Genomic DNA, 72,089 nt, shown 5'->3' on the forward strand with positions numbered 1-72,089 from the left:
ACTATCATACTAGATAGCCAACATTGCATCTTACCTGATGAACAGGCCCTTGAATCTGATAATCCTCAATCACACGTACCACAAAAAACAATCCAATGGTGCACACAGTCAGACGGTAAAATGGCTGCAAATGGACAACACGGCAACAAATGGTGTGACCAGGTCGGGCTATACCAAATGAGGAATTTGGTCGAGCCCATTAAGACTCGAAATAGCTTGCATAGTAATTACATAGTAATGCGATTCAAAAATGCTGAAAACTGGCTTAACAATTAACATTTACCTTGTAGTCGTTATATCTACAAATAACAATTTTTTATTCGCTATTTACACGTAGTAGTAGTACATGTTTCGCACATACTCCTCCCCCCCCCCCCTCACAGAACTTACGTGATTGGATGGTCGACTGGAGAACCATTTTGAACTGGATGTCATCAAGAGAAGTATGGTTTTCCTTAAGTTGGCTCATCGGTAAGGCAGTTTAACAGTATCGCTTCTGTCTTCGGTAATGCATTCGTATTTACAGCGGCGCATATGGAAAGAAGAAGATGGCCTCATCACAGACAGCTAAGTTATGGCTTTTGCACTCCGTCCACCCTGTTTAGCAGCTGCAAGTGTGCCGACATCATCGTGTTTGCACGTACATCCTTACTGCAGACAGATTGCAACAGCCCCGCCTCTTCGAGCAGCGAACAGAATGGGACAGGTAGGTACGCGCGCACACACACACACACACACACACACACACACAAACACACACATGAGATGATTATAAAACATGTGTCACTTTTTCATCCATTTAGGACTCGACCCAAATCTGTATCCGACCAGAAAGTTCAGTTCCCTCCTGAAAATCCACAAATCCTATTATAAGGTGATTTTGAATGAATCTACCATAAAATGAAGATGTGCTTTGTTGATATCTAAACACTTTCTCATTGGAGTGAATATACAATCATCAACAGCAATGGGACAGCTGTAAATGCTGAAAACCTAGCGTAAATGCTTTTCATTGTAATTTACACAAGCAGTTGATGGTTGCTTCATTAAATCCTATTATAATGTGATTTCAAGTAGAGGTACCTTGAAATGTAATTTGAATATGTTTTGAGTTGATTATTGAACATCTGTCACTTTTTCATCCATTTAGGACTGGACCCCAATCTGTATCTGACCAGAAAACTCATTTCCCTCCTGAAAATCCACAAATCCTAATATAAGGTGATTTTGAATGAATCTACCATAAAATGTCATGTGAAGTTATGCTCTGCTGATAACTAAACAGTTTTCTCATTGGAGTGAATATACAATAATCAACAGCAATGGGGCAGCTGTAAATGCCGAAAACCAAGCGTAAAATGCTTTTCATTGTAGTTGATGGTTGCTTCAGTAAATCCTATTATAATGTGATTTCAAGTAGAGGTACCTGGAAATGTAATTTGAATATGTTTTGTGTTGATTATGGAACATCTGTCACTTTTTCATCCATTTAGGACTGGACCCCAATCTGTATTTGACCAGAAAACTCAGTTCCCTCCTGAAAATCCAAAAATCCTATTATAAGGTGATTTTGAATGAATCTACCATAAAATGTCATGTTAGGATGTGCTTTGTTGATAACTAAACAGTTTTCTCATTGGAGTGAATATACAATAATCAACAGCAATGGGGCAGCTGTAAATGCCGAAAACCAAGCGTAAAATGCTTTTCATTGTAGTTGATGGTTGCTTCAGTAAATCCTATTATAATGTGATTTCAAGTAGAGGTAACTGGAAATGTAATTTGAATATGTTGTGTTGATTATGGAACATCTGTCACTTTTTCATCCATTTAGGACTGGACCCCAATCTGTATCCGACCAGAAAACTCAGTTGCCTCCTGAAAATCCACCAATCCTATTATAAGGTGATTTTGAATGAATCTACCATAAAATGTCATGTTAAGATGTGCTTTGTTGATAACTAAACAGTTTTATCTTTGGAGTGAATATACAATAATCAACAGCAATGGGGCAGCTGTAAATGATGAAAACCTAGCGTAAAATGCTTTTCATTGTAATTTACACAAGCAGTTGATGGTTGCTTCATTAAATCCTGTTATAATGTGATTTCAAGTAGAGGTACCTGGAAATGTAATTTGAATATGTTTTGAGTTGATTATTGAACATCTGTCACTTTTTCATCCATTTAGGACTGGACCCCAATCTGTATCTGACCAGAAAACTCAGTTCCCTCCTGAAAATCCACAAATCCTATTATAAGGTGATTTTGAATGAATCTACCATAAAATGTCATGTGAAGATGTGCTCTGCTGATAACTAAACCGTTTTCTCATTGGAGTGAATATACAATGATAAACAGCAATGAAAGCAGCTGTAAATGCCGAAAACCTAGCGTAAAATGCTTTTCATTGTAGTTGATGGTTGCTTCATTAAATCCTATTATAATGTGATTTCAAGTAGAGGTACCTTGAAATGTAATTTGAATATGTTTTGACTTGATTATTGAACATCTGTCACTTTTTATTGAACATCTGTCACTTTTTCATCCATTTAGGACTGGACCCCAATCTGTATCTGACCAGAAAACTCAGTTCCCTCCTGAAAATCCACCAATCCTATTATAAGGTGATTTTGAATGAATCTACCATAAAATGTCATGTTAAGATGTGCTTTGTTGATAACTAAACAGTTTTCTCATTGGAGTGAATATACAATAATCAACAGCAATGGGGCAACTGTAAATGCCGAAAACCTAGCGTAATATGCTTTTCATTGTAATTTACACAAGCAGTTGATGGTTGCTTCATTAAATCCTATTATAATGTGATTTCAAGTAGGAACATAATTTGAATATGTTTTGAGTTGATTATTGAACATCTGTCACTTTTTCATCCATTTAGGACTGGACCCCAATCTGTATCTGACCAGAAAACTCAGTTCCCTCCTGAAAATCCACCAATCCTATTATAAGGTGATTTTGAATGAATCTACCATAAAATGACATGTGAAGATGTGCTCTGCTGATAACTAAACAGTTTTCTCATTGGAGTGAATATACAATGATAAACAGCAATGAAAGCAGCTGTAAATGCCGAAAACCAAGTGTAAAATGCTTTTCATTGTAGTTGATGGTTGCTTCATTAAATCCTATTATAATGTGATTTCAAGTAGAGGTACCTGGAAATGTAACTTGAATATGTTTTGTGTTGATAATGGAACATCTGTCACTTTTTCATCCATTTAGGACTGGAACCCAATCTGTATCTGACCAGAAAACTCAGTTCCCTCCTGAAAATCCACCAATCCTATTATAAGGTGATTTTGAATGAATCTACCATAAAATGTCATGTTAAGATGTGCTTTGTTGATAACTAAACAGTTTTCTCATTGGAGTGAATATACAATAATCAACAGCAATGCGGCAACTGTAAATGCCGACAACCTAGCTTAAAATGCTTTTCATTGTAGTTGATGGTTGCTTCAGTAAATCCTATTATAATGTGATTTCAAGTAGAGGTACCTTGAAATGTAATTTGAATATGTTTTGAGTTGATTATTGAACATCTGTCACTTTTTCATCCATTTAGGACTGGACCCCAATCTGTATCTGACCAGAAAACTCAGTTCCCTCCTGAAAATCCAAAAATCCTAATATAAGGTGATTTTGAATGAATCTACCATAAAATGTCATGTGAAGATATGCTCTGCTGATAACTAAACAGTTTTCTCATTGGAGTGAATATACAATGATAAACAGCAATGAAAGCAGCTGTAAATGCCGAAAACCAAGTGTAAAATGCTTTTCATTGTAGTTGATGGTTGCTTCATTAAATCCTATTATAATGTGATTTCAAGTAGAGGTACCTGGAAATGTAACTTGAATATGTTTTGTGTTGATAATGGAACATCTGTCACTTTTTCATCCATTTAGGACTGGAACCCAATCTGTATCTGACCAGAAAACTCAGTTCCCTCCTGAAAATCCACCAATCCTATTATAAGGTGATTTTGAATGAATCTACCATAAAATGTCATGTTAAGATGTGCTTTGTTGATAACTAAACAGTTTTCTCATTGGAGTGAATATACAATAATCAACAGCAATGCGGCAACTGTAAATGCCGACAACCTAGCTTAAAATGCTTTTCATTGTAGTTGATGGTTGCTTCAGTAAATCCTATTATAATGTGATTTCAAGTAGAGGTACCTTGAAATGTAATTTGAATATGTTTTGAGTTGATTATTGAACATCTGTCACTTTTTCATCCATTTAGGACTGGACCCCAATCTGTATCTGACCAGAAAACTCAGTTCCCTCCTGAAAATCCAAAAATCCTAATATAAGGTGATTTTGAATGAATCTACCATAAAATGTCATGTGAAGATATGCTCTGCTGATAACTAAACAGTTTTCTCATTGGAGTGAATATACAATGATAAACAGCAATGAAAGCAGCTGTAAATGCCGAAAACCAAGCGTAAAATGCTTTTCATTGTAGTTGATGGTTGCTTCAGTAAATCCTATTATAATGTAATTTCAAGTAGAGGTACCTGGAAATGTAATTTGAATATGTTTTGTGTTGATTATGGAACATCTGTCACTTTTTCATCCATTTAGGACTGGACCCCAATCTGTATCTGACCAGAAAACTCAGTTCCCTCCTGAAAATCCACCAATCCTATTATAAGGTGATTTTGAATGAATCTACCATAAAATGTCATGTTAAGATGTGCTTGGTTGATAACTAAACAGTTTTCTCATTGGAGTGAATATACAATAATCAACAGCAATGGGGCAACTGTAAATGCCGAAAACCTAGCGTAATATGCTTTTCATTGTAATTTACACAAGCAGTTGATGGTTGCTTCATTAAATCCTATTATAATGTGATTTCAAGTAGAGGTACCTTGAAATGTAATTTGAATATGTTTTGAGTTGATTATTGAACATCTGTCACTTTTTCATCCATTTAGGACTGGACCCCAATCTGTATCTGACCAGAAAACTCAGTTCCCTCCTGAAAATCCACCAATCCTATTATAAGGTGATTTTGAATGAATCTACCATAAAATGACATGTGAAGATGTGCTCTGCTGATAACTAAACAGTTTTCTCATTGGAGTGAATATACAATGATAAACAGCAATGAAAGCAGCTGTAAATGCCGAAAACCAAGTGTAAAATGCTTTTCATTGTAGTTGATGGTTGCTTCATTAAATCCTATTATAATGTGATTTCAAGTAGAGGTACCTGGAAATGTAACTTGAATATGTTTTGTGTTGATAATGGAACATCTGTCACTTTTTCATCCATTTAGGACTGGAACCCAATCTGTATCTGACCAGAAAACTCAGTTCCCTCCTGAAAATCCACCAATCCTATTATAAGGTGATTTTGAATGAATCTACCATAAAATGTCATGTTAAGATGTGCTTTGTTGATAACTAAACAGTTTTCTCATTGGAGTGAATATACAATAATCAACAGCAATGCGGCAACTGTAAATGCCGACAACCTAGCTTAAAATGCTTTTCATTGTAGTTGATGGTTGCTTCAGTAAATCCTATTATAATGTGATTTCAAGTAGAGGTACCTTGAAATGTAATTTGAATATGTTTTGAGTTGATTATTGAACATCTGTCACTTTTTCATCCATTTAGGACTGGACCCCAATCTGTATCTGACCAGAAAACTCAGTTCCCTCCTGAAAATCCAAAAATCCTAATATAAGGTGATTTTGAATGAATCTACCATAAAATGTCATGTGAAGATATGCTCTGCTGATAACTAAACAGTTTTCTCATTGGAGTGAATATACAATGATAAACAGCAATGAAAGCAGCTGTAAATGCCGAAAACCAAGCGTAAAATGCTTTTCATTGTAGTTGATGGTTGCTTCAGTAAATCCTATTATAATGTAATTTCAAGTAGAGGTACCTGGAAATGTAATTTGAATATGTTTTGTGTTGATTATGGAACATCTGTCACTTTTTCATCCATTTAGGACTGGACCCCAATCTGTATCTGACCAGAAAACTCAGTTCCCTCCTGAAAATCCACCAATCCTATTATAAGGTGATTTTGAATGAATCTACCATAAAAGGTCATGTTAAGATGTGCTTTGTTGATAACTAAACAGTTTTCTCATTGGAGTGAATATACAATAATCAACAGCAATGGGGCAACTGTAAATGCCGAAAACCTAGCGTAATATGCTTTTCATTGTAATTTACACAAGCAGTTGATGGTTGCTTCATTAAATCCTATTATAATGTGATTTCAAGTAGAGGTACCTTGAAATGTAATTTGAATATGTTTTGAGTTGATTATTGAACATCTGTCACTTTTTCATCCATTTAGGACTGGACCCCAATCTGTATCTGACCAGAAAACTCAGTTCCCTCCTGAAAATCCACCAATCCTATTATAAGGTGATTTTGAATGAATCTACCATAAAATGACATGTGAAGATGTGCTCTGCTGATAACTAAACAGTTTTCTCATTGGAGTGAATATACAATGATAAACAGCAATGAAAGCAGCTGTAAATGCCGAAAACCAAGTGTAAAATGCTTTTCATTGTAGTTGATGGTTGCTTCATTAAATCCTATTATAATGTGATTTCAAGTAGAGGTACCTGGAAATGTAACTTGAATATGTTTTGTGTTGATAATGGAACATCTGTCACTTTTTCATCCATTTAGGACTGGAACCCAATCTGTATCTGACCAGAAAACTCAGTTCCCTCCTGAAAATCCACCAATCCTATTATAAGGTGATTTTGAATGAATCTACCATAAAATGTCATGTTAAGATGTGCTTTGTTGATAACTAAACAGTTTTCTCATTGGAGTGAATATACAATAATCAACAGCAATGCGGCAACTGTAAATGCCGACAACCTAGCTTAAAATGCTTTTCATTGTAGTTGATGGTTGCTTCAGTAAATCCTATTATAATGTGATTTCAAGTAGAGGTACCTTGAAATGTAATTTGAATATGTTTTGAGTTGATTATTGAACATCTGTCACTTTTTCATCCATTTAGGACTGGACCCCAATCTGTATCTGACCAGAAAACTCAGTTCCCTCCTGAAAATCCAAAAATCCTAATATAAGGTGATTTTGAATGAATCTACCATAAAATGTCATGTGAAGATATGCTCTGCTGATAACTAAACAGTTTTCTCATTGGAGTGAATATACAATGATAAACAGCAATGAAAGCAGCTGTAAATGCCGAAAACCAAGCGTAAAATGCTTTTCATTGTAGTTGATGGTTGCTTCAGTAAATCCTATTATAATGTAATTTCAAGTAGAGGTACCTGGAAATGTAATTTGAATATGTTTTGTGTTGATTATGGAACATCTGTCACTTTTTCATCCATTTAGGACTGGACCCCAATCTGTATCTGACCAGAAAACTCAGTTCCCTCCTGAAAATCCACCAATCCTATTATAAGGTGATTTTGAATGAATCTACCATAAAATGTCATGTTAAGATGTGCTTGGTTGATAACTAAACAGTTTTCTCATTGGAGTGAATATACAATAATCAACAGCAATGGGGCAACTGTAAATGCCGAAAACCTAGCGTAATATGCTTTTCATTGTAATTTACACAAGCAGTTGATGGTTGCTTCATTAAATCCTATTATAATGTGATTTCAAGTAGAGGTACCTTGAAATGTAATTTGAATATGTTTTGAGTTGATTATTGAACATCTGTCACTTTTTCATCCATTTAGGACTGGACCCCAATCTGTATCTGACCAGAAAACTCAGTTCCCTCCTGAAAATCCACCAATCCTATTATAAGGTGATTTTGAATGAATCTACCATAAAATGACATGTGAAGATGTGCTCTGCTGATAACTAAACAGTTTTCTCATTGGAGTGAATATACAATGATAAACAGCAATGAAAGCAGCTGTAAATGCCGAAAACCAAGTGTAAAATGCTTTTCATTGTAGTTGATGGTTGCTTCATTAAATCCTATTATAATGTGATTTCAAGTAGAGGTACCTGGAAATGTAACTTGAATATGTTTTGTGTTGATAATGGAACACCTGTCACTTTTTCATCCATTTAGGACTGGAACCCAATCTGTATCTGACCAGAAAACTCAGTTCCCTCCTGAAAATCCACCAATCCTATTATAAGGTGATTTTGAATGAATCTACCATAAAATGTCATGTTAAGATGTGCTTTGTTGATAACTAAACAGTTTTCTCATTGGAGTGAATATACAATAATCAACAGCAATGCGGCAACTGTAAATGCCGACAACCTAGCTTAAAATGCTTTTCATTGTAGTTGATGGTTGCTTCAGTAAATCCTATTATAATGTGATTTCAAGTAGAGGTACCTTGAAATGTAATTTGAATATGTTTTGAGTTGATTATTGAACATCTGTCACTTTTTCATCCATTTAGGACTGGACCCCAATCTGTATCTGACCAGAAAACTCAGTTCCCTCCTGAAAATCCAAAAATCCTAATATAAGGTGATTTTGAATGAATCTACCATAAAATGTCATGTGAAGATATGCTCTGCTGATAACTAAACAGTTTTCTCATTGGAGTGAATATACAATGATAAACAGCAATGAAAGCAGCTGTAAATGCCGAAAACCAAGCGTAAAATGCTTTTCATTGTAGTTGATGGTTGCTTCAGTAAATCCTATTATAATGTAATTTCAAGTAGAGGTACCTGGAAATGTAATTTGAATATGTTTTGTGTTGATTATGGAACATCTGTCACTTTTTCATCCATTTAGGACTGGACCCCAATCTGTATCTGACCAGAAAACTCAGTTCCCTCCTGAAAATCCACCAATCCTATTATAAGGTGATTTTGAATGAATCTACCATAAAAGGTCATGTTAAGATGTGCTTTGTTGATAACTAAACAGTTTTCTCATTGGAGTGAATATACAATAATCAACAGCAATGGGGCAACTGTAAATGCCGAAAACCTAGCGTAATATGCTTTTCATTGTAATTTACACAAGCAGTTGATGGTTGCTTCATTAAATCCTATTATAATGTGATTTCAAGTAGAGGTACCTTGAAATGTAATTTGAATATGTTTTGAGTTGATTATTGAACATCTGTCACTTTTTCATCCATTTAGGACTGGACCCCAATCTGTATCCGACCAGAAAACTCAGTTCCCTCCTGAAAATCCACCAATCCTATTATAAGGTGATTTTGAATGAATCTACCATAAAATGACATGTGAAGATGTGCTCTGCTGATAACTAAACAGTTTTCTCATTGGAGTGAATATACAATGATAAACAGCAATGAAAGCAGCTGTAAATGCCGAAAACCAAGTGTAAAATGCTTTTCATTGTAGTTGATGGTTGCTTCATTAAATCCTATTATAATGTGATTTCAAGTAGAGGTACCTGGAAATGTAACTTGAATATGTTTTGTGTTGATAATGGAACATCTGTCACTTTTTCATCCATTTAGGACTGGAACCCAATCTGTATCTGACCAGAAAACTCAGTTCCCTCCTGAAAATCCACCAATCCTATTATAAAGTGATTTTGAATGAATCTACCATAAAATGTCATGTTAAGATGTGCTTTGTTGATAACTAAACAGTTTTCTCATTGGAGTGAATATACAATAATCAACAGCAATGCGGCAACTGTAAATGCCGACAACCTAGCTTAAAATGCTTTTCATTGTAGTTGATGGTTGCTTCAGTAAATCCTATTATAATGTGATTTCAAGTAGAGGTACCTTGAAATGTAATTTGAATATGTTTTGAGTTGATTATTGAACATCTGTCACTTTTTCATCCATTTAGGACTGGACCCCAATCTGTATCTGACCAGAAAACTCAGTTCCCTCCTGAAAATCCACAAATCCTAATATAAGGTGATTTTGAATGAATCTACCATAAAATGTCATGTGAAGATATGCTCTGCTGATAACTAAACAGTTTTCTCATTGGAGTGAATATACAATGATAAACAGCAATGAAAGCAGCTGTAAATGCCGAAAACCAAGCGTAAAATGCTTTTCATTGTAGTTGATGGTTGCTTCAGTAAATCCTATTATAATGTGATTTCAAGTAGAGGTACCTGGAAATGTAATTTGAATATGTTTTGTGTTGATTATGGAACATCTGTCACTTTTTCATCCATTTAGGACTGGACCCCAATCTGTATTTGACCAGAAAACTCAGTTCCCTCCTGAAAATCCACAAATGCTATTATAAGGTGATTTTGAATGAATCTACCATAAAATGTCATGTTAAGATGTGCTTTGTTGATATCTTAACAGTTTTCTCGTTGGAGTGAATATACAATAATCAACAGCAATGGGGCAGCTGTAAATGCTAAAAACCTATCGTAAAATGCTTTTCATTGTAGTTGATGGTTGCTTCAGTAAATCCAATTATAATGTGATTTCGAGTAGAGGTACCTTGAAATGTAATTTGATTATGTTTTGAGTTGATTATGGAACATGTGTCACTTTTTCATCCATTCAGGACTGGACCCCAATCTGTGTCCGTCATAGCCTCCTGAAAATCCACAAATCCTTTTATGAGGTGATTATGAATGAATCTACCATAAAATGTCATGGAAAGATGTGCTTTGTTGATTACTGCACAGTTTTCCCATTGGAGTGAATATACAATGATAAACAGCATTGAAAGCAGCTGTAAATGCCGAAAACCAAGCGTAAAATGCTTTTCATTGTAGTTGATGGTTGCTTCAGTAAATCCTATTATAATTTGATTTCAAGTAGAGGTACCTGGAAATGTAATTTCAATATGTTTTGAGTTGATTATGGAACATCTGTCACTTTTTCATCCATTTAGGACTGGACCCCAATCTGTATCTGACCAGAAAACTCAGTTCCCTCCTGAAAATCCACCAATCCTATTATAAGGTGATTTTGAATGAATCTACCATAAAAGGTCATGTTAAGATGTGCTTTGTTGATAACTAAACAGTTTTCTCATTGGAGTGAATATACAATAATCAACAGCAATGGGGCAACTGTAAATGCCGAAAACCTAGCGTAATATGCTTTTCATTGTAATTTACACAAGCAGTTGATGGTTGCTTCATTAAATCCTATTATAATGTGATTTCAAGTAGAGGTACCTTGAAATGTAATTTGAATATGTTTTGAGTTGATTATTGAACATCTGTCACTTTTTCATCCATTTAGGACTGGACCCCAATCTGTATCCGACCAGAAAACTCAGTTCCCTCCTGAAAATCCACCAATCCTATTATAAGGTGATTTTGAATGAATCTACCATAAAATGACATGTGAAGATGTGCTCTGCTGATAACTAAACAGTTTTCTCATTGGAGTGAATATACAATGATAAACAGCAATGAAAGCAGCTGTAAATGCCGAAAACCAAGTGTAAAATGCTTTTCATTGTAGTTGATGGTTGCTTCATTAAATCCTATTATAATGTGATTTCAAGTAGAGGTACCTGGAAATGTAACTTGAATATGTTTTGTGTTGATAATGGAACATCTGTCACTTTTTCATCCATTTAGGACTGGAACCCAATCTGTATCTGACCAGAAAACTCAGTTCCCTCCTGAAAATCCACCAATCCTATTATAAAGTGATTTTGAATGAATCTACCATAAAATGTCATGTTAAGATGTGCTTTGTTGATAACTAAACAGTTTTCTCATTGGAGTGAATATACAATAATCAACAGCAATGCGGCAACTGTAAATGCCGACAACCTAGCTTAAAATGCTTTTCATTGTAGTTGATGGTTGCTTCAGTAAATCCTATTATAATGTGATTTCAAGTAGAGGTACCTTGAAATGTAATTTGAATATGTTTTGAGTTGATTATTGAACATCTGTCACTTTTTCATCCATTTAGGACTGGACCCCAATCTGTATCTGACCAGAAAACTCAGTTCCCTCCTGAAAATCCACAAATCCTAATATAAGGTGATTTTGAATGAATCTACCATAAAATGTCATGTGAAGATATGCTCTGCTGATAACTAAACAGTTTTCTCATTGGAGTGAATATACAATGATAAACAGCAATGAAAGCAGCTGTAAATGCCGAAAACCAAGCGTAAAATGCTTTTCATTGTAGTTGATGGTTGCTTCAGTAAATCCTATTATAATGTGATTTCAAGTAGAGGTACCTGGAAATGTAATTTGAATATGTTTTGTGTTGATTATGGAACATCTGTCACTTTTTCATCCATTTAGGACTGGACCCCAATCTGTATTTGACCAGAAAACTCAGTTCCCTCCTGAAAATCCACAAATGCTATTATAAGGTGATTTTGAATGAATCTACCATAAAATGTCATGTTAAGATGTGCTTTGTTGATATCTTAACAGTTTTCTCGTTGGAGTGAATATACAATAATCAACAGCAATGGGGCAGCTGTAAATGCTAAAAACCTATCGTAAAATGCTTTTCATTGTAGTTGATGGTTGCTTCAGTAAATCCAATTATAATGTGATTTCGAGTAGAGGTACCTTGAAATGTAATTTGATTATGTTTTGAGTTGATTATGGAACATGTGTCACTTTTTCATCCATTCAGGACTGGACCCCAATCTGTGTCCGTCATAGCCTCCTGAAAATCCACAAATCCTTTTATGAGGTGATTATGAATGAATCTACCATAAAATGTCATGGAAAGATGTGCTTTGTTGATTACTGCACAGTTTTCCCATTGGAGTGAATATACAATGATAAACAGCATTGAAAGCAGCTGTAAATGCCGAAAACCAAGCGTAAAATGCTTTTCATTGTAGTTGATGGTTGCTTCAGTAAATCCTATTATAATTTGATTTCAAGTAGAGGTACCTGGAAATGTAATTTCAATATGTTTTGAGTTGATTATGGAACATCTGTCACTTTTTCATCCATTTAGGACTGGACCCCAATCTGTATCTGACCAGAAAACTCAGTTCCCTCCTGAAAATCCACCAATCCTATTATAAGGTGATTTGAATGAATCTACCATAAAATGTCATGTTAAGATGTGCTTTGTTGATAACTAAACAGCTTTCTCATTGGAGTTAATATACAATAATCAACAGCAATGGGGCAACTGTAAATGCCGAAAACCTAGCGTAATATGCTTTTCATTGTAATTTACACAAGCAGTTGATGGTTGCTTCATTAAATCCTATTATAATGTGATTTCAAGTAGAGGTACCTTGAAATGTAATTTGAATATGTTTTGAGTTGATTATTGAACATCTGTCACTTTTTCATCCATTTAGGACTGGACCCCAATCTGTATCTGACCAGAAAACTCAGTTGCCTCCTGAAAATCCACCAATCCTATTATAAGGTGATTTTGAATGAATCTACCATAAAATGTCATGTAAAGATGTGCTCTGCTGATAACTTAACAGTTTTCTCATTGGAGTGAATATACAATGATAAACAGCAATGAAAGCAGCTGTAAATGCCGAAAACCAAGCGTAAAATGCTTTTCATTGTAGTTGATGGTTGCTTCATTAAATCCTATTATAATGTGATTTCAAGTAGAGGTACCTGGAAATGTAATTTGAATATGTTTGTGTTGATTATGGAACATCTGTCACTTTTTCATCCATTTAGGACTGGACCCCAATCTGTATCCAACCAGAAAACTCAGTTCCCTCCTGAAAATCCACCAATCCTATTATAAGGTGATTTGAATGAATCTACCATAAAATGTCATGTTAAGATGTGGTTTGTTGATAACTAAACAGCTTTCTCATTGGAGTGAATATACAATAATCAACAGCAATGGGGCAACTGTAAATGCTGAAAACCTAGCGTAATATGCTTTTCATTGTAATTTACACAAGCAGTTGATGGTTGCTTCATTAAATCCTATTATAATGTGATTTCAAGTAGAGGTACCTTGAAATGTAATTTGAATATGTTTTGACTTGATTATTGAACATCTGTTACTTTTTATTGAACATCTGTCACTTTTTCATCCATTTAGGACTGGACCCCAATCTGTATGCGACCAGAAAACTCAGTTCCCTCCTGAAAATCCACCAATCCTATTATAAGGTGATTTTGAATGAATCTACCATAAAATGTCATGTTAAGATGTGCTTTGTTGATAACTAAACAGTTTTCTCATTGGAGTGAATATACAATAATCAACAGCAATGGGGCAGCTGTAAATGCCAACAACCTAGCGTAATGCTTTTTATTGTAATTTACACAAGCAGTTGATGGTTGCTTCATTAAATCCTATTATAATGTGATTTCAAGTAGTGGTACCTTGAAATGTAATTTGAATATGTTTTGAGTTGATTATGGAACATCTGTCACTTTTTCATCCATTTAGGACTGGACCCCAATCTGTGCCTGTCATAGCGTCCTGAAAATCCACAAATCCTATTATGAGGTGATTATGAACGAATCTACCATAAAATGTCATGCAAAGATGTGCTTTGTTGATAACTAAACAGTTTTCTCATTGGAGTGAATATACAATAATCAACAGCAATGGGGCAGCTGTAAATGCCGAAAACCTAGCGTAAAATGCTTTCATTGTAATTTACACAAGCAGTTGATGGTTGCTTCATTAAATCCTATTATAATGTGATTTCAAGTAGAGGTACCTTGAAATGTAATTTGAATATGTTTTGAGTTGATTATTGAACATCTGTCACTTTTTCATCCATTTAGGACTGGACCCCAATCTGTATCTGACCAGAAATCTCAGTTCCCTCCTGAAAATCCACAAATCCTATTATAAGGTGATTTTGAATGAATCTACCATAAAATGTCATGTGAAGATATGCTCTGCTGATAACTAAACAGTTTTATCATTGGAGTGAATATACAATGATAAACAGCAATGAAAGCAGCTGTAAATGCCGAAAACCAAGCGTAAAATGCTTTTCATTGTAGTTGATGGTTGCTTCAGTAAATCCTATTATAATGTAATTTCAAGTAGAGGTACCTGGAAATGTAATTTGAATATGTTTTGTGTTGATTATGGAACATCTGTCACTTTTTCATCCATTTAGGACTGGACCCCAATCTGTATTTGACCAGAAAACTCAGTTCCCTCCTGAAAATCCACAAATGCTATTATAAGGTGATTTTGAATGAATCTACCATAAAATGTCATGTTAAGATGTGCTTTGTTGATATCTTAACAGTTTTCTCGTTGGAGTGAATAAACAATAATCAACAGCAATGGGGCAGCTGTAAATGCTAAAAACCTATCGTAAAATGCTTTTCATTGTAGTTGATGGTTGCTTCAGTAAATCCAATTATTATGTGATTTCGAGTAGAGGTACCTTGAAATGTAATTTGAATATGTTTTGAGTTGATTATGGAACATGTGTCACTTTTTCATCCATTTAGGACTGGACCCCAATCTGTGTCCGTCATAGCCTCCTGAAAATCCACAAATCCTTATGAGGTGATGATGAATGAATCTACCATAAAATGTCATGCAAAGATGTGCTTTGTTGATAAATGCACAGTTTTCTCATTGGAGTGAATATACAATGATAAACAGCATTGAAAGCAGCTGTAAATGCCGAAAACCAAGCGTAAAATGCTTTTCATTGTAGTTGATGGTTGCTTCAGTAAATCCTATTATAATGTGATTTCAAGTAGAGGTACCTGGAAATGTAATTTGAATATGTTTTGAGTTGATTATGGAACATCTGTCACTTTTTCATCCATTTAGGACTGGACCCCAATCTGTATCCGACCAGAAAACTCAGTTCCCTCCTGAAAATCCACCAATCCTATTATAAGGTGATTTGAATGAATCTACCATAAAATGTCATGTTAAGATGTGCTTTGTTGATAACTAAACAGCTTTCTCATTGGAGTTAATATACAATAATCAACAGCAATGGGGCAACTGTAAATGCCGAAAACCTAGCGTAATATGCTTTTCATTGTAATTTACACAAGCAGTTGATGGTTGCTTCATTAAATCCTATTATAATGTGATTTCAAGTAGAGGTACCTTGAAATGTGATTTGAATATGTTTTGAGTTGATTATGGAACATCTGTCACTTTTTCATCCATTTAGGACTGGACCCCAATCTGTATCTGACCAGATAACTCAGTTGCCTCCTGAAAATCCACCAATCCTATTATAAGGTGATTTTGAATGAATCTACCATAAAATGTCATGTAAAGATGTGCTCTGCTGATAACTTAACAGTTTTCTCATTGGAGTGAATATACAATGATAAACAGCAATGAAAGCAGCTGTAAATGCCGAAAACCAAGCGTAAAATGCTTTTCATTGTAGTTGATGGTTGCTTCAGTAAATCCTATTATAATGTGATTTCAAGTAGAGGTACCTGGAAATGTAATTTGAATATGTTTGTGTTGATTATGGAACATCTGTCACTTTTTCATCCATTTAGGACTGGACCCCAATCTGTATCCAACCAGAAAACTCAGTTCCCTCCTGAAAATCCACCAATCCTATTATAAGGTGATTTGAATGAATCTACCATAAAATGTCATGTTAAGATGTGCTTTGTTGATAACTAAACAGCTTTCTCATTGCAGTGAATATACAATAATCAACAGCAATGGGGCAACTGTAAATGCTGAAAACCGAGCGTAATGTGCTTTTCATTGTAATTTACACAAGCAGTTGATGGTTGCTTCATTAAATCCTATTATAATGTGATTTCAAGTAGAGGTACATTGAAATGTAATTTGAATATGTTTTGACTTGATTATTGAACATCTGTCACTTTTGATTGAACATCTGTCACTTTTTCATCCATTTAGGACTGGACCCCAATCTGTTTCCGACCAGAAAACTCAGTTCCCTCCTGAAAATCCACCAATCCTATTATAAGGTGATTTTGAATGAATCTACCATAAAATGTCATGTTAAGATGTGCTTTGTTGATATCTAAACAGTTTTCTCATTGGAGTGAATATACAATAATCAACAGCAATGGGGCAACTGTAAATGCCGAAAACCTAGCTTAAAATGCTTTTCATTGTAATTTACACAAGCAGTTGATGGTTGCTTCATTAAATCATGTTATAATGTGATTTCAAGCAGAGGTACCTTGAAATGTAATATGAATATGTTTTGAGTTGATTATTGAACATCTGTCACTTTTTCATCCATTTAGGACTGGACCCCAATCTGTATGCGACCAGAAAACTCAGTTCCCTCCTGAAAAACCACCAATCCTATTATGAGGTGATTTTGAATGAATCTACCATAAAATGTCATGTTAAGATGTGGTTTGTTGATAACTAAACAGCTTTCTCATTGGAGTGAATATACAATAATCAACAGCAATGGGGCAACTGTAAATGCTGAAAACCTAGCGTAATATGCTTTTCATTGTAATTTACACAAGCAGTTGATGGTTGCTTCATTAAATCCTATTATAATGTGATTTCAAGTAGAGGTACCTTGAAATGTAATTTGAATATGTTTTGACTTGATTATTGAACATCTGTCACTTTTTATTGAACATCTGTCACTTTTTCATCCATTTAGGACTGGACCCCAATCTGTATCCGACCAGAAAACTCAGTTCTCTCCTGAAAATCCACCAATCCTATTATAAGGTGATTTTGAATGAATCTACCATAAAATGTCATGTTAAGATGTGCTTTGTTGATAACTAAACAGTTTTCTCATTGGAGTGAATATACAATAATCAACAGCAATGGGGCAGCTGTAAATGCCAACAACCTAGCTAATGCTTTTTATTGTAATTTACACAAGCAGTTGATGGTTGCTTCATTAAATCCTATTATAATGTGATTTCAAGTAGTGGTACCTTGAAATGTAATTTGAATATGTTTTGAGTTGATTATGGAACATCTGTCACTTTTTCATCCATTTAGGACTGGACCCCAATCTGTGCCTGTCATAGCGTCCTGAAAATCCACAAATCCTATTATGAGGTGATTATGAACGAATCTACCATAAAATGTCATGCAAAGATGTGCTTTGTTGATAACTTAACAGTTTTCTCATTGGAGTGAATATACAATAATCAACAGCAATGGGGCAGCTGTAAATGCCGAAAACCTAGCGTAAAATGCTTTCATTGTAATTTACACAAGCAGTTGATGGTTGCTTCATTAAATCCTATTATAATGTGATTTCAAGTAGAGGTACCTGGAAATGTGATTTGAATATGTTTTGAGTTGATTATGGAACATCTTTCACTTTTTCATCCATTTAGGACTAGACTCCAATCTGTATCCGACCAGAAAACTCAGTTCCCTCCTGAAAATCCACCAATCCTATTATAAGGTGATTTTGAATGAATCTACCATAAAATGTCATGTGAAGATATGCTCTGCTGATAACTAAACAGTTTTCTCATTGGAGTGAATATACAATGATAAACAGCAATGAAAGCAGCTGTAAATGCCGAAAACCAAGCGTAAAATGCTTTTCATTGTAGTTGATGGTTGCTTCAGTAAATCCTATTATAATGTAATTTCAAGTAGAGGTACCTGGAAATGTAATTTGAATATGTTTTGTGTTGATTATGGAACATCTGTCACTTTTTCATCCATTTAGGACTGGACCCCAATCTGTATTTGACCAGAAAACTCAGTTCCCTCCTGAAAATCCACAAATGCTATTATAAGGTGATTTTGAATGAATCTACCATAAAATGTCATGTTAAGATGTGCTTTGTTGATATCTTAACAGTTTTCTCGTTGGAGTGAATAAACAATAATCAACAGCAATGGGGCAGCTGTAAATGCTAAAAACCTATCGTAAAATGCTTTTCATTGTAGTTGATGGTTGCTTCAGTAAATCCAATTATTATGTGATTTCGAGTAGAGGTACCTTGAAATGTAATTTGATTATGTTTTGAGTTGATTATGGAACATGTGTCACTTTTTCATCCATTTAGGACTGGACCCCAATCTGTGTCCGTCATAGCCTCCTGAAAATCCACAAATCCTTTTATGAGGTGATGATGAATGAATCTACCATAAAATGTCATGCAAAGATGTGCTTTGTTGATAACTGCACAGTTTTCTCATTGGAGTGAATGTACAATGATAAACAGCATTGAAAGCAGCTGTAAATGCCGAAAACCAAGCGTAAAATGCTTTTCATTGTAGTTGATGGTTGCTTCAGTAAATCCTATTATAATGTGATTTCAAGTAGAGGTACCTGGAAATGTAATTTCAATATGTTTCGAGTTGATTATGGAACATCTGTCACTTTTTCATCCATTTAGGACTGGACCCCAATCTGTATCTGACCAGAAAACTCAGTTCCCTCCTGAAAATCCACCAATCCTATTATAAGGTGATTTTGAATGAATCTACCATAAAATGTCATGTAAAGATGTGCTCTGCTGATAACTTAACAGTTTTCTCATTGGAGTGAATATACAATGATAAACAGCAATGAAAGCAGCTGTAAATGCCGAAAACCAAGCGTAAAATGCTTTTCATTGTAGTTGATGGTTGCTTCGTTAAATCCTATTATAATGTGATTTCAAGTAGAGGTACCTGGAAATGTAATTTGAATATGTTTGTGTTCATTATGGAACATCTGTCACTTTTTCATACATTTAAGACTGGACCCCAATCTGTATCCAACCAGAAAACTCAGTTCCCTCCTGAAAATCCACCAATCCTATTATAAGGTGATTTGAATGAATCTACCATAAAATGTCATGTTAAGATGTGCTTTGTTGATAACTAAACAGCTTTCTCATTGGAGTGAATATACAATAATCAACAGCAATGGGGCAACTGTAAATGCTGAAAACCTAGCGTAATATGCTTTTCATTGTAATTTACACAAGCAGTTGATGGTTGCTTCATTAAATCCTATTATAATGTGATTTCAAGTAGAGGTACCTTGAAATGTAATTTGAATATGTTTTGACTTGATTATTGAACATCTGTCACTTTTTATTGAACATCTGTCACTTTTTCATCCATTTAGGACTGGACCCCAATCTGTATCCGACCAGAAAACTCAGTTCCCTCCTGAAAATCCACCAATCCTATTATAAGGTGATTTTGAATGAATCTACCATAAAATGTCATGTTAAGATGTGCTTTGTTGATATCTAAACAGTTTTCTCATTGGAGTGAATATACAATAATCAACAGCAATGGGGCAACTGTAAATGCCGAAAACCTAGCGTAATATGCTTTTCATTGTAATTTACACAAGCAGTTGATGGTTGCTTCATTAAATCATATTATAATGTGATTTCAAGCAGAGGTACCTTGAAATGTAATTTGAATATGTTTTAAGTTGATTATTGAACATCTGTCACTTTTTCATCCATTTAGGACTGGACCCCAATCTGTATCTGACCAGAAAACTCAGTTCCCTCCTGAAAATCCACCAATCCTATTATGAGGTGATTTTGAATGAATCTACCATAAAATGTCATGTTAAGATGTGCCTTGTTGATAACTAAACAGTTTTCTCATTGGAGTGAATATACAATAATCAACAGCAATGGGGCAACTGTAAATGCCGAAAACCTAGCGTAATATGCTTTTCATTGTAATTTACACAAGCAGTTGATGGTTGCTTCATTAAATCCTATTATAATGTGATTTCAAGTAGAGGTACCTTGAAATGTAATTTGAATATGTTTTGTGTTGATTATGGAACATGTGTCACTTTTTCATCCATTTAGGACTGGACCCCAATCTGTGTCTGTCATAGCCTCCTGAAAATCCACAAATCCTATTATGAGGTGATTATGAACGAATCTACCATAAAATGTCATGCAAAGGTGTGCTTTGTGCTAGCTTAACAGTTTTCTCATTGGAGTGAATATACAATAATCAACAGCAATGGGGCAGCTGTAAATGCCAACAACCTAGCGTAATGCTTTTTATTGTAATTTACACAAGCAGTTGATGGTTGCTTCATTAAATCCTATTATAATGTGATTTCAAGTAGTGGTACCTTGAAATGTAATTTGAATATGTTTTGAGTTGATTATGGAACATCTGTCACTTTTTCATCCATTTAGGACTGGACCCCAATCTGTGCCTGTCATAGCCTCCTGAAAATCCACAAATCCTATTATGAGGTGATTATGAACGAATCTACCATAAAATGTCATGCAAAGATGTGCTTTGTTGATAACTAAACAGTTTTCTCATTGGAGTGAATATACAATAATCAACAGCAATGGGGCAGCTGTAAATGCCGAAAACCTAGCGTAAAATGCTTTCATGGTAATTTACACAAGCAGTTGATGGTTGCTTCATTAAATCCTATTATAATGTGATTTCAAGTAGAGGTACCTTGAAATGTAATTTGAATATGTTTTGAGTTGATTATGGAACATCTGTCACTTTTTCATCCATTTAGGACTGGACCCCAATCTGTATCTGACCAGAAATCTCAGTTCCCTCCTGAAAATCCACAAATCCTATTATAAGGTGATTTTGAATGAATCTACCATAAAATGTCATGTTAAGATGTGCTCTGCTGATAACTAAACAGTTTTCTCATTGGAGTGAATATACAATAATCAACAGCAATGGGGCAGCTGTAAATGCCGAAAACCTAGCTTAAAATGCTTTTCATTGTAATTTACACAAGCAGTTGATGGTTGCTTCATTAAATCCTATTATAATGTGATTTCAAGTAGAGGTACCTTGAAATGTAATTTGAATATGTTTTGTGTTGATTATGGAACATCTGTCACTTTTTCATCCATTTAGGACTGGACCCCAATCTGTATCCGACCAGAAAACTCAGTCCCCTCCTGAAAATCCACAAATCCTATTATAAGGTGATTTTGAATGAATCTACCATAAAATGTCATGTTAAGATGTGCTTTGTTGATATCTAAACAGTTTTCTCATTGGAGTGAATATACAATAATCAACAGCAATGGGGCAACTGTAAATGCCGAAAACCTAGCGTAATATGCTTTTCATCGTAATTTACACAAGCAGTTGATGGTTGCTTCATTAAATCCTATTATAATGTGATTCCATGTAGAGGTACCTTGAAATGTAATTTGAATATGTTTTGAGTTGATTATTGAACATCTGTCACTTTTTCATCCATTTAGGACTGGACCCCAATCTGTATCTGACCAGAAAACTCAGTTCCCTCCTGACAATCCACAAATCCTATTATAAAGTGATTTTGAATGAATCTACCATAAAATGTCATGTGAAGATGTGCTTTGCTGATAACTTAACAGTTTTCTCATTGGAGTGAATATACAATAATCAACAGCAATGGGGAAACTATAAATGCCGAAAACCTAGCGTAATATGCTTTTCATTGTAATTTACACAAGCAGTTGATGGTTGCTTCATTAAATCCTATTATAATGTGATTTCAAGTAGAGGTACCTTGAAATGTAATTTGAATATGTTTTGAGTTGATTATGGAACATCTGTCACTTTTTCATCCATTTAGGACTGGACCCCAATCTGTATCCGACCAGAAAACTCAGTCCCCTCCTGAAAATCCACAAATCCTATTATAAGGTGATTTTGAATGAATCTACCATAAAATGTCATGTTAAGATGTGCTTTGTTGATATCTAAACAGTTTTCTCATTGGAGTGAATATACAATAATCAACAGCAATGGGGCAACTGTAAATGCCGAAAACCTAGCGTAATATGCTTTTCATTGTAATTTACACAAGCAGTTGATGGTTGCTTCATTAAATCCTATTATAATGTGATTCCATGTAGAGGTACCTTGAAATGTAATTTGAATATGTTTTGAGTTGATTATTGAACATCTGTCACTTTTTCATCCATTTAGGACTGGACCCCAATCTGTATCTGACCAGAAAACTCAGTTCCCTCCTGACAATCCACAAATCCTATTATAAAGTGATTTTGAATGAATCTACCATAAAATGTCATGTGAAGATGTGCTTTGCTGATAACTTAACAGTTTTCTCATTGGAGTGAATATACAATAATCAACAGCAATGGGGAAACTATAAATGCCGAAAACCTAGCGTAATATGCTTTTCATTGTAATTTACACAAGCAGTTGATGGTTGCTTCATTAAATCCTATTATAATGTGATTTCAAGTAGAGGTACCTTGAAATTTAATTTGAATATGTTTTGAGTTGATTATGGAACATCTGTCACTTTTTCATCCATTTAGGACTGGACCCCAATCTGTATCTGACCAGAAAACTCAGTTCCCTCCTGAAAATCCACCAATCCTATTATAAGGTGATTTTGAATGAATCTACCATAAAATGTCATTTTAAGATGTGCTTTGTTGATAACTAAACAGTTTTCTCATTGGAGTGAATATACAATAATCAACAGCAATGGGGCAACTGTAAATGCCGAAAACCTAGCGTAATATGCTTTTCATTGTAATTTACACAAGCAGTTGATGGTTGCTTCATTAAATCCTATTAAAATGTGATTCCAAGTAGAGGTACCTTGAAATGTAATTTGAATATGTTTTGAGTTGATTATTGAACATCTGTCACTTTTTCATCCATTTAGGACTGGACCCCAATCTGTATCTGACCAGAAAACTCAGTTCCCTCCTGACAATCCACAAATCCTATTATAAAGTGATTTTGAATGAATCTACCATAAAATGTCATGTTAAGATGTGCTTTGTTGATATCTAAACAGTTTTCTCATTGGAGTGAATATACAATAATCAACAGCAATGGGGCAACTGTAAATGCCGAAAACCTAGCGTAATATGCTTTTCATTGTAATTTACACAAGCAGTTGATGGTTGCTTCATTAAATCCTATTATAATGTGATTCCATGTAGAGGTACCTTGAAATGTAATTTGAATATGTTTTGAGTTGATTATTGAACATCTGTCACTTTTTCATCCATTTAGGACTGGACCCCAATCTGTATCTGACCAGAAAACTCAGTTCCCTCCTGACAATCCACAAATCCTATTATAAAGTGATTTTGAATGAATCTACCATAAAATGTCATGTGAAGATGTGCTTTGCTGATAACTTAACAGTTTTCTCATTGGAGTGAATATACAATAATCAACAGCAATGGGGAAACTATAAATGCCGAAAACCTAGCGTAATATGCTTTTCATTGTAATTTACACAAGCAGTTGATGGTTGCTTCATTAAATCCTATTATAATGTGATTTCAAGTAGAGGTACCTTGAAATGTAATTTGAATATGTTTTGAGTTGATTATGGAACATCTGTCACTTTTTCATCCATTTAGGACTGGACCCCAATCTGTATCTGACCAGAAAACTCAGTTGCCTCCTGACAATCCACAAATCCTATTATAAAGTGATTTTGAATGAATCTACCATAAAATGTCATGTGAAGATGTGCTCTGCTGATAACTAAACAGTTTTCTCATTGGAGTGAATATACAATAATCAACAGCAATGGGGCAACTATAAATGCCGAAAACCTAGCGTTATATGCTTTTCATTGTAATTTACACAAGCGGTTGATGGTTGCTTCATTAAAGCCTATTATAATGTGATTTCAAGTAGAGGTACCTTGAAATGTAATTTGAATATGTTTTGAGTTGATTATGGAACATCTGTCACTTTTTACATCCATTTAGGACTGGACCCCAATCTGTATCCGACCAGAAAACTCAGTTCCCTCCTGAAAATCCACCAATCCTATTATAAGGTGATTTTGAATGAATCTACCATAAAATGTCATGTTAAGATGTGCTTTGTTGATAACTAAACAGTTTTCTCATTGGAGTGAATATACAATAATCAACAGCAATGGGGCAACCGTAAATGCCGAAAACCTAGCGTAATATGCTTTTCATTGTAATTTACACAAGCAGTTGATGGTTGCTTCATTAAATCCTATTATAATGTCATTTCAAGTAGAGGTACCTTGAAATGTAATTTGAATATGTTTTGAGTTGATTATTGAACATCTGTTACTTTTTCATCCATTTAGGACTGGACCCCAATCTGTATCTGACCAGAAAACTCAGTTGCCTCCTGAAAATCCACAAATCCTATTATAAGGTGATTTTGAATGAATCTACCATAAAATGTCATGTAAAGATGTGCTCTGCTGATAACTCAACCGTTTTCTCATTGGAGTGAATATACAATGATAAACAGCAATGAAAGCAGCTGTAAATGCCGAAAACCAAGCGTGAATTGCTTTTCATTGTAGTTGATGGTTGCTTCAGTAAATCCTATTATAATGTGATTTCAAGAAGAGGTACCTGGAAATGTAATTTGAATATGTTTTGTGTTGACTATGGAACATCCGTCACTTTTTCATCCATTTAGGACTGGACCCCAATCTGTATCCGACCAGAAAACTCAGTTCCCTCCTGAAAATCCACCAATCCTATTATAAGGTGATTTTGAATGAATCTACCATAAAATGTCATGTTAAGATGTGCTTTGTTGATAACTAAACAGTTTTCTCATTGGAGTGAATATACAATAATCAACAGCAATGGGGCAACTGTAAATGCCGAAAACCTAGCGTAATATGCTTTTCATTGTAATTTACACAAGCAGTTGATGGTTGCTTCATTAAATCCTATTATAATGTGATTCCAAGTAGAGGTACCTTGAAATTTAATTTGAATATGTTTTGAGTTGATTATTGAACATCTGTCACTTTTTCATCCATTTAGGACTGGACCCCAATCTGTATCTGACCAGAAAACTCAGTTCCCTCCTGACAATCCACAAATCCTATTATTAAGTGATTTTGAATGAATCTACCATAAAATGTCATGTTAAGATGTGCTCTGCTGATAACTTAACAGTTTTCTCATTGGAGTGAATATACAATAATCAACAGCAATGGGGCAACTGTAAATGCCGAAAACCTAGCGTAATATGCTTTTCATTGTAATTTACACAAGCAGTTGATGGTTGCTTCATTAAATCCTATTATAATGTGATTTCAAGTAGAGGTACCTGGAAATGTAATTTGAATATGTTTTGAGTTGATTATTGAACATCTGTTACTTTTTCATCCATTTAGGACTGGACCCCAATCTGTATCTGACCAGAAAACTCAGTTGCCTCCTGAAAATCCACAAATCCTATTATAAGGTGATTTTGAATGAATCTACCATAAAATGTCATTTAAAGATGTGCTCTGCTGATAACTTAACAGTTTTCTCATTGGAGTGAATATACAATGATAAACAGCAATGAAAGCAGCTGTAAATGCCGAAAACTAAGCGTAAAATGCTTTTCATTGTAGTTGATGGTTGCTTCAGTAAATCCTATTATAATGTGATTTCAAGTAGAGGTACCTGGAAATGTAATTTGAATATGTTTTGTGTTGATTATGGAACATCTGTCACTTTTTCATCCATTTAGGACTGGACCCCAATCTGTATCCGACCAGAAAACTCAGTTCCCTCCTGAAAATCCACCAATTTTATTATAAGGTGATTTTGAATGAATCTATCATAAAATGTCATGTGAAGATGTGCTCTGCTGATAACTAAACAGTTTTCTCATTGGAGTGAATATACAATAATCAACAGCAATGGGGCAACTATAAATGCCGAATACCTAGCGTAATATGCTTTTCATTGTAATTTACACAAGCAGTTGATGGTTGCTTCATTAAATCCTATTATAATGTGATTTCAAGTAGAGGTACCTTGAAATGTAATTTGAATATGTTTTGAGTTGATTATGGAACATCTGTCACTTTTTCATCCATTTAGGACTGGACCCCAATCTGTATCCGACCAGAAAACTCAGTTCCCTCCTGACAATCCACAAATCCTATTATAAAGTGATTTTGAATGAATCTACCATAAAATGTCATGTGAAGATGTGCTCTGCTGATAACTAAACAGTTTTCTCATTGGAGTGAATATACAATAATCAACAGCAATGGGGCAACTATAAATGCCGAAAACCTAGCGTAATATGCTTTTCATTGTAATTTACACAAGCGGTTGATGGTTGCTTCATTAAATCCTATTATAATGTGATTTCAAGTAGAGGTACCTTGAAATGTAATTTGAATATGTTTTGAGTTGATTATGGAACATCTGTCACTTTTTCATCCATTTAGGACTGGACCCCAATCTGTATCCGACCAGAAAACTCAGTTCCCTCCTTAAAATCCACCAATCCTATTATAAGGTGATTTTGAATGTATCTACCATAAAATGTCATGTTAAGATGTGCTTGGTTGATAACTAGACAGTTTTCTCATTGGAGTGAATATACAATAATCAACAGCAATGGGGCAACTGTAAATGCCGAAAACCTAGCGTAATATGCTTTTCATTGTAATTTACACAAGCAGTTGATGGTTGCTTCATTAAATCCTATTATAATTTGATTTCAAGTAGTGGTACCTTGAAATGTAATTTGAATATGTTTTGAGTTGATTATTGAACATCTGTTACTTTTTCATCCATTTAGGACTGGACCCCAATCTGTATCTGACCAGAAAACTCAGTTGCCTCCTGAAAATCCACAAATGCTCTTATAAGGTGATTTTGAATGAATCTACCATAAAATGTCATGTAAAGATGTGCTCTGCTGATGACTAAACGGTTTTCTCATTGGAGTGAATATACAATGATAAACAGCAATGAAAGCAGCTGTAAATGCCGAAAACCAAGCGTGAATTGCTTTTCATTGTAGTTGATGGTTGCTTCAGTAAATCCTATTATAATGTGATTTCAAGAAGAGGTACCTGGAAATGTAATTTGAATATGTTTTGTGTTGATTATGGAACATCCGTCACTTTTTCATCCATTTAGGACTGGACCCCAATCTGTATCCGACCAGAAAACTCAGTTCCCTCCTGAAAATCCACCAATCCTATTAAAAGGTGATTTTGAATGAATCTACCATAAAATGTCATGTTTAGATGTGCTTTGTTGATAACTAAACAGTTTTCTCATTGGAGTGAATATACAATAATCAACAGCAATGGGGCAACTGTAAATGCCGAAAACCTAGCGTAAAATGCTTTTCATTGTAATTAACACAAGCAGTTGATGGTTGCTTCATTAAATCCTATTATAATGTGATTCCAAGTAGAGGTACCTTGAAATGTAATTTAAATATGTTTTGAGTTGATTATTGAACATCTGTCACTTTTTCATCCATTTAGGACTGGACCCCAATCTGTATCTGACCAGAAAACTCAGTTCCCTCCTGACAATCCACAAATCCTATTATAAGGTGATTTTGAATGAATCTACCATAAAATGTCATGTGAAGATGTGCTCTGCTGATAACTAAACAGTTTTCTCATTGGAGTGAATATACAATAATCAACAGCAATGGGGCAACTGTAAATGCCGAAAACCTAGCGTAATATGCTTTTCATTGTAATTTACACAAGCAGTTGATGGTTGCTTCATTAAATCCTATTATAATGTGATTTCAAGTAGAGGTACCTTGAAATGTAATATGAATATGTTTTGAGTTGATTATGGAACATCTGTCACTTTTTCACCCATTTAGGACTAGACCCCAATCTGTGTCTGTCATAGCTTCCTGAAAATCCACAAATCCTATTATGAGGTGATTATGAACGAATCTACCATAAAATGTCATGCAAAGATGTGCTTTGTTGATAACTAAACAGTTTTCTCATTGGAGTGAATTTACAATAATCAACAGCAATGGGGCAGCTGTAAATGCCGAAAACCTAGCGTAATATGCTTTTCATTGTAATTTACACAAGCAGTTGATGGTTTCTTCATTAAATCCTATTATAATGTGATTCCAAGTAGAGGTACCTTGAAATGTAATTTGAATATGTTTTGAGTTGATTATTGAACATCTGTCACTTTTTCATCCATTTAGGACTGGACCCCAATCTGTATCTGACCAGAAAACTCAGTTCCCTCCTGACAATCCACAAATCCTATTATAAAGTGATTTTGAATGAATCTACCATAAAATGTCATGTGAAGATGTGCTCTGCTGATAACCAAACAGTTTTCTCATTGGGGTGAATATACAATGATAAACAGCAATGAAAGCAGCTGTAAATGCCGAAAACCAAGCGTAAAATGCTTTTCATTGTAGTTGATGGTTGCTTCAGTAAATCCTATTATAATGTGATTTCAAGTAGAGGTACCTGGAAATGTAATTTGAATATGTTTTGTGTTGATTATGGAACATCTGTCACTTTTTCATCCATTTAGGACTGGACCCCAATCTGTATCTGACCAGAAAACTCACTTCCCTCCTGAAAATCCACCAATCCTATTATAAGGTGATTTTGAATGAATCTACCATAAAATGTCATGTTAAGATGTGCTTTGTTGATAACTAGACAGTTTTCTCATTGGAGTGAATATACAATAATCAACAGCAATGGGGCAACTGTAAATGCCGAAAACCTAGTGTAATATGCTTTTCATTGTAATTCACACAAGCAGTTGATGGTTGCTTCATTAAATCCTATTATAATGTGATTTCAAGTAGAGGTACCTTGAAATGTAATTTGAATATGTTATGAGTTGATTATTGAACATCTGTCACTTTTTCATCCATTAAGGTCTGGACCCCAATCTGTATCCGACCAGAAAACTCAGTTCCCTCCTGACAATCCACAAATCCTATTATAAAGTGATTTTGAATGAATCTACCATAAAATGTCATGTGAAGATGTGCTCTGCTGATATCTAAACAGTTTTCTCATTGGAGTGAATATACAATGATAAACAGCAATGAAAGCAGTTGTAAATGCCGAAAACCAAGCGTAAAACGCTTTTCATTGTAGTTGATGGTTGCTTCATTAGATCCTATTATAATGTAATTTCAAGTAGAGGTACCTGGAAATGTAATTTGAATATGTTTTGTGTTGATTATGGAACATCTGTCACTTTTTCATCCATTTAGGACTGGACCCCAATCTGTATCCGACTAGAAAACTCAGTTCCCTCCTGAAAATCCACCAATCCTATTATAAGGTGATTTTGAATGAATCTTCCATAAAATGTCATGTTAAGATGTGCTGTGCTGATATCTAAACAGTTTTCTCATTGGAGTGAATATACAATAATCAACAGCAATGGGGCAACTGTAAATGCCGAAAACCTAGCGTAATATGCTTTTCATTGTAATTTACACAAGCAGTTGATGGTTGCTTCATTAAATCCTATTATAATGTGATTTCAAGTAGAGGTACCTTGAAATGTAATTTGAATATGTTTTGAGTTGATTATGGAACATGTGTCACTTTTTCACCCATTTAGGACTAGTCCCCAATATGTGTCTGTCATAGCCTCCTGAAAATCCACAAATCCTATTATGAGGTGATTATGAACGAATCTACCATAAAATGTCATGCAAAGATGTGCTTTGTTGATAACTAAACAGTTTTCTCATTGGAGTGAATATACAATAATCAACAGCAATGGGCCAGCTGTAAATGCCGAAAACCTAGCATAATATGCTTTTTATTGTAATTTACACAAGCAGTTGATGGTTTCTTCATTAAATCCTATTATAATGTGATTCCAAGTAGAGGTACCTTGAAATGTAATTTGAATATGTTTTGAGTTGATTATTGAACATCTGTCACTTTTTCATCCATTTAGGACTGGACCCCAATCTGTATCTGACCAGAAAACTCAGTTCCCTCCTGACAATCCACAAATCCTATTATAAAGTGATTTTGAATGAATCTACCATAAAATGTCATGTGAAGATGTGCTCTGCTGATAACTTAACAGTTTTCTCATTGGAGTGAATATACAATGATAAACAGCAATGAAAGCAGCTGTAAATGCCGAAAACCAAGCGTAAAATGCTTTTCATTGTAGTTGATGGTTGCTTCAGTAAATCCTATTATAATGTGATTTCAAGTAGAGGTACCTGGAAATGTAATTTGAATATGTTTTGTGTTGATTATGGAACATCTGTCACTTTTTCATCCATTTAGGACTGGACCCCAATCTGTATCCGACCAGAAAACTCAGTTCCCTCCTGAAAATCCACCAATCCTATTATAAGGTGATTTTGAATGAATCTACCATAAAATGTCATGTTAAGATGTGCTTTGTTGATAACTAGACAGTTTTCTCATTGGAGTGAATATGCAATAATCAACAGCAATGGGGCAACTGTAAATGCCGAAAACCTAGTGTAATATGCTTTTCATTGTAATTTACACAAGCAGTTGATGGTTGCTTCATTAAATCCTATTATAATGTGATTTCAAGTAGAGGTACCTTGAAATGTAATTTGAATATGTTTTGAGTTGATTATGGAACATCTGTCACTTTTTCATCCATTTAGGACTGGACCCCAATCTGTATCCGACCAGAAAACTCAGTCCCCTCCTGAAAATCCACAAATCCTATTATAAGGTGATTTTGAATGAATGTTCCATAAAATGTCATGTTAAGATGTGCTTTGTTGATATCTAAACAGTTTTCTCATTGGAGTGAATATACAATAATCAACAGCAATGGGGCAACTGTAAATGCCGAAAACCTAGCGTAATATGCTTTTCATTGTAATTTACACAAGCAGTTGATGGTTGCTTCATTAAATCCTATTATAATGTGATTCCATGTAGAGGTACCTTGAAATGTAATTTGAATATGTTTTGAGTTGATTATTGAACATCTGTCACTTTTTCATCCATTTAGGACTGGACCCCAATCTGTATCTGACCAGAAAACTCAGTTCCCTCCTGACAATCCACAAATCCTATTATAAAGTGATTTTGAATGAATCTACCATAAAATGTCATGTGAAGATGTGCTTTGCTGATAACTTAACAGTTTTCTCATTGGAGTGAATATACAATAATCAACAGCAATGGGGAAACTATAAATGCCGAAAACCTAGCGTAATATGCTTTTCATTGTAATTTACACAAGCAGTTGATGGTTGCTTCATTAAATCCTATTATAATGTGATTTCAAGTAGAGGTACCTTGAAATGTAATTTGAATATGTTTTGAGTTGATTATGGAACATCTGTCACTTTTTCATCCATTTAGGACTGGACCCCAATCTGTATCTGACCAGAAAACTCAGTTGCCTCCTGACAATCCACAAATCCTATTATAAAGTGATTTTGAATGAATCTACCATAAAATGTCATGTGAAGATGTGCTCTGCTGATAACTAAACAGTTTTCTCATTGGAGTGAATATACAATAATCAACAGCAATGGGGCAACTATAAATGCCGAAAACCTAGCGTAATATGCTTTTCATTGTAATTTACACAAGCGGTTGATGGTTGCTTCATTAAAGCCTATTATAATGTGATTTCAAGTAGAGGTACCTTGAAATGTAATTTGAATATGTTTTGAGTTGATTATGGAACATCTGTCACTTTTTACATCCATTTAGGACTGGACCCCAATCTGTATCCGACCAGAAAACTCAGTTCCCTCCTGAAAATCCACCAATCCTATTATAAGGTGATTTTGAATGAATCTACCATAAAATGTCATGTTAAGATGTGCTTTGTTGATAACTAAACAGTTTTCTCATTGGAGTGAATATACAATAATCAACAGCAATGGGGCAACTATAAATGCCGAAAACCTAGCGTAATATGCTTTTCATTGTAATTTACACAAGCGGTTGATGGTTGCTTCATTAAATCCTATTATAATGTGATTTCAAGTAGAGGTACCTTGAAATGTAATTTGAATATGTTTTGAGTTGATTATGGAACATCTGTCACTTTTTCATCCATTTAGGACTGGACCCCAATCTGTATCCGACCAGAAAACTCAGTTCCCTCCTTAAAATCCACCAATCCTATTATAAGGTGATTTTGAATGAATCTACCATAAAATGTCATGTTAAGATGTGCTTGGTTGATAACTAGACAGTTTTCTCATTGGAGTGAATATACAATAATCAACAGCAATAGGGCAACTGTAAATGCCGAAAACCTAGCGTAATATGCTTTTCATTGTAATTTACACAAGCAGTTGATGGTTGCTTCATTAAATCCTATTATAATTTGATTTCAAGTAGAGGTACCTTGAAATGTAATTTGAATATGTTTTGAGTTGATTATTGAACATCTGTTACTTTTTCATCCATTTAGGACTGGACCCCAATCTGTATCTGACCAGAAAACTCAGTTGCCTCCTGAAAATCCACAAATGCTCTTATAAGGTGATTTTGAATGAATCTACCATAAAATGTCATGTAAAGATGTGCTCTGCTGATGACTAAACGGTTTTCTCATTGGAGTGAATATACAATGATAAACAGCAATGAAAGCAGCTGTAAATGCCGAAAACCAAGCGTGAATTGCTTTTCATTGTAGTTGATGGTTGCTTCAGTAAATCCTATTATAATGTGATTTCAAGAAGAGGTACCTGGAAATGTAATTTGAATATGTTTTGTGTTGATTATGGAACATCTGTCACTTTTTCATCCATTTAGGACTGGACCCCAATCTGTGTCTGTCATAGCCTCCTGAAAATCCACAAATGCTCTTATAAGGTGATTTTGAATGAATCTACCATAAAATGTCATGTTTAGATGTGCTTTGTTGATAACTAAACAGTTTTCTCATTGGAGTGAATATACAATAATCAACAGCAATGGGGCAACTGTAAATGCCGAAAACCTAGCGTAATATGCTTTTCATTGTTATTAACACAAGCAGTTGATGGTTGCTTCATTAAATCCTATTATAATGTGATTCCAAGGAGAGGTACCTTGAAATGTAATTTAAATATGTTTTGAGTTGATTATTGAACATCTGTCACTTTTTCATCCATTTAGGACTGGACCCCAATCTGTATCTGACCAGAAAACTCAGTTCCCTCCTGACAATCCACAAATCCTATTATAAGGTGATTTTGAATGAATCTACCATAAAATGTCATGTGAAGATGTGCTCTGCTGATAACTAAACAGTTTTCTCATTGGAGTGAATATACAATAATCAACAGCAATGGGGCAACTGTAAATGCCGAAAACCTAGCGTAATATGCTTTTCATTGTAATTTACACAAGCAGTTGATGGTTGCTTCATTAAATCCTATTATAATGTGATTTCAAGTAGAGGTACCTTGAAATGTAATTTGAATATGTTTTGAGTTGATTATGGAACATCTGTCACTTTTTCACCCATTTAGGACTAGACCCCAATCTGTGTCTGTCATAGCTTCCTGAAAATCCACAAATCCTATTATGAGGTGATTATGAACGAATCTACCATAAAATGTCATGCAAAGATGTGCTTTGTTGATAACTAAACAGTTTTCTCATTGGAGTGAATTTACAATAATCAACAGCAATGGGCCAGCTGTAAATGCCGAAAACCTAGCGTAATATGCTTTTTATTGTAATTTACACAAGCAGTTGATGGTTTCTTCATTAAATCCTATTATAATGTGATTCCAAGTAGAGGTACCTTGAAATGTAATTTGAATATGTTTTGAGTTGATTATTGAACATCTGTCACTTTTTCATCCATTTAGGACTGGACCCCAATCTGTATCTGACCAGAAAACTCAGTTCCCTCCTGACAATCCACAAATCCTATTATAAAGTGATTTTGAATGAATCTACCATAAAATGTCATGTGAAGATGTGCTCTGCTGATAACTTAACAGTTTTCTCATTGGAGTGAATATACAATGATAAACAGCAATGAAAGCAGCTGTAAATGCCGAAAACCAAGCGTAAAATGCTTTTCATTGTAGTTGATGGTTGCTTCAGTAAATCCTATTATAATGTGATTTCAAGTAGAGGTACCTGGAAATGTAATTTGAATATGTTTTGTGTTGATTATGGAACATCTGTCACTTTTTCATCCATTTAGGACTGGACCCCAATCTGTATCCGACCAGAAAACTCAGTTCCCTCCTGAAAATCCACCAATCCTATTATAAGGTGATTTTGAATGAATCTACCATAAAATGTCATGTTAAGATGTGCTTTGTTGATAACTAGACAGTTTTCTCATTGGAGTGAATATACAATAATCAACAGCAATGGGGCAACTGTAAATGCCGAAAACCTAGTGTAATATGCTTTTCATTGTAATTTACACAAGCAGTTGATGGTTGCTTCATTAAATCCTATTATAATGTGATTTCAAGTAGAGGTACCTTGAAATGTAATTTGAATATGTTATGAGTTGATTATTGAACATCTGTCACTTTTTCATCCATTAAGGTCTGGACCCCAATCTGTATCTGACCAGAAAACTCAGTTCCCTCCTGACAATCCACAAATCCTATTATAAGGTGATTTTGAATGAATCTACCATAAAATGTCATGTAAAGATGTGCTCTGCTGATAACTTAACAGTTTTCTCATTGGAGTGAATATACAATGATAAACAGCAATGAAAGCAGCTGTAAATGCCGAAAACCAAGCGTAAAATGCTTTTCATTGTATTTGATGGTTGCTTCAGTAAATCCTATTATAATGTGATTTCAAGTAGAGGTGCCTGGAAATGTAATTTGAATATGTTTTGTGTTGATTATGGAACATCTGTCACTTTTTCATCCATTTAGGACTGGACCCCAATCTGTATCCGACCAGAAAACTCAGTTCCCTCCTGAAAATCCACCAATCCTATTATAAGGTGATTTTGAATGAATCTACCATAAAATGTCATGTTAAGATGTGCTTTGTTGATAACTAAACAGTTTTCTCATTGGAGTGAATATACAATTATCAACAGCAATGGGGCAACTGTAAATGCCGAAAACCTAGCGTAATATGCTTTTCATTGTAATTTACACAAGCAGTTGATGGTTGCTTCAGTAAATCCTATTATAATGTGATTTCAAGTAGAGGTACCTTGAAATGTAATTTGAATATGTTTTGAGTTGATTATTGAACATCTGTTACTTTTTCATCCATTTAGGACTGGACCCCAATCTGTATCTGACCAGAAAACTCAGTTCCCTCCTGACAATCCACAAATCCTATTATAAAGTGATTTTGAATGAATCTACCATAAAATGTCATGTGAAGATGTGCTCTGCTGATAACTAAACAGTTTTCTCATTGGAGTGAATATACAATGATAAAGAGCAATGAAAGCAGCTGTAAATGCTGAAAACCAAGCGTAAAATGCTTTTCATTGTAGTTGATGGTTGCTTCGTTTAATCCTATTATAATGTAATTTCAAGTAGAGGTACCTGGAAATGTAATTTGAATATGTTTTGTGTTGATTATGGAACATCTGTCACTTTTTCATCCATTTAGGACTGGACCCCAATCTGTATCCGACCAGAAAACTCAGTTCCCTCCTGAAAATCCACAAATCCTATTTTAAGGTGATTTTGAATGAATGTTCCATAAAATGTCATGTTAAGATGTGCTTTGTTGATAACTAAACAGTTTTCTCATTGGAGTGAATATACAATAATCAACAGCAATGGGGCAACTGTAAATGCCGAAAACCTAGTGTAATATGCTTTTCATTGTAATTTACACAAGCGGTTGATGGTTGCTTCATTAAATCCTATTATAATGTGATTTCAAGTAGAGGTACCTTGAAATGTAATTTGAATATGTTTTGAGTTGATTATGGAACATGTGTCACTTTTTCATCCATTTAGGACTGGACCCCAATCTGTGTCTGTCATAGCCTCCTGAAAATCCACAAATCCTATTATGAGGTGATTTTGAATGAGTCTACCATAAAATGTAATTTAAAGATGTGCTTTGTTGATAACTGAACAGTTTTGTTTTTTGAGTGAATATACAATAATAAACAGCAATGACAGAAGCTGGAAATGCCGACCACCTGGCGTTAAATGCTTTTTATTGTAATTTACAGAAGCAGTTGATGGTTGCTTTAGTAAATCCTATTATAATGTATTTTAAAGTGGAGGCACTTGAAATGCAACGTGTTTTGAATTGATTATGGAACATGTGTCTCTTTTTCATCCATTTAGGATGGACCCCAATCTGTGTCTGTCATAGCCTCCTGAAAATCCACAAATCCACCTCAAATTATGAGGTGATTTTGAATGAATCTACATTACATTACATTACATTACAGTCGGCCAGGGGTGTAGGGCTTGACTATAGCCTGGAGGTATGAAGGAGCTGTTCCTTTCACTGCCCTGTAGGCTAGCACCAGAGTCTTAAACTGGATGCGAGCAGCTACAGGGAGCCAGTGAGAGAGAACGGAGAAGGCAAGTTGTGTGGGACAACTTGGGGAGGTTGAACACCACACGAGCTGCAGCTTTCTTGGACGAGCTCTAGAGGTCTGATGGCGGAAGCCGGGGCGCCAGCAAGGAGGGAGTTGCACTAGTCCAGGCGGGAGATGACAAGAGCCTGGATCAGCACCTGCGCTGCCTTGTTGGCTAGGAAGGGACCAATCCTCCGGATGTTGTAGAGGAGGAATCTGCAGGAACGCGTCAAAGCCACTTTGTTTATTTGGCCAGGGGCACAGCAATTTAAGCAGGCACAGATCGAGTAGTGTTGTTATCCAGCCCTGAATGAATGAAAAAGTGGAAACTTATCGATTATCAACTCAAAACATCTTCAAACTACATTTCAAAATAGCCCTGCTTGAAATCACAGTATAATATGACTTACTGAAACAACCACGCCACTGTCTGTGTAAATGACAATGAAAAGCATGTTTCGGTCGTTTTTGACGTTTCTAGCTGTACAATAACTGTTTCTCAACGTATGTACAGCTACTGTTTAGTTATCAACAAAGCACATCTTCATATGACATTTTATGGTAGATTCATTCAAGATCACCTTATAATAGGATTTGTGGATTTTCAGGAGGCTTTGACAGACACAGATTGGGGTCCAGTCCTAATTGGATGAAAAAGTGACACATGTTCCATAATCAACTCAAAAAATATTCAAATTACATTTCAAGGTACCTCTACTTGAAATCACATTATAATAGGATTTGACGAAGGAACCATCAACTGCTTCTGTAAATTACAATGAAAAGCATTTTACGCTAGGTTTTCGGCATTTACAGCTGCCCGATTGCTGTTGATTATTGTATATTCACTCCAATGAAAAAAACTGTTTAGTTATCAACAAAGCACATCTTTGCATGACATTTTATGGTAGATTCATTCAAAATCACCTCATAATAGGATTTGTGGATTTTCAGGAGGGAACTCAGTTTTCTGGTCAAATACAGATTGGGGTCCAGTCCTATATGGGTGAAAAAGTGACAGATGTTCCATAATCAACTCAAAACATATTCAAATTACATTTCAAGGTACCTCTACTTGAAATCACATTATAATAGGATTTAATGAAGCAACCATCAACTGCTTGTGTAAATTACAATGAAAAGCATTTTACGCTAGGTTTTCAGCATTTACAGTTGCCCCATTGCTGTTGATTATTGTATATTCACTCCAATGAGAAAACTGTTTAGTTATACAACAAAGCATATCTTAACATGACATTTTATGGTAGATTCATTCAAAATCACCTTATAATAGGATTTGTGGATTTTCAGGAGGGAACTGAGTTTTCTGGTCAAATACAGATTGGGTTCCAGTCCTAAATGGATGAAAAAGTGACACATGTTCCATAATCAACTCAAAACATATTCAAATTACATTTCCAGGTACCTCTACTTGAAATCACATTATAATAGGATTAAATGAAGCAACCATCAACTACAATGAAAAGCATTTCACGCCTGGTTTTGGGGATTTACAGCTGCTTTCATTGCAGTTTATCATTGTATATTCACTCCAATAAGAAAACTGTTTAGTTATCAGCAGAGCACATCTTTACATGACATTTTATGGCAGATTCATTCAAAATCACCTTATAATAGGATTTGTGGATTTTTAGGAGGGAACTGAGTTTTCTGGTGAGATACAGATTGGGGTCCAGTCCTAAATGGATGAAAAAGTGACACATGTTCCATAATCAACTCAAAACATATTCAAATTTCATTTCAAGGTACCTCTACTTGAAATGACATTATAATAGGATTTAATGAAGCAACCATCAACTGCTTGTGTAAATTACAATGGAAAGCATTTTACGTTAGGTTTTCGGCATTTACAGTTTCCCCATTGCTGTTGATTATTGTATATTCACTCCAATGAGAAAGCTGTTTAGTTATCAACAAGGCATATCTTAACATGACATTTTATGGTAGATTCATTCAAAATCACCTTATAATAGGATTTGTGGATTTTCAGGAGGGAAATGAGTTTTCTGGTCGGATACAGATTGGGGTCCAGTCCTAAATGGATGAAAAAGTGACACATGTTCCATAATCAACTCAAAACATATTCAAATTACATTTCAAGGTACCTCTACTTGAAATCACATTATAATAGGATTTACTGAAGCAACCATCAACTACAATGAAAAGCATTTCACGCATGGTTTTCGGCATTTACAGCTGCTTTCATTGCTGTTTATCATTGTATATTCACTCCAATGAGAAAAATGTTTAGTCTAGCAGAGCACATCTTCACATGACATTTTATGGTAGATTCATTCAAAATCACCTTATAATAGGATTGGTGGATTTTCAGGAGGGAACTGAGTTTTCTGGTCAAATACAGATTGGGGTCCAGTCCTAAATGGGTGAAAAAGTGACAGATGTTCCATAATCAACTCAAAACATATTCAAATTACATTTCAAGGTACCTCTACTTGAAATCACATTATAATAGGATTTACTGAAGCAACCATTAACTACAATGAAAAGCATTTTACGCCTGGTTTTCGGCATTTACAGCTGCCCCATTGCTGTTGATTATTGTATATTCACTCCAATGGGAAAACTGTTTAGTTATCAGCAGAGCACATCTTTACATGACATTTTATGGTAGATTCATTCAAAATCACCTTATAATAGGATTTGTGGATTTTCAGGAGGGAACTGAGTTTTCTGGTCAAATACAGATTGGGGTCCAGTCCTAAATGGGTGAAAAAGTGACAGATGTTCCATAATCAACTCAAAACATATTCAAATTACATTTCAAGGTACCTCTACTTGAAATCACATTATAATAGGATTAAATGAAGCAACCATCAACTGTTCGTGTAAATTACAATGAAAAGCATTTTACGCTAGGTTTTCAGCATTTACAGCTGCCCCATTGCTGTTGATTATTGTATATTCACTCCAACGAGAAAACTGTTAAGATATCAACAAAGCACATCGTTACATGACATTTTATGGTAGATTCATTCATAATCACCTCATAATAGGATTTGTGGATTTTCAGGAGAGAACTGATTTTTCTGGTCGGATACAGATTGGGGTCCAGTCCTAAATGGATGAGAAAGTGACAGATGTTCCATAATCAACTCAAAACATATTCAAATTACATTTCCAGGTACCTCTACTTGAAATCACATTATAATAGGATTTAATGAGGCAACCATCAACTACAATGAAAATATTTTACGCTTGGTTTTTGGCATTTACAGCTGCTTTCATTGCAGTTTATCATTGTATATTCACTCCAATGAGAAAACTGTTAAGTTATCAGCAGAGTACATCTTCACATGACATTTTATGGTAGATTCATTCAAAATCACCTTATAATAGGATTTGTGGATTTTCAGGAGGGAACTGAGTTTTCTGGTCGGATACAGATTGGGGTCCAGTCCTAAATGGATGAAAAAGTGACAGATGTTCCATAATCAACTCAAAACATATTCAAATTACATTTCCAGGTACCTCTACTTGAAATCACATTATAATAGGATTAAATGAAGCAACCATCAACTACAATGAAAAGCATTTCACGCCTGGTTTTGGGGATTTACAGCTGCTTTCATTGCAGTTTATCATTGTATATCCACTCCAATAAGAAAACTGTTTAGTTATCAGCAGAGCACATCTTTACATGACATTTTATGGCAGATTCATTCAAAATCACCTTATAATAGGATTTGTGGAATTTCAGGAGGGAACTGAGTTTTCTGGTGAGACACAGATTGGGGTCCAGTCCTAAATGGATGAAAAAGTGGCACATGTTCCATAATCAACTCAAAACATATTCAAATTACATTTCAAGGCACCTCTACTTGAAATGACAGTATAATAGGATTTAATGAAGCAACCATCAACTGCTTGTGTAAATTACAATGAAAAGCATTTTACGTTAGGTTTTCCGCATTTACAGTTTCCCCATTGCTGTTGATTATTGTATATTCACTCCAATGGGAAAACTGTTTAGTTATCAACAAGGCATATCTTAACATGACATTTTATGGTAGATTCATTCAAAATCACCTTATAATAGGATTTGTGGATTTTCAGGAGGGAACTGAGTTTTCTGGTCAAATACAGATTGGGGTCCAGTCCTAAATGGATGAAGAAGTGACACATGTTCCATAATCAACTCAAAACATATTCAAATAACATTTCAAGGTACCTCTACTTGAAATCACATTATAATAGGATTTAATGAAGCAACCATCAACTGCTTGTGTAAATTACAATGAAAAGCGTTTTACGCTAGGTTTTCAGCATTTACAGTTTTCAGCATTTACAGTTGCCCCATTGCTATTGATTATTGTATATTCACTCCAATGAGAAAACTGTTTAGTTATCAACAAAGCACATCTTAACATGACATTTTATGGTAGATTCATTCAAAATCACCTTATAATAGGATTTGTGGATTTTCAGGAGGGAACTGAGTTTTCTGGTCAAAAACAGATTGGGGTCCAGTCCTAAATGGATGAAAAAGTGACAGATGTTCCATAATCAACTCAAAACATATTCAAATTACATTTCCAGGTACCTCTACTTGAAATCACATTATAATAGGATTTACTGAAGCAACCATCAACTACAATGAAAAGCATTTTACGCTTGGTTTTCGGCATTTACAGCTGCTTTCATTGCTGTTTATCATTGTATATTCACTCCAATGAGAAAACTGTTTAGTTATCAGCAGAGCACATCTTCACATGACATTTTATGGTAGATTCATTCAAAATCACCTTATAATAGGATTTGTGGATTTTCAGGAGGGAACTGAGTTTTCTGGTCAGATACAGATCATGGTCCAGTCCTAAATGGATGAAAAAGTGACAGATGTTCCATAATCAACTCAAAACATATTCACATTACATTTCAAGGTACCTCTACTTGAAATCACATTATAATAGGATTTAATGAAGCAACCATCAACTGCTTGTGTAAATTACAATGAAAAGCATTTTACACTAGGTTTTCGGCATTTATAGCTGCCCGATTGCTCTTCATTATTGTATATTCACTCCAATGAGAAAACTGTTTAGTTATCAACAAAGCACATCTTTGCATGACATTTGATGGTAGATTCATTCATAATCACCTCATAATAGGATTTGTGGATTTTCAGGAGGCTATGACAGACACAGATTGGGGTCCAGTCCTAAATGGATGAAAAAGTGACAGATGTTCCATAATCAACTCAAAACATAATCAAATTACATTTCAAGGTACCTCTACTTGAAATCACATTATAATAGGATTTACTGAAGCAACCATCAACTACAATGAAAAGCATTTTACGCTTGGTTTTCGGCATTTACAGCTTATTTCATTGCTGTTTATCATTGTATATCCACTCCAATGAGAAAACTGTTTAGTTATCAGCAGAGCACATCTTCACATGACATTTTATGGTAGATTCATTCAAAATCACCTTATAATAGGATTTGTGGATTTTCAGGAGGGAACTGAGTTTTCTGGTCAAATACAGATTGGGGTCCAGTCCTAAATGGAAGAAAAAGTGACAGATGTTCCATAATCAACTCAAAACATATTCAAATTACATTTCAAGGTACCTCTACTTGAAATCACATTATAATAGGATTTACTGAAGCAACCATCAACTACAATGAAAAGCATTTTACGCCTGGTTTTGGGGATTTACAGCTGCTTTCATTGCAGTTTATCATTGTATATTCACTCCAATGAGAAAACTGTTATGTTATCAGCAGAGCACATCTTCACATGACATTTTATGGCAGATTCATTCAAAATCACCTTATAAAAGGATTTGTGGATTTTCAGGAGGGAACTGAGTTTTCTGGTCAAATACAGATTGGGGTCCAGTCCTAAATGGATGAAAAAGTGACAGATGTTCCACAATCAACTCAAAACATATTCAAATTACATTTCCAGGTACCGCTACTTGAAATCACATTATAATAGGATTTAATGAAGCAACCATCAACTGCTTGTGTAAATTACAATGAAAAGCATTTTACACTAGGTTTTCGGCATTTAGAGCTGCCCGATTGCTGTTCGATATAGTATATTCACTCCAATGAGAAAACTGTTTAGTTATCAACAAAGCACATCTTTGCATGACATTTTATGGTAGATTCATTCATAATCACCTCATAATAGGATTTGTGGATTTTCAGGAGGCTATGACAGACACAGATTGGGGTCCAGTCCTAAATGGATGAAAAAGTGACAGATGTTCCATAATCAACTCAAAACATATTCAAATTACATTTCCAGGTACCTCTACTTGAAATCACATTATAATAGGATTTAATGAAGCAACCATCAACTGCTTGTGTAAATTACAATGAAAAGCATTTTACGCTAGGTTTTCAGCATTCACAGCTGCCCCATTGCTGTTGATTATTGTATATTCACTCCAATGAGAAAACTGTTTAGTTATCAACAAAGCACATCTTTACATGACATTTTATGGCAGATTCATTCAAAATCACCTTATAATAGGATTTGTGGATTTGCAGGAGGGAACTGAGTTTTCTGGTCGGATACAGATTGGGGTCCAGTCCTAAATGGATGAAAAAGTGACAGATGTTCCATAATCAACTCAAAACATATTCAAATTACATTTCAAGGTACCTCTACTTGAAATCACATTATAATAGGATTTAATGAAGCAACCATCAACTACAATGAAAAGCATTTTACGCTTGGTTTTTGGCATTTACAGATGCTTTCATTGCTGTTTATCATTGTATATTCACTCCAATGAGAAAACTGTTTAGTTATCAGCAGAGCACATCTTTGCATGACATTTTATGGTAGATTCATTAATAATCACCTCATAATAGGATTTTCCGGATTTTCAGGAGGCTATGACAGACACAGATTGGGGTCCAGTCCTAAATGGATGAAAAAGTGACAGATGTTCCATAATCAACTCAAAACATATTCAAATTATATTTCAAGGTACCTCTACTTGAAATCACATTATAATAGGATTTAATGAAGCAACCATCCACTGCTTGTGTAAATTACAATGAAAATCATTTTACGCTAGGTTTTCAGCATTTACAGCTGCCCTATTACTGTTGATTATTGTATATTCACTCCAATGAGAAAACTGTTTAGTTATCAACAAAGCACATCTTAACATGACATTTTATGGTAGATTCATTCAAAATCACCTTATAATAGGATTTGTGGATTTTCAGGAGGGAACTGAGTTTTCTGGTCAGATACAGATTGGGGTCCAGTCCTAAATGGATGAAAAAGTGACAGATGTTCCATAATCAACTCAAAACATATTCAAATTACATTTCCAGGTACCTCTACTTGAAATCACATTATAATAGGATTTAATGAAGCAACCATCAACTGCTTGTGTAAATTACAATGAAAAGCATTTTACACTAGGTTTTCGGCATTTACAGCTGCCCCATTGCTGTTCATTATTGTATATTCACTCCAATGAGAAAACTGTTTAGTTATCAACAAAGCACATCTTTGCATGACATTTGATGGTAGATTCATTCATAATCACCTCAAAATAGGATTTGTGGATTTTCAGGAGGCTATGACAGACACAGATTGGGGTCCAGTCCTAAATGGATGAAAAAGTGACAGATGTTCCATAATCAACTCAAAACATATTCAAATTACATTTCAAGGTACCTCTACTTGAAATCACATTATAATAGGATTTACTGAAGCAACCATCAACTACAATGAAAAGCATTTTACGCTTGGTTTTCAGCATTTACAGCTGCCCCATTGCTGTTGATTATTGTATATTCACTCCAACGAGAAAACTGTTAAGATATCAACAAAGCACATATTAACATGACATTTTATGGTAGATTCATTCAAAATCACCTTATAATAGGATTTGTGGATTTTCAGAAGGGAACTGAGTTTTCTGGTCAAATACAGATTAAGGTCCAGTCCTAAATGGATGAAAAAGTGACAGATGTTCCATAATCAACTCAAAACATATTCAAATTACATTTCAAGGTACCTCTACTTGAAATCACATTATAATAGGATTTAATGAAGCAACCTTCAACTGCTTGTGTAAATTACAATGAAAAACATTTTACGCTAGGTTTTCAGCATTTACAGCTGCCCCATTGCTGTTGATTATTGTATATTCACTCCAATGAGAAAACTGTTTAGTTATCAACAAAGCACATCTTTACATGACATTTTATGGCAGATTCATTCAAAATCACCTTATAATAGGATTTGTGGATTTTCAGGAGGGAACTGAGTTTTCTGGTCGGATACAGATTGGGGTCCAGTCCTAAATGGATGAAAAAGTGACAGATGTTCCATAATCAACTCAAAACATATTCAAATTACATTTCCAGGTACCTCTACTTGAAATCACATTATAATAGGATTTACTGAAGCAACCATCAACTACATTGAAAAGCATTTTACGCCTGGTTTTGGGGATTTACAGCTGCTTTCATTGCAGTTTATCATTGTATATTCACTCCAATGAGAAAACTGTTATGTTATCAGCAGAGCACATCTTCACATGACATTTTATGGCAGATTCATTCAAAATCACCTTATAAAAGGATTTGTGGATTTTCAGGAGGGAACTGAGTTTTCTGGTCAAATACAGATTGGGGTCCAGTCCTAAATGGATGAAAAAGTGACAGATGTTCCATAATCAACTCAAAACATATTCAAATTACATTTCCAGGTACCTCTACTTGAAATCACATTATAATAGGATTTAATGAAGCAACCATCAACTGCTTGTGTAAATTACAATGAAAAGCATTTTACACTAGGTTTTCGGCATTTAGAGCTGCCCGATTGCTGTTCGATATAGTATATTCACTCCAATGAGAAAACTGTTTAGTTATCAACAAAGCACATCTTTGCATGACATTTTATGGTAGATTCATTAATAATCACCTCATAATAGGATTTGTGGATTTTCAGGAGGCTATGACAGACACAGATTGGGGTCCAGTCCTAAATGGATGAAAAAGTGACACATGTTCCATAATCAACTCAAAACATATTCAAATTACATTTCCAGGTACCTCTACTTGAAATCACATTATAATAGGATTTACTGAAGCAACCATCAACTACAATGAAAAGCATTTTACGCTTGGTTTTCAGCATTTACAGCTGCCCCATTGCTGTTGATTATTGTATATTCACTCCAACGAGAAAACTGTTAAGATATCAACAAAGCACATATTAACATGACATTTTATGGTAGATTCATTCAAAATCACCTTATAATAGGATTTGTGGATTTTCAGAAGGGAACTGAGTTTTCTGGTCAAATACAGATTAAGGTCCAGTCCTAAATGGATGAAAAAGTGACAGATGTTCCATAATCAACTCAAAACATATTCAAATTACATTTCAAGGTACCTCTACTTGAAATCACATTATAATAGGATTTAATGAAGCAACCTTCAACTGCTTGTGTAAATTACAATGAAAAACATTTTACGCTAGGTTTTCAGCATTTACAGCTGCCCCATTGCTGTTGATTATTGTATATTCACTCCAATGAGAAAACTGTTTAGTTATCAACAAAGCACATCTTTACATGACATTTTATGGCAGATTCATTCAAAATCACCTTATAATAGGATTTGTGGATTTTCAGGAGGGAACTGAGTTTTCTGGTCGGATACAGATTGGGGTCCAGTCCTAAATGGATGAAAAAGTGACAGATGTTCCATAATCAACTCAAAACATATTCAAATTACATTTCAAGGTACCTTTACTTGAAATCACATTATAATAGGATTTACTGAAGCAACCATCAACTACATTGAAAAGCATTTTACGCCTGGTTTTGGGGATTTACAGCTGCTTTCATTGCAGTTTATCATTGTATATTCACTCCAATGAGAAAACTGTTATGTTATCAGCAGAGCACATCTTCACATGACATTTTATGGCAGATTCATTCAAAATCACCTTATAAAAGGATTTGTGGATTTTCAGGAGGGAACTGAGTTTTCTGGTCAAATACAGATTGGGGTCCAGTCCTAAATGGATGAAAAAGTGACAGATGTTCCATAATCAACTCAAAACATATTCAAATTACATTTCCAGGTACCTCTACTTGAAATCACATTATAATAGGATTTAATGAAGCAACCATCAACTGCTTGTGTAAATTACAATGAAAAGCATTTTACACTAGGTTTTCGGCATTTAGAGCTGCCCGATTGCTGTTCGATATAGTATATTCACTCCAATGAGAAAACTGTTTAGTTATCAACAAAGCACATCTTTGCATGACATTTTATGGTAGATTCATTAATAATCACCTCATAATAGGATTTGTGGATTTTCAGGAGGCTATGACAGACACAGATTGGGGTCCAGTCCTAAATGGATGAAAAAGTGACACATGTTCCATAATCAACTCAAAACATATTCAAATTTCATTTCAAGGTACCTCTACTTGAAATGACATTATAATAGGATTTAATGAAGCAACCATCCACTGCTTGTGTAAATTACAATGAAAAGCATTTTACGCTAGGTTTTCAGCATTTACAGCTGCCCTATTACTGTTGATTATTGTATATTCACTCCAATGAGAAATCTGTTTAGTTATCAACAAAGCACATCTTAACATGACATTTTATGGTAGATTCATTCAAAATCACCTTATAATAGGATTTGTGGATTTTCAGGAGGGAACTGAGTTTTCTGGTCAGATACAGATTTGGGTCCAGTCCTAAATGGATGAAAAAGTGACAGATGTTCCATAATCAACTCAAAACATATTCAAATTACATTTCCAGGTACCTCTACTTGAAATCACATTATAATAGGATTTAATGAAGCAACCATCAACTGCTTGTGTAAATTACAATGAAAAGCATTTTACACTAGGTTTTCGGCATTTACAGCTGCCCCATTGCTGTTCATTATTGTATATTCACTCCAATGAGAAAACTGTTTAGTTATCAACAAAGCACATCTTTGCATGACATTTGATGGTAGATTCATTCATAATCACCTCAAAATAGGATTTGTGGATTTTCAGGAGGCTATGACAGACACAGATTGGGGTCCAGTCCTAAATGGATGAAAAAGTGACAGATGTTCCATAATCAACTCAAAACATATTCAAATTACATTTCAAGGTACCTCTACTTGAAATCACATTATAATAGGATTTACTGAAGCAACCATCAACTACAATGAAAAGCATTTTACGCTTGGTTTTCAGCATTTACAGCTGCCCCATTGCTGTTGATTATTGTATATTCACTCCAACGAGAAAACTGTTAAGATATCAACAAAGCACATATTAACATGACATTTTATGGTAGATTCATTCAAAATCACCTTATAATAGGATTTGTGGATTTTCAGAAGGGAACTGAGTTTTCTGGTCAAATACAGATTAAGGTCCAGTCCTAAATGGATGAAAAAGTGACAGATGTTCCATAATCAACTCAAAACATATTCAAATTACATTTCAAGGTACCTCTACTTGAAATCACATTATAATAGGATTAAATGAAGCAACCATCAACTACAATGAAAAGCATTTCACGCCTGGTTTTGGGGATTTACAGCTGCTTTCATTGCAGTTTATCATTGTATATCCACTCCAATAAGAAAACTGTTTAGTTATCAGCAGAGCACATCTTCACATGACATTTTATGGCAGATTCATTCAAAATCACCTTATAATAGGATTTGTGGATTTTCAGGAGGGAACTGAGTTTTCTGGTGAGATACAGATTGGGGTCCAGTCCTAAATGGATGAAAAAGTGGCACATGTTCCATAATCAACTCAAAACATATTCAAATTACATTTCAAGGTACCTCTACTTGAAATGACATTATAATAGCATTTAATGAAGCAACCATCAACTGCTTGTGTAAATTACAATGAAAAGCATTTTACGTTAGGTTTTCGGCATTTACAGTTTCCCCATTGCTGTTGATTATTGTATATTCACTCCAATGGGAAAACTGTTTAGTTATCAACAAGGCATATCTTAACATGACATTTTATGGTAGATTCATTCAAAATCACCTTATAATAGGATTTGTGGATTTTCAGGAGGGAAATGAGTTTTCTGGTCAAATACAGATTGGGGTCCAGTCCTAAATGGATGAAGAAGTGACACATGTTCCATAATCAACTCAAAACATATTCAAATAACATTTCAAGGTACCTCTACTTGAAATCACATTATAATAGGATTTAATGAAGCAACCATCAACTGCTTGTGTAAATTACAATGAAAAGCGTTTTACGCTAGGTTTTCAGCATTTACAGTTTTCAGCATTTACAGGTGCCCCATTGCTATTGATTATTGTATATTCACTCCAATGAGAAAACTGTTTAGTTATCAACAAAGCACATCTTAACATGACATTTTATGGTAGATTCATTCAAAATCACCTTATAATAGGATTTGTGGATTTTCAGGAGGGAACTGAGTTTTCTGGTCAAAAACAGATTGGGGTCCAGTCCTAAATGGATGAAAAAGTGACAGATGTTCCATAATCAACTCAAAACATATTCAAATTACATTTCCAGGTACCTCTACTTGAAATCACATTATAATAGGATTTACTGAAGCAACCATCAACTACAATGAAATGCATTTTACGCTTGGTTTTCGGCATTTACAGCTGCTTTCATTGCTGTTTATCATTGTATATTCACTCCAATGAGAAAACTGTTTAGTTATCAGCAGAGCACATCTTCACATGACATTTTATGGTAGATTCATTCAAAATCACCTTATAATAGGATTTGTGGATTTTCAGGAGGGAACTGAGTTTTCTGGTCAGATACAGATTGGGGTCCAGTCCTAAATGGATGAAAAAGTGACAGATGTTCCATAATCAACTCAAAACATAGTCACATTACATTTCAAGGTACCTCTACTTGAAATCACATTATAATAGGATTTAATGAAGCAACCATCAACTGCTTGTGTAAATTACAATGAAAAGCATTTTACACTAGGTTTTCGGCATTTATAGCTGCCCGATTGCTGTTCATTATTGTATATTCACTCCAATGAGAAAACTGTTTAGTTATCAACAAAGCACATCTTTGCATGACATTTGATGGTAGATTCATTCATAATCACCTCATAATAGGATTTGTGGATTTTCAGGAGGCTATGACAGACACAGATTGGGGTCCAGTCCTAAATGGATGAAAAAGTGACAGATGTTCCATAATCAACTCAAAACATATTCAAATTACATTTCAAGGTACCTCTACTTGAAATCACATTATAATAGGATTTACTGAAGCAACCATCAACTACAATGAAAAGCATTTTACGCTTGGTTTTCGGCATTTACAGCTTATTTCATTGCTGTTTATCATTGTATATCCACTCCAATGAGAAAACTGTTTAGTTATCAGCAGAGCACATCTTCACATGACATTTTATGGTAGATTCATTCAAAATCACCTTATAATAGGATTTGTGGATTTTCAGGAGGGAACTGAGTTTTCTGGTCAAATACAGATTGGGGTCCAGTCCTAAATGGATGAAAAAGTGACAGATGTTCCATAATCAACTCAAAACATATTCAAATTACATTTCAAGGTACCTCTACTTGAAATCACATTATAATAGGATTTACTGAAGCAACCATCAACTACAATGAAAAGCATTTTACGCCTGGTTTTGGGGATTTACAGCTGCTTTCATCGCAGTTTATCATTGTATATTCACTCCAATGAGAAAACTGTTTAGTTATCAGCAGAGCACATCTTCACATGACATTTTATGGCAGATTCATTCAAAATCACCTTATAAAAGGATTTGTGGATTTTCAGGAGGGAACTGAGTTTTCTGGTCAAATACAGATTGGGGTCCAGTCCTAAATGGATGAAAAAGTGACAGATGTTCCATAATCAACTCAAAACATATTCAAATTACATTTCCAGGTACCTCTACTTGAAATCACATTATAATAGGATTTAATGAAGCAACCATCAACTGCTTCTGTAAATTACAATGAAAAGCATTTTACACTAGGTTTTCGGCATTTAGAGCTGCCCGATTGCTGTTCGATATAGTATATTCACTCCAATGAGAAAACTGTTTAGTTATCAACAAAGCACATCTTTGCATGACATTTTATGGTAGATTCATTCATAATCACCTCATAATAGGATTTGTGGATTTTCAGGAGGCTATGACAGACACAGATTGGGGTCCAGTCCTAAATGGATGAAAAAGTGACAGATGTTCCATAATCAACTCAAAACATATTCAAATTACATTTCAAGGTACCTCTACTTGAAATCACATTATAATAGGATTTAATGAAGCAACCATCAACTACAATGAAAAGCATTTTACGCTTGGTTTTTGGCATTTACAGATGCTTTCATTGCTGTTTATCATTGTATATTCACTCCAATGAGAAAACTGTTTAGTTATCAGCAGAGCACATCTTTGCATGACATTTTATGGTAGATTCATTAATAATCACCTCATAATAGGATTTGTGGATTTTCAGGAGGCTATGACAGACACAGATTGGGGTCCAGTCCTAAATGGATGAAAAAGTGACAGATGTTCCATAATCAACTCAAAACATATTCAAATTACATTTCAAGGTACCTCTACTTGAAATCACATTATAATAGGATTTAATGAAGCAACCATCCACTGCTTGTGTAAATTACAATGAAAAGCATTTTACGCTAGGTTTTCAGCATTTACAGCTGCCCTATTACTGTTGATTATTGTATATTCACTCCAATGAGAAAACTGTTTAGTTATCAACAAAGCACATCTTAACATGACATTTTATGGTAGATTCATTCAAAATCACCTTATAATAGGATTTGTGGATTTTCAGGAGGGAACTGAGTTTTCTGGTCAGATACAGATTGGGGTCCAGTCCTAAATGGATGAAAAAGTGACAGATGTTCCACAATCAACTCAAAACATATTCAAATTACATTTCCAGGTACCTCTACTTGAAATCACATTATAATAGGATTTAATGAAGCAACCATCAACTGCTTGTGTAAATTACAATGAAAAGCATTTTACACTAGGTTTTCAGCATTTAGAGCTGCCCGATTGCTGTTCGATATAGTATATTCACTCCAATGAGAAAACTGTTTAGTTATCAACAAAGCACATCTTTGCATGACATTTTATGGTAGATTCATTCATAATCACCTCATAATAGGATTTGTGGATTTTCAGGAGGCTATGACAGACACAGATTGGGGTCCAGTCCTAAATGGATGAAAAAGTGACAGATGTTCCATAATCAACTCAAAACATATTCAAATTACATTTCCAGGTACCTCTACTTGAAATCACATTATAATAGGATTTAATGAAGCAACCATCAACTGCTTGTGTAAATTACAATGAAAAGCATTTTACGCTAGGTTTTCAGCATTTACAGCTGCCCCATTGCTGTTGATTATTGTATATTCACTCCAATGAGAAAACTGTTTAGTTATCAACAAAGCACATCTTTACATGACATTTTATGGCAGATTCATTCAAAATCACCTTATAATAGGATTTGTGGATTTGCAGGAGGGAACTGAGTTTTCTGGTCGGATACAGATTGGGGTCCAGTCCTAAATGGATGAAAAAGTGACAGATGTTCCATAATCAACTCAAAACATATTCAAATTACATTTCAAGGTACCTCTACTTGAAATCACATTATAATAGGATTTAATGAAGCAACCATCAACTACAATGAAAAGCATTTTACGCTTGGTTTTTGGCATTTACAGATGCTTTCATTGCTGTTTATCATTGTATATTCACTCCAATGAGAAAACTGTTTAGTTATCAGCAGAGCACATCTTTGCATGACATTTTATGGTAGATTCATTAATAATCACCTCATAATAGGATTTTCCGGATTTTCAGGAGGCTATGACAGACACAGATTGGGGTCCAGTCCTAAATGGATGAAAAAGTGACAGATGTTCCATAATCAACTCAAAACATATTCAAATTATATTTCAAGGTACCTCTACTTGAAATCACATTATAATAGGATTTAATGAAGCAACCATCCACTGCTTGTGTAAATTACAATGAAAATCATTTTACGCTAGGTTTTCAGCATTTACAGCTGCCCTATTACTGTTGATTATTGTATATTCACTCCAATGAGAAAACTGTTTAGTTATCAACAAAGCACATCTTAACATGACATTTTATGGTAGATTCATTCAAAATCACCTTATAATAGGATTTGTGGATTTTCAGGAGGGAACTGAGTTTTCTGGTCAGATACAGATTGGGGTCCAGTCCTAAATGGATGAAAAAGTGACAGATGTTCCATAATCAACTCAAAACATATTCAAATTACATTTCCAGGTACCTCTACTTGAAATCACATTATAATAGGATTTAATGAAGCAACCATCAACTGCTTGTGTAAATTACAATGAAAAGCATTTTACACTAGGTTTTCGGCATTTACAGCTGCCCCATTGCTGTTCATTATTGTATATTCACTCCAATGAGAAAACTGTTTAGTTATCAACAAAGCACATCTTTGCATGACATTTGATGGTAGATTCATTCATAATCACCTCAAAATAGGATTTGTGGATTTTCAGGAGGCTATGACAGACACAGATTGGGGTCCAGTCCTAAATGGATGAAAAAGTGACAGATGTTCCATAATCAACTCAAAACATATTCAAATTACATTTCAAGGTACCTCTACTTGAAATCACATTATAATAGGATTTACTGAAGCAACCATCAACTACAATGAAAAGCATTTTACGCTTGGTTTTCAGCATTTACAGCTGCCCCATTGCTGTTGATTATTGTATATTCACTCCAACGAGAAAACTGTTAAGATATCAACAAAGCACATATTAACATGACATTTTATGGTAGATTCATTCAAAATCACCTTATAATAGGATTTGTGGATTTTCAGAAGGGAACTGAGTTTTCTGGTCAAATACAGATTAAGGTCCAGTCCTAAATGGATGAAAAAGTGACAGATGTTCCATAATCAACTCAAAACATATTCAAATTACATTTCAAGGTACCTCTACTTGAAATCACATTATAATAGGATTTAATGAAGCAACCTTCAACTGCTTGTGTAAATTACAATGAAAAACATTTTACGCTAGGTTTTCAGCATTTACAGCTGCCCCATTGCTGTTGATTATTGTATATTCACTCCAATGAGAAAACTGTTTAGTTATCAACAAAGCACATCTTTACATGACATTTTATGGCAGATTCATTCAAAATCACCTTATAATAGGATTTGTGGATTTTCAGGAGGGAACTGAGTTTTCTGGTCGGATACAGATTGGGGTCCAGTCCTAAATGGATGAAAAAGTGACAGATGTTCCATAATCAACTCAAAACATATTCAAATTACATTTCCAGGTACCTCTACTTGAAATCACATTATAATAGGATTTACTGAAGCAACCATCAACTACATTGAAAAGCATTTTACGCCTGGTTTTGGGGATTTACAGCTGCTTTCATTGCAGTTTATCATTGTATATTCACTCCAATGAGAAAACTGTTATGTTATCAGCAGAGCACATCTTCACATGACATTTTATGGCAGATTCATTCAAAATCACCTTATAAAAGGATTTGTGGATTTTCAGGAGGGAACTGAGTTTTCTGGTCAAATACAGATTGGGGTCCAGTCCTAAATGGATGAAAAAGTGACAGATGTTCCATAATCAACTCAAAACATATTCAAATTACATTTCCAGGTACCTCTACTTGAAATCACATTATAATAGGATTTAATGAAGCAACCATCAACTGCTTGTGTAAATTACAATGAAAAGCATTTTACACTAGGTTTTCGGCATTTAGAGCTGCCCGATTGCTGTTCGATATAGTATATTCACTCCAATGAGAAAACTGTTTAGTTATCAACAAAGCACATCTTTGCATGACATTTTATGGTAGATTCATTAATAATCACCTCATAATAGGATTTGTGGATTTTCAGGAGGCTATGACAGACACAGATTGGGGTCCAGTCCTAAATGGATGAAAAAGTGACACATGTTCCATAATCAACTCAAAACATATTCAAATTTCATTTCAAGGTACCTCTACTTGAAATGACATTATAATAGGATTTAATGAAGCAACCATCCACTGCTTGTGTAAATTACAATGAAAAGCATTTTACGCTAGGTTTTCAGCATTTACAGCTGCCCTATTACTGTTGATTATTGTATATTCACTCCAATGAGAAATCTGTTTAGTTATCAACAAAGCACATCTTAACATGACATTTTATGGTAGATTCATTCAAAATCACCTTATAATAGGATTTGTGGATTTTCAGGAGGGAACTGAGTTTTCTGGTCAGATACAGATTGGGGTCCAGTCCTAAATGGATGAAAAAGTGACAGATGTTCCATAATCAACTCAAAACATATTCAAATTACATTTCCAGGTACCTCTACTTGAAATCACATTATAATAGGATTTAATGAAGCAACCATCAACTGCTTGTGTAAATTACAATGAAAAGCATTTTACACTAGGTTTTCGGCATTTACAGCTGCCCCATTGCTGTTCATTATTGTATATTCACTCCAATGAGAAAACTGTTTAGTTATCAACAAAGCACATCTTTGCATGACATTTGATGGTAGATTCATTCATAATCACCTCAAAATAGGATTTGTGGATTTTCAGGAGGCTATGACAGACACAGATTGGGGTCCAGTCCTAAATGGATGAAAAAGTGACAGATGTTCCATAATCAACTCAAAACATATTCAAATTACATTTCAAGGTACCTCTACTTGAAATCACATTATAATAGGATTTACTGAAGCAACCATCAACTACAATGAAAAGCATTTTACGCTTGGTTTTCAGCATTTACAGCTGCCCCATTGCTGTTGATTATTGTATATTCACTCCAACGAGAAAACTGTTAAGATATCAACAAAGCACATATTAACATGACATTTTATGGTAGATTCATTCAAAATCACCTTATAATAGGATTTGTGGATTTTCAGAAGGGAACTGAGTTTTCTGGTCAAATACAGATTAAGGTCCAGTCCTAAATGGATGAAAAAGTGACAGATGTTCCATAATCAACTCAAAACATATTCAAATTACATTTCAAGGTACCTCTACTTGAAATCACATTATAATAGGATTAAATGAAGCAACCATCAACTACAATGAAAAGCATTTCACGCCTGGTTTTGGGGATTTACAGCTGCTTTCATTGCAGTTTATCATTGTATATCCACTCCAATAAGAAAACTGTTTAGTTATCAGCAGAGCACATCTTCACATGACATTTTATGGCAGATTCATTCAAAATCACCTTATAATAGGATTTGTGGATTTTCAGGAGGGAACTGAGTTTTCTGGTGAGATACAGATTGGGGTCCAGTCCTAAATGGATGAAAAAGTGGCACATGTTCCATAATCAACTCAAAACATATTCAAATTACATTTCAAGGTACCTCTACTTGAAATGACATTATAATAGCATTTAATGAAGCAACCATCAACTGCTTGTGTAAATTACAATGAAAAGCATTTTACGTTAGGTTTTCGGCATTTACAGTTTCCCCATTGCTGTTGATTATTGTATATTCACTCCAATGGGAAAACTGTTTAGTTATCAACAAGGCATATCTTAACATGACATTTTATGGTAGATTCATTCAAAATCACCTTATAATAGGATTTGTGGATTTTCAGGAGGGAAATGAGTTTTCTGGTCAAATACAGATTGGGGTCCAGTCCTAAATGGATGAAGAAGTGACACATGTTCCATAATCAACTCAAAACATATTCAAATTTCATTTCAAGGTACCTCTACTTGAAATGACATTATAATAGGATTTAATGAAGCAACCATCCACTGCTTGTGTAAATTACAATGAAAAGCATTTTACGCTAGGTTTTCAGCATTTACAGCTGCCCTATTACTGTTGATTATTGTATATTCACTCCAATGAGAAATCTGTTTAGTTATCAACAAAGCACATCTTAACATGACATTTTATGGTAGATTCATTCAAAATCACCTTATAATAGGATTTGTGGATTTTCAGGAGGGAACTGAGTTTTCTGGTCAGATACAGATTGGGGTCCAGTCCTAAATGGATGAAAAAGTGACAGATGTTCCATAATCAACTCAAAACATATTCAAATTACATTTCCAGGTACCTCTACTTGAAATCACATTATAATAGGATTTAATGAAGCAACCATCAACTGCTTGTGTAAATTACAATGAAAAGCATTTTACACTAGGTTTTCGGCATTTACAGCTGCCCCATTGCTGTTCATTATTGTATATTCACTCCAATGAGAAAACTGTTTAGTTATCAACAAAGCACATCTTTGCATGACATTTGATGGTAGATTCATTCATAATCACCTCAAAATAGGATTTGTGGATTTTCAGGAGGCTATGACAGACACAGATTGGGGTCCAGTCCTAAATGGATGAAAAAGTGACAGATGTTCCATAATCAACTCAAAACATATTCAAATTACATTTCAAGGTACCTCTACTTGAAATCACATTATAATAGGATTAAATGAAGCAACCATCAACTACAATGAAAAGCATTTCACGCCTGGTTTTGGGGATTTACAGCTGCTTTCATTGCAGTTTATCATTGTATATCCACTCCAATAAGAAAACTGTTTAGTTATCAGCAGAGCACATCTTCACATGACATTTTATGGCAGATTCATTCAAAATCACCTTATAATAGGATTTGTGGATTTTCAGGAGGGAACTGAGTTTTCTGGTGAGATACAGATTGGGGTCCAGTCCTAAATGGATGAAAAAGTGGCACATGTTCCATAATCAACTCAAAACATATTCAAATTACATTTCAAGGTACCTCTACTTGAAATGACATTATAATAGCATTTAATGAAGCAACCATCAACTGCTTGTGTAAATTACAATGAAAAGCATTTTACGTTAGGTTTTCGGCATTTACAGTTTCCCCATTGCTGTTGATTATTGTATATTCACTCCAATGGGAAAACTGTTTAGTTATCAACAAGGCATATCTTAACATGACATTTTATGGTAGATTCATTCAAAATCACCTTATAATAGGATTTGTGGATTTTCAGGAGGGAAATGAGTTTTCTGGTCAAATACAGATTGGGGTCCAGTCCTAAATGGATGAAGAAGTGACACATGTTCCATAATCAACTCAAAACATATTCAAATAACATTTCAAGGTACCTCTACTTGAAATCACATTATAATAGGATTTAATGAAGCAACCATCAACTGCTTGTGTAAATTACAATGAAAAGCGTTTTACGCTAGGTTTTCAGCATTTACAGTTTTCAGCATTTACAGGTGCCCCATTGCTATTGATTATTGTATATTCACTCCAATGAGAAAACTGTTTAGTTATCAACAAAGCACATCTTAACATGACATTTTATGGTAGATTCATTCAAAATCACCTTATAATAGGATTTGTGGATTTTCAGGAGGGAACTGAGTTTTCTGGTCAAAAACAGATTGGGGTCCAGTCCTAAATGGATGAAAAAGTGACAGATGTTCCATAATCAACTCAAAACATATTCAAATTACATTTCCAGGTACCTCTACTTGAAATCACATTATAATAGGATTTACTGAAGCAACCATCAACTACAATGAAATGCATTTTACGCTTGGTTTTCGGCATTTACAGCTGCTTTCATTGCTGTTTATCATTGTATATTCACTCCAATGAGAAAACTGTTTAGTTATCAGCAGAGCACATCTTCACATGACATTTTATGGCAGATTCATTCAAAATCACCTTATAAAAGGATTTGTGGATTTTCAGGAGGGAACTGAGTTTTCTGGTCAAATACAGATTGGGGTCCAGTCCTAAATGGATGAAAAAGTGACAGATGTTCCATAATCAACTCAAAACATATTCAAATTACATTTCCAGGTACCTCTACTTGAAATCACATTATAATAGGATTTAATGAAGCAACCATCAACTGCTTCTGTAAATTACAATGAAAAGCATTTTACACTAGGTTTTCGGCATTTAGAGCTGCCCGATTGCTGTTCGATATAGTATATTCACTCCAATGAGAAAACTGTTTAGTTATCAACAAAGCACATCTTTGCATGACATTTTATGGTAGATTCATTCATAATCACCTCATAATAGGATTTGTGGATTTTCAGGAGGCTATGACAGACACAGATTGGGGTCCAGTCCTAAATGGATGAAAAAGTGACAGATGTTCCATAATCAACTCAAAACATATTCAAATTACATTTCAAGGTACCTCTACTTGAAATCACATTATAATAGGATTTAATGAAGCAACCATCAACTACAATGAAAAGCATTTTACGCTTGGTTTTTGGCATTTACAGATGCTTTCATTGCTGTTTATCATTGTATATTCACTCCAATGAGAAAACTGTTTAGTTATCAGCAGAGCACATCTTTGCATGACATTTTATGGTAGATTCATTAATAATCACCTCATAATAGGATTTGTGGATTTTCAGGAGGCTATGACAGACACAGATTGGGGTCCAGTCCTAAATGGATGAAAAAGTGACAGATGTTCCATAATCAACTCAAAACATATTCAAATTACATTTCAAGGTACCTCTACTTGAAATCACATTATAATAGGATTTAATGAAGCAACCATCCACTGCTTGTGTAAATTACAATGAAAAGCATTTTACGCTAGGTTTTCAGCATTTACAGCTGCCCTATTACTGTTGATTATTGTATATTCACTCCAATGAGAAAACTGTTTAGTTATCAACAAAGCACATCTTAACATGACATTTTATGGTAGATTCATTCAAAATCACCTTATAATAGGATTTGTGGATTTTCAGGAGGGAACTGAGTTTTCTGGTCAGATACAGATTGGGGTCCAGTCCTAAATGGATGAAAAAGTGACAGATGTTCCATAATCAACTCAAAACATATTCAAATTACATTTCCAGGTACCTCTACTTGAAATCACATTATCATAGGATTTAATGAAGCAACCATCAACCGCTTGTGTAAATTACAATGAAAAGCATTTTACACTAGGTTTTCGGCATTTACAGCTGCCCCATTGCTGTTCATTATTGTATATTCACTCCAATGAGAAAACTGTTTAGTTATCAACAAAGCACATCTTTGCATGACATTTGATGGTAGATTCATTCATAATCACCTCAAAATAGGATTTGTGGATTTTCAGGAGGCTATGACAGACACAGATTGGGGTCCAGTCCTAAATGGATGAAAAAGTGACAGATGTTCCATAATCAACTCAAAACATATTCAAATTACATTTCAAGGTACCTCTACTTGAAATCACATTATAATAGGATTTACTGAAGCAACCATCAACTACAATGAAAAGCATTTTACGCTTGGTTTTCGGCATTTACAGCTTATTTCATTGCTGTTTATCATTGTATATCCACTCCAATGAGAAAACTGTTTAGTTATCAGCAGAGCACATCTTCACATGACATTTTATGGTAGATTCATTCAAAATCACCTTATAATAGGATTTGTGGATTTTCAGGAGGGAACTGAGTTTTCTGGTCAAATACAGATTGGGGTCCAGTCCTAAATGGATGAAAAAGTGACAGATGTTCCATAATCAACTCAAAACATATTCAAATTACATTTCAAGGTACCTCTACTTGAAATCACATTATAATAGGATTTACTGAAGCAACCATCAACTACAATGAAAAGCATTTTACGCCTGGTTTTGGGGATTTACAGCTGCTTTCATCGCAGTTTATCATTGTATATTCACTCCAATGAGAAAACTGTTTAGTTATCAGCAGAGCACATCTTCACATGACATTTTATGGTAGATTCATTCAAAATCACCTTATAAAAGGATTTGTGGATTTTCAGGGGGGAACTGAGTTTTCTGGTCAAATACAGATTGGGGTCCAGTCCTAAATGGATGAAAAAGTGACAGATGTTCCATAATCAACTCAAAACATATTCAAATTACATTTCCAGGTACCTCTACTTGAAATCACATTATAATAGGATTTAATTGAAGCAACCATCAACTGCTTGTGTAAATTACAATGAAAAGCATTTTACACTAGGTTTTCGGCATTTACAGCTGCCCGATTGCTGTTCGATATAGTATATTCACTCCAATGAGAAAACTGTTTAGTTATCAACAAAGCACATCTTTGCATGACATTTTATGGTAGATTCATTCATAATCACCTCATAATAGGATTTGTGGATTTTCAGGAGGCTATGACAGACACAGATTGGGGTCCAGTCCTAAATGGATGAAAAAGTGACAGATGTTCCATAATCAACTCAAAACATATTCAAATTACATTTCAAGGTACCTCTACTTGAAATCACATTATAATAGCATTTAACGAAGCAACCATCCACTGCTTGTGTAAATTACAATGAAAAGCATTTTACGCTAGGTTTTCAGCATTTACAGCTGCCCTATTACTGTTGATTATTGTATATTCACTCCAATGAGAAAACTGTTTAGTTATCAACAAAGCACATCTTAACATGACATTTTATGGTAGATTCATTCAAAATCACCTTATAATAGGATTTGTGGATTTTCAGGAGGGAACTGAGTTTTCTGGTCAGATACAGATTGGGGTCCAGTCCTAAATGGATGAAAAAGTGACAGATGTTCCATAATCAACTCAAGACATATTCAAATTACATTTCCAGGTACCTCTACTTGAAATCACATTATAATAGGATTTAATGAAGCAACCATCAACTGCTTGTGTAAATTACAATGAAAAGCATTTTACACTAGGTTTTCGGCATTTACAGCTGCCCCATTGCTGTTCATTATTGTATATTCACTCCAATGAGAAAACTGTTTAGTTATCAACAAAGCACATCTTTGCATGACATTTGATGGTAGATTCATTCATAATCACCTCATAATAGGATTTGTGGATTTTCAGGAGGCTATGACAGACACAGATTGGGGTCCAGTCCTTAATGGATGAAAAAGTGACAGATGTTCCATAATCAACTCAAAACATATTCAAATTACATTTCAAGGTACCTCTATTTGAAATCACATTATAATAGGATTTAATGAAGCAACCTTCAACTGCTTGTGTAAATTACAATGAAAAGCATTTTACGCTAGGTTTTCAGCATTTACAGCTGCCCCATTGCTGTTGATTATTGTATATTCACTCCAATGAGAAAACTGTTTAGTTATCAACAAAGCACATCTTTACATGACATTTTATGGCAGATTCATTCAAAATCACCTTATAATAGGATTTGTGGATTTGCAGGAGGGCACTGAGTTTTCTGGTCGGATACAGATTGGGGTCCAGTCCTAAATGGATGAAAAAGTGACAGATGTTCCATAATCAACTCAAAACATATTCAAATTACATTTCAAGGTATCTCTACTTGAAATCACATTATAATAGGATTTAATGAAGCAACCATCAACTACAATGAAAAGCATTTTACGCTTGGTTTTTGGCATTTACAGATGCTTTCATTGCTGTTTATCATTGTATATTCACTCCAATGAGAAAACTGTTTAGTTATCAGCAGAGCACATCTTTGCATGACATTTTATGGTAGATTCATTAATAATCACCTCATAATAGGATTTGTGGATTTTCAGGAGGCTATGACAGACACAGATTGGGGTCCAGTCCTTAATGGATGAAAAAGTGACAGATGTTCCATAATCAACTCAAAACATATTCAAATTACATTTCAAGGTACCTCTACTTGAAATCACATTATAATAGGATTTAATGAAGCAACCATCCACTGCTTGTGTAAATTACAATGAAAAGCATTTTACGCTAGGTTTTCAGCATTTACAGCTGCCCTATTACTGTTGATTACTGTATATTCACTCCAATGAGAAAACTGTTTAGTTATCAACAAAGCACATCTTAACATGACATTTTATGGTAGATTCATTCAAAATCACCTTATAATAGGATTTGTGGATTTTCAGGAGGGAACTGAGTTGTCTGGTCAGATACAGATTGGGGTCTAGTCCTAAATGGATGAAAAAGTGACAGATGTTCCATAATCAACTCAAAACATATTCAAATTACATTTCCAGGTACCTCTACTTGAAATCACATTATAATAGGATTTAATGAAGCAACCATCAACCGCTTGTGTAAATTACAATGAAAAGCATTTTACACTAGGTTTTCGGCATTTACAGCTGCCCGATTGCTGTTCATTATTGTATATTCACTCCAATGAGAAAACTGTTTAGTTATCAACAAAGCACATCTTTGCATGACATTTGATGGTAGATTCATTCATAATCACCTCATAATAGGATTTGTGGATTTCCAGGAGGCTATGACAGACACAGATTGGGGTCCAGTCCTAAATGGATGAAAAAGTGACAGATGTTCCATAATCAACTCAAAACATATTCAAATTACATTTCAAGGTACCTCTACTTGAAATCACATTATAATAGGATTTACTGAAGCAACCATCAACTACAATGAAAAGCATTTTACGCTTGGTTTTCGGCATTTACAGCTTATTTCATTGCTGTTTATCATTGTATATCCACTCCAATGAGAAAACTGTTTAGTTATCAGCAGAGCACATCTTCACATGACATTTTATGGTAGATTCATTCAAAATCACCTTATAATAGGATTTGTGGATTTTCAGGAGGGAACTGAGTTTTCTGGTGAAATACAGATTGGGGTCCAGTCCTAAATGGATGAAAAAGTGACAGATGTTCCATAATCAACTCAAAACATATTCAAATTACATTTCCAGGTACCTCTACTTGAAATCACATTATAATAGGATTTAATGAAGCAACCATCAACTGCTTGTGTAAATTACAATGAAAAGCATTTTACACTAGGTTTTCGGCATTTACAGCTGCCCGATTGCTGTTCGATATAGTATATTCACTCCAATGAGAAAACTGTTTAGTTATCAACAAAGCACATCTTTGCATGACATTTTATGGTAGATTCATTCAAAATCACCTCATAATAGGATTTGTGGATTTTCAGGAGGCTATGACAGACACAGATTGGGGTCCAGTCCTAAATGGATGAAAAAGTGACAGATGTTCCATAATCAACTCAAAACATATTCAAATTACATTTCAAGGTACCTCTACTTGAAATCACATTATAATAGGATTTAATGAAGCAACCATCAACTACAATGAAAAGCATTTTACGCCTGGTTTTGGGGATTAACAGCTGCTTTCATCGCAGTTTATCATTGTATATTCACTCCAATGAGAAAACTGTTTAGTTATCAACAAAGCACATCTTCACATGACATTTTATGGTAGATTCATTCAAAATCACCTTATAATAGGATTTGTGGATTTTCAGGAGGGAACTGAGTTTTCTGGTCAGATACAGATTGGGGTCTAGTCCTAAATGGATGAAAAAGTGACAGATGATCCATTATCAACTCAAAACATATTCACATTACATTTCATGGTACCTCTACTTGAAATCACATTATAATAGGATTTAATGAAGCAACCATCAACTGCTTGTGTAAATTACAATGAAAAGCGTTTTACGCTTGGTTTTCAGCATTTACAGCTGCTTTCATTGCTGTTTATCATTGTATATTCACTCCAATGAGAAACTGTTTAGTTATCAGCAGAGCACACCGTCACATGACATTTTATGGTAGATTCATTCAACATCACCTTCTAATAGGATTTGTGGATTTTCAGGAGGGAACTGAGTCATCTGGTCAGATACAGATTGGGGTCCAGTCCTAAATGGATGAAAAAGTGACACATGTTCCATAATCAACTCAAAACATATTCAAATTACATTTCCAGGTACCTCTACTTGAAAGCACATTATAATAGGATTTACTGAAGCAACCATCAACTATAATGAAAAGCATTGTACGCTTAGTTTTCGGCATTTACAGCTGCTTTCATTGCTGTTCATCATTGTATATTCACTCCAATGAGAAACTGTTTAGTTATCAGCAGAGCACATCTTCACGTGACATTTTATGGTAGATTCATTCAAAATCACCTTATAATAGGATTTGTGGATTTTCAGGAGGGAACTGAGTTTTCTCGTCAGAAACAGATTGGGGTCCAGTCCTAAATGGATGAAAAAGTGACAGATGTTCCATAATCAACTCAAAACATATTCAAATTACATTTCCAGGTACCTCTACTTGAAATCACATTATAATAGGATTTAATGAAGCAACCATCAACTGCTTGTGTAAATTACAATGAAAAGCATTTTACACTAGGTTTTCAGCATTTACAGCTGCCCGATTGCTGTTCATTATTGTATATTCACTCCAATGAGAAAACTGTTTAGTTATCAACAAAGCACATCTTTGCATGACATTTTGATGGTAGATTCATTCATAATCACCTCATAATAGGATTTGTGGATTTTCAGGAGGCTATGACAGACACAGATTGGGGTCCAGTCCTAAATGGATGAAAAAGTGACAAATGTTCCATAATCAACTCAAAACATATTCAAATTACATTTCGAGGTACCTCTACTTGAAATCACATTATAATAGGATTTACTGAAGCAACCATCAACTACAATGAAAAGCATTTTACGCTTGGTTTTCGGCATTTACAGCTTATTTCATTGCTGTTTATCATTGTATATCCACTCCAATGAGAAAACTGTTTAGTTATCAGCAGAGCACATCTTCACATGAAATTTTATGGTAGATTCATTCAAAATCACCTTATAATAGGATTTGTGGATTTTCAGGAGGGAACTGAGTTTTCTGGTGAAATACAGATTGGGGTCCAGTCCTAAATGGATGAAAAAGTGACAGATGTTCCATAATCAACTCAAAACATATTCAAATTACATTTCAAGGTACCTCTACTTGAAATCACATTATAATAGGATTTACTGAAGCAACCATCAACGACAATGAAAAGCATTTTACGTCTGGTTTTGGGGATTTACAGCTGCTTTCATCGCAGTTTATCATTGTATATTCACTCCAATGAGAAAACTGTTTAGTTATCAGCAGAGCACATCTTCACATGACATTTTATGGCAGATTCATTCAAAATCACCTTATAAAAGGATTTGTGGATTTTCAGGAGGGAACTGAGTTTTCTGGTCAAATACAGATTGGGGTCCAGTCCTAAATGGATGAAAAAGTGACAGATGTTCCATAATCAACTCAAAACATATTCAAATTACATTTCAAGGTACCTCTACTTGAAATCACATTATAATAGGATTGAATGAAGCAACCATCAACTGCTTGTGTAAATTACAATGAAAAGCATTTTACGCTAGGTTTTTGGCATTTACAGTTGCCCCATTGCTGTTGATTATTGTAAACTCACTCCAATGAGAAAACTGTTTAGTTATCAACAAAGCACATCTTAACATGACATTTTATGGTAGATTCATTCAAAATCACCTTATAATAGGATTTGTGGATTTTCAGGAGGGAACTGAGTTTTCTGGTCAGATACAGATTGGGGTCCAGTCCTAAATGGATGAAAAAGTGACAGATGTTCCATAATCAACTCAAAACATATTCAAATTACATTTCAAGGTACCTCTACTTGAAATCACATTATAATAGGATTTAATGAAGCAACCATCAACTACAATGAAAAGCATTTTACGCTTGGTTTTTGGCATTTACAGATGCTTTCATTGCTGTTTATCATTGTATATTCACTCCAATGAGAAAACTGTTTAGTTATCAGCAGAGCACATCTTTGCATGACATTTTATGGTAGATTCATTCATAATCACCTCATAATAGGATTTGTGGATTTTCAGGAGGCTATGACAGACACAGATTGGGGTCCAGTCCTAAATGGATGAAAAAGTGACAGATGTTCCATAATCAACTCAAAACATATTCAAATTACATTTCAAGGTACCTCTACTTGAAATCACATTATAATAGGATTTAATGAAGCAACCATCCACTGCTTGTGTAAATTACAATGAAAAGCATTTTACGCTAGGGTTTCAGCATTTACAGCTGCCCTATCACTGTTGATTATTGTATATTCACTCCAATGAGAAAACTGTTTAGTTATCAACAAAGCACATCTTAACATGACATTTTATGGTAGATTCATTCAAAATCACCTTATAATAGGATTTGTGGATTTTCAGGAGGGAACTGAGTTTTCTGGTCAGATACAGATTGGGGTCCAGTCCTAAATGGATGAAAAAGTGACAGATGTTCCATAATCAACTCAAAACATATTCAAATTACATTTCAAGGTACCTCTACTTGAAATCACATTATAATAGGATTTAATGAAGCAACCTTCAACTGCTTGTGTAAATTACAATGAAAAGCATTTTACGCTAGGTTTTCAGCATTTACAGCTGCCCCATTGCTGTTGATTATTGTATATTCACTCCAATGAGAAAACTGTTTAGCTATCAACAAAGCACATCTTTACATGACATTTTATGGCAGATTCATTCAAAATCACCTTATAATAGGATTTGTGGATTTTCAGGAGGGAACTGAGTTTTCTGGTCGGATACAGATTGGGGTCCAGTCCTAAATGGATGAAAAAGTGACAGATGTTCCATAATCAACTCAAAACATATTCAAATTACATTTCAAGGTACCTCTACTTGAAATCACATTATAATAGGATTTAATGAAGCAACCATCAACTACAATGAAAAGCATTTTACGCTTGGTTTTTGGCATTTACAGATGCTTTCATTGCTGTTTATCATTGTATATTCACTCCAATGAGAAAACTGTTTAGTTATCAGCAGAGCACATCTTTGCATGACATTTTATGGTAGATTCATTCATAATCACCTCATAATAGGATTTGTGGATTTTCAGGAGGCTATGACAGACACAGATTGGGGTCCAGTCCTAAATGGATGAAAAAGTGACAGATGTTCCATAATCAACTCAAAACATATTCAAATTACATTTCAAGGTACCTCTGCTAGAAATCACATTATAATAGGATTTAATGAAGCAACCATCAACTGCTTGTGTAAATTACAATGAAAAGCATTTTACACTAGGTTTTCGGCATTTACAGCTGCCCCATTGCTGTTCATTATTGTATATTCACTCCAATGAGAAAACTGTTTAGTTATCAACAAAGCACATCTTTGCATGACATTTGATGGTAGATTCATTCATAATCACCTCATAATAGGATTTGTGGATTTTCAGGAGGCTATGACAGACACAGATTGGGGTCCAGTCCTAAATGGATGAAAAAGTGACAGATGTTCCATAATCAACTCAAAACATATTCAAATTACATTTCAAGGTACCTCTACTTAAAATCACATTATAATAGGATTTACTGAAGCAACCATCAACTACAATGAAACGCATTTTACGCTTGGTTTCTTAGCATTTACAGCTGCCCCATTGCTGTTGATTATTGTATATTCACTCCAACGAGAAAACTGTTAAGATATCAACAAAGCACATATTAACATGACATTTTATGGTAGATTCATTCAAAATCACCTTATAATAGGATTTGTGGATTTTCAGAAGAGAACTGAGTTTTCTGGTCAAATACAGATTAAGGTCCAGTCCTAAATGGATGAAAAAGTGACAGATGTTCCATAATCAACTCAAAACATATTCAAATTACATTTCAAGGTACCTCTACTTGAAATCACATTATAATAGGATTGAATGAAGCAACCATCAACTGCTTGTGTAAATTACAATGAAAAGCATTTTACGCTAGGTTTTCAGCATTTACAGCTGCCCCATTGCTGTTGATTATTGTATATTCACTCCAATGAGAAAACTGTTTAGTTATCAACAAAGCACATCTTTACATGACATTTTATGGCAGATTCATTCAAAATCACCTTATAATAGGATTTGTGGATTTTCAGGATGGAACTGAGTTTTCTGGTCGGATACAGATTGGGGTCCAGTCCTAAATGGATGAAAAAGTGACAGATGTTCCATAATCAACTCAAAACATATTCAAATTACATTTCAAGGTACCTCTACTTGAAATCACATTATAATAGGATTTAATGAAGCAACCATCAACTACAATGAAAAGCATTTTACGCTTGGTTTTTGGCATTTACAGATGCTTTCATTGCTGTTTATCATTGTATATTCACTCCAATGAGAAAACTGTTTAGTTATCAGCAGAGCACATCTTTGCATGACATTTTATGGTAGATTCATTCATAATCACCTCATAATAGGATTTGTGGATTTTCAGGAGGCTATGACAGACACAGATTGGGGTCCAGTCCTAAATGGATGAAAAAGTGACAGATGTTCCATAATCAACTCAAAACATATTCAAATTACATTTCAAGGTACCTCTACTTGAAATCACATTATAATAGGATTTAATGAAGCAACCATCCACTGCTTGTGTAAATTACAATGAAAAGCATTTTACGCTAGGTTTTCAGCATTTACAGCTGCCCTATCACTGTTGATTATTGTATATTCACTCCAATGAGAAAACTGTTTAGTTATCAACAAAGCACATCTTAACATGACATTTTATGGTAGATTCATTCAAAATCACCTTATAATAGGATTTGTGGATTTTCAGGAGGGAACTGAGTTTTCTGGTCAGATACAGATTGGGGTCCAGTCCTAAATGGATGAAAAAGTGACAGATGTTCCATAATCAACTCAAAACATATTCAAATTACATTTCAAGGTACCTCTACTTGAAATCACATTATAATAGGATTTAATGAAGCAACCTTCAACTGCTTGTGTAAATTACAATGAAAAGCATTTTACGCTAGGTTTTCAGCATTTACAGCTGCCCCATTGCTGTTGATTATTGTATATTCACTCCAATGAGAAAACTGTTTAGTTATCAACAAAGCACATCTTTACATGACATTTTATGGCAGATTCATTCAAAATCACCTTATAATAGGATTTGTGGATTTTCAGGAGGGAACTGAGTTTTCTGGTCGGATACAGATTGGGGTCCAGTCCTAAATGGATGAAAAAGTGACAGATGTTCCATAATCAACTCAAAACATATTCAAATTACATTTCAAGGTACCTCTACTTGAAATCACATTATAATAGGATTTAATGAAGCAACCATCAACTACAATGAAAAGCATTTTACGCTTGGTTTTTGGCATTTACAGATGCTTTCATTGCTGTTTATCATTGTATATTCACTCCAATGAGAAAACTGTTTAGTTATCAGCAGAGCACATCTTTGCATGACATTTTATGGTAGATTCATTCATAATCACCTCATAATAGGATTTGTGGATTTTCAGGAGGCTATGACAGACACAGATTGGGGTCCAGTCCTAAATGGATGAAAAAGTGACAGATGTTCCATAATCAACTCAAAACATATTCAAATTACATTTCCAGGTACCTCTACTTGAAATCACATTATAATAGGATTTAATGAAGCAACCATCAACTGCTTGTGTAAATTACAATGAAAAGCATTTTACACTAGGTTTTCGGCATTTACAGCTGCCCGATTGCTGTTCGATATAGTATATTCACTCCAATGAGAAAACTGTTTAGTTATCAACAAAGCACATCTTTGCATGACATTTTATGGTAGATTCATTCATAATCACCTCATAATAGGATTTGTGGATTTTCAGGAGGCTTTGAAAGACACAGATTGGGGTCCAGTCCTAAATGGATGAAAAAGTGACAGATGTTCCATAATCAACTCAAAACATATTCAAATTACATTTCAAGGTACCTCTACTTGAAATCACATTATAATAGGATTTAATGAAGCAACCATCCACTGCTTGTGTAAATTACAATGAAAAGCATTTTACGCTTGGTTTTCAGCATTTACAGCTGCTTTCATTGCTGTTTATCATTGTATATTCACTCCAATGAGAAACTGTTTAATTATCAGCAGAGCACATCGTCACATGACATTTTATGGTAGATTCATTCAAAATCACCTTATAATAGGATTTGTGGATTTTCAGGAGGGAACTGAGTTTTCTGGTCAGATACAGATTGGGGTCCAGTCCTAAATGGATGAAAAAGTGACAGATGTTCCATAATCAACTCAAAACATATTCAAATTACATTTCAAGGTACCTCTACTTGAAATCACATTATAATAGGATTTACTGAAGCAACCATCAACTACAATGAAAAGCATTTTACGCCTGGTTTGGGGGATTAACAGCTGCTTTCATCGCAGTTTATCATTGTATATTCACTCCAATGAGAAAACTGTTTAGTTATCAACAAAGCACATCTTAACATGACATTTTATGGTAGATTCATTCAAAATCACCTTATAATAGGATTGGTGGATTTTCAGGAGGGAAATGAGTTTTCTGGTCAAATACAGATTGGGGTCCAGTCCTAAATGGTTGAAGAAGTGACACATGTTCCATAATCAACTCAAAACATATTCAAATAACATTTCAAGGTACCTCTACTTGAAATCACATTATAATAGGATTTAATGAAGCAACCATCAACTGCTTGTGTAAATTACAATGAAAAGCGTTTTACGCTAGGTTTTCAGCATTTACAGTTTTCAGCATTTACAGTTGCCCCATTGCTATTGATTATTGTATATTCACTCCAATGAGAAAACTGTTTAGTTATCAACAAAGCACATCTTCACATGACATTTTATGGTAGACTCATTCAAAATCACCTTATAATAGGATTTGTGGATTTTCAGGAGGGAACTGAGTGTTCTGGTCAAAAACAGATTGGGGTCCAGTCCTAAATGGATGAAAAAGTGACAGATGTTCCATAATCAACTCAAAACATATTCAAATTACATTTCCAGGTACCTCTACTTGAAATCACATTATAATAGGATTTACTGAAGCAACCATCAACTACAATGAAAAGAATTTTACGCTTGGTTTTCGGCATTTACAGCTGCTTTCATTGCTGTTTATCATTGTATATTCACTCCAATGAGAAAACTGTCTAGTTATCAGCAGAGCACATCTTCACATGACATTTTATGGTAGATTCATTCAAAATCA

Source organism: Genypterus blacodes, unplaced genomic scaffold (assembly GCF_046128005.1).
Source record: "Genypterus blacodes isolate CSIRO-AG114 ecotype Tasmania unplaced genomic scaffold, CSIRO-AGI_Gbla_v1 ptg000008l_1, whole genome shotgun sequence".
In the NCBI taxonomy this organism is placed as follows: Eukaryota; Metazoa; Chordata; class Actinopteri; order Ophidiiformes; family Ophidiidae; genus Genypterus; species Genypterus blacodes.